Raw genomic sequence first — 72,089 nt, forward strand, 5'->3', positions numbered from 1 at the left:
ATTAACAACAACATCATTCATGCTGTAGCTAAATTGGATATAATGTAATATACTGATCCCTGCCCACAGATCAATGTACCTACATTTAATAACAATATCATTAGTACTATATCTACATTAGATATAATGTAATATACTGATCCCTGCCCACAGATCAATGTACCTACATTTAGTAACAATATCATTATTACTATATCTACATTAGATATAATGTAATATACTGATCCCTGCCCACCGGTCAATGTACATTTAATAACAACATCGTTCATACTATATCCACATTAGGTATAATGTAATATAGTGATTACGTCCCACAGATCAATGTACCTACATTTAGTAACAATATCCTTAGTACTATATCCACATTACACATAATGTAATATACTGATTCCTTCCCACAGATCAATGTACATTTAACAACAACATCATTCGTACTATATCTACATGAGGTATAATGTAATATAGTGGTTACATCCCCCAGATCAATGTACATATAACAACAACATCATTCATACTATATCTACATTGGATATAATGTAATATACTGATCCCTTCCCAAAGGTCAATGTACATATAATAGCATAATCGTTATTACTATATCTACATTAGGTATAATGTAATGTATTAACTACATCCTACAGATCATTGTACATTTAATAACATCATTCATGCTATAGCTAAATTGGATATAATGTAATATACTGATCCTTTCCCACAGATCAAGGTAGCTACATTTAATAACATTATCATTAATACTATATCTACATGAGATATAATGTTATATACTAATCCCTGCCCACAGATCAATGTATATTTAGTAGCGATATCATTATTACTATATCTACATTGGATATAATGTAATATACTGAACCCTCCCCACAGATCAATGTACCTACATTTAACAACAATATCATTAGTACTACGTCCACATTGCATATAATGTAATATACTGATTCCTTCCCACAGATCAATGTACATTTAATAATAACAGCATTCATACTATATCAACACTAGGTATAATGTAATATAGTGATTACATCCCACAGATCAAGGTACATTCAATATCGATATCATTATTACTATATCTACATTAGTTAAAATGTAATATACTGATCCCTTCCCACAGGTCAATGTACATACAATAGCAAAATCGTTATTACTATATCCACATTAGGTATAATGTAATGTATTTACTCTATCCAACAGATCATTGTACATTTAATAACATCATTCATGCTATAGCTAAATTGGATATAATGTAATATACTCACCCCTTCCCACAGATCAAGGTACCTACATTTAATAACAATATCATTATTACTACATCTACATTAGATATAAAGTAATATACTGATCCCTGCCCACAGTTCAATGTACCCATATTTAATAATAATATCATTAGTACTATATCCACATCATATATAATGTAATATACTGATTCCTTCCCACAGATCAATGTACATTTAATAGCAATATCATTAGTACTATATCTACATTAGATATAATGTAATATACTGATCCCTGCCCACAGATCAATGTATCTACATTTAATAACAATATCATTAGTACTACGTCCACATTACATATAATGTAGTATACTGATTCCTTCTCACAGATCAGTGTAGATTTAATAACAACATCCTTCATACTATATCAACACGGGGTATAATGTAATATACTGATCCCTTCCCACAGATCAATGTACCTACATTTAATAACAATATCCTTAGTACTATATCCACATTACACATAATGTAATATACTGATTCCTTCCCACAGAACAATGTACATTTAATAACACCATCATTCACACTATATCTACACGAGGTATAATGTAATATAGTGATTACATCCCACAGATCAATGTACATATAACAACAACATCATTCATACTATATCTACGTTGGATATAATGTAATATACTGATCCCTTCCCACAGATCAAGGTAGCTACATTTAATAACATTATCATTAATACTATATCTACATGAGATATAATGTTATATACTAATCCCTGCCCACAGATCAATGTATATTTAATAGCGATATCATTATTACTATATCTTCATTAGATATAATGTAATATACTAATCCCTGCCCACAGATCAATGTATATTTAGTAGCGATATCATTATTACTATATCTACATTGGATATAATGTAATATACTGAACCCTCCCCACAGATCAATGTACCTATATTGAACAACAATATCATTAGTACTACATCATTAGTACTATTACATTGCATATAATGTAATATACTGATTGCTTACCACAGATCAATGTACATTTAATAACCATATCATTAGTACCATATCTACATTAGATATGTAATGTACATTTAATAACAATATCATTATTACTATATCTACATTAGATATAATGTAATATACTAATCCCTGCCCACAGATCAATGTATATTTAGTAGCGATATCATTATTACTATATCTACATTGGATATAATGTAATATACTGAACCCTCCCCACAGATCAATGTACCTACATTTAACAACAATATCATTAGTACTACGTCCACATTGCATATAATGTAATATACCGATTCCTTGCCACAGATCAGTGTACATTTAATAACAACATCATTCATTACATATCTATATTGGGTACAATGTAATATAGTGATTACATCCCACAGATCGATGTACATGTAATATCGATATCATTATTACTATATCTACATTAGATATAATGTAATATACTGATCCCTGCCCATAGTTCAATGTACCTATATTTAATAACAATATCATTAGTACTATATCCACATCACATATAATGTAATATACTGATCCCTTCCCGCAGATCAATGTACACTTAGTAACACCATCATTCATACTATATCTACACTAGGTATAATGTAACATAGTGATTACATCCCACAGATCAATGTACATTTAATAACAACATCATTCATACTATAACTACATTGGATATAATGTAATATACTGATCCCTCCCCACAGATCAATATACATTTTATAACAACATCATTCATACTATATCTACATTGGATATAATGTAATATACTGATCCCTTCCCATACGTCAATGTACATATAATAGCAAAATCGTTATTACTATATCTACATTAGGTATAATGTAATTTACTGATCCCTACTCACAGATCAATGTACCTATATGTAATAACAATATCCTTAGTACTATATCCACATTACACATAATGTAATATACTGATTCCTTCCCACAGATCTATGAACATTTAATAACAACAGCATTCATACTATATCAACACTAGGTATAATGTAATATAGTGATTACATCCCACAGATCAAGGTACATTCAATATCGATATCATTATTACTATATCTACATTAGATAAAATGTAATATACTGATCCCTTCCCACAGATCAAGGTGCCTACATTTAGTAACAATATCATTAATAATATATCTACATGAGATATAATGTTACATACTAATCCCTGCCCACAGTTCAATGTACCTATACTTAATAACAATATCATTAGTACTATATCCACATCATATATAATGTAATATACCGATTCCTTCCCACAGATCAACGTAGATTTAATAACACCATCATTCATGCTATAGCTAAATTGGATATAATGTAATATACTGATCCCTTCCCACAGATCAAGGTATCTACACTTAATAACAATATCATTATTACTATATCTACACTAGATATAATGCTATGTACGGATTCCTTCCCACAGATCAATGTACATTTAATAACAACATCATTCATACTATATCTGCATTGGATATAATGTAATATACTGATCCCTTCCCACAGGTCAATGCACATACAATAGCAAAATCGTTATTGCTATATCTACATTAGGTATAATGTAATGTATTTACTTCATCCTACAAATCATTGTACATTTAATAACATCATTCATGCTATAGCTAAATTGGATATAATGTAATATACTCACCCCTTCCCACAGATCAAGGTACCTACATTTAATAACAATATCATTAGTACTAAATATACATTCGATATAATGTAATATACTGATTCATTCCCACAGATCAATATATTTAATAACCATATCAGTAGTACTATATCTACATTCGATATAATGAAATATACTGATTCATTCCCACAGATCAATGTATCTTTAATAACAATATCATTAGCACTATATCTACATTCGATATAATGTAATATACTGATTCATTCCCGCAGATCAATGTGCCTTTAATAACAATATCATTAGCACTATATCTACATTCGATATAATGTAATATACTGATTCATTCCCACAGACCAATGCACCATTAATAACAATATCATTAGCACTATATCTACATTCGATATAACGTAATATACTGATTCATTCCCACAGATATGTACATATAATAACCATATCATAAGTACCATACCTACATTCGATATAATGTAATATACTGATGGATTGCCACAGATCAATGCACCTTTCATAACAGTATCATTAGCACTATATCTACATTCGATATAATTTCATATACAGATTCATTCCCACTGATCAATGTACATTTAATAACAATATCATTAGTAGTATATCTACGTTACATACGTAATGTACAATTAATAACAATATCGTTATTACCATATCTACATTAGATATAATGTAATATACTGATTCATTCCCACAGATCAATATACCTTTAATAACCATATCATTAGTACTATATCTATATTCGATATATTGTAATATAGTGATTCGTTCCCACAGATCAATGTGCCTTTAATAACAATATCGTTAGCACTACATCTACATTCGATATAATGTAATATAGTGATCCATTCCCACAGACCAATGCACCTTTAATAACAATATCATTAGCACTATATCTACATTCGATATAACGTAATATGCAGATTCATTCCCACAGATATGTATATATAATAACCATATCATTAGTACCATACCTACATTCGATATAATGTAATATACCGATGGATTCCCACAGATCAATGTACATTTAATAACCATTACATTAGTACCATATCTGCATTAGATATGTAATGTACATTTAATAACAATATCATTATTACTATATCTACATTAGGTATAATGTCATATACTGATCCCTGCCCACAGATCAATGTACCTACATTTAATAACAATATCATTAGTACTACGTCCACATTACATATAATGTAGTATACTGATTCCTTCTCACAGATCAGTGTAGATTTAATGACAACATCCTTCATACTATATCAACACTAGGTATAATGTAATATACTGATCCCTTCCCACAGACCAAGGTGCCTACATTTAGTAACAATATCATTATTACTATATCTACATTAGATATAATGTAATATCCTGATCCCTGCCCACCGGTCAATGTACATTTAATAACAACATCGTTCATACTATATCCACATTAGGTATAATGTAATATAGTGATTACGTCCCACAGATCAATGTACCTACATTTAATAACAATATCCTTAGTACTATATCCACATTACACATAATGTAATATACTGATTCCTTCCCACAGATCAATGTACATTTAACAACAACATCATTCATACTATACCTACAATGGATATAATGTAATATACTGATCCCTTCCCACAGATCAATGTACCTACATTTAATAACAATATCCTTAGTACTATATCCACATTACACATAATGTAATATACTGATTCCTTCCCACAGAACAATGTACATTTAATAACACCATCATTCATACTATATCTACACGAGGTATAATGTAATATAGCGATTACGTCCCACAGATCAATGTACCTACATTTAATAACAATATCCTTAGTACTATATCCACATTACACATAATGTAATATACTGATTCATTCCCACAGATCAATATACCTTTAATAACCATATCATTAGTACTATATCTACATTCGATATATTGTAATATAGTGATTCATTCCCACAGATCAATGTGCCTTTAATAACAATATCATTAGCACTACATCTACATTCGATATAATGTAATATAGTGATCCATTCCCACAGACCAATGCACCTTTAATAACAATATCATTAGCACTATATCTACATTCGATATAACGTAATATGCAGATTCATTCCCACAGATATGTATATATAATAACCATATCATTAGTACCATACCTACATTCGATATAATGTAATATACCGATGGATTCCCACAGATCAATGTACATTTAATAACCATATCATTAGTACCATATCTACATTAGATATGTAATGTACATTTAATAACAATATCATTATTACTATATCTACATTAGGTATAATGTCATATACTGATCCCTGCCCACAGTTCAATGAACCTATACTTAATAACAATATCATTAGTACTATATCCACATCATATATAATGTAATATACCGATTCCTTCCCACAGATCAACGTAGATTTAATAACAACATCATTCATACTATATCAACACTACGTATAATGTAATATAGTGATTACATCCCACAGATCAAGGTACATTTAATAACAACATCATTCATACTATATCTACATTGGATATAATGTATTATACTGATCCCTTCCCACAGATCAAGGTGCCTACATTTAGTAACAATATCATTATTACTATATCTTCATTAGATATAATGTAATATACTAATCCCTGCCCACAGATCAATGTATATTTAGTAGCGATATCATTATTACTATATCTACATTGGATATAATGTAATATACTGAACCCTCCCCACAGATCAATGTACCTACATTTAACAACAATATCATTAGTACTACGTCCACATTGCATATAATGTAATATACTGATTCCTTGCCACAGATCAGTGTACATTTAATAACAACATCATTCATTACATATCTATTTTGGGTACAATGTAATATAGTGATTACATCCCACAGATCAATGTACATGTAATATCGATATCATTATTACTATATCTACATTAGATATAATGTAATATACTGATCCCTGCCCATAGTTCAATGTACCTATATTTAATAACAATATCATTAGTACTATATCCACATCACATATAATGTAATATACTGATCCCTTCCCACAGATCAATGTACATTTAGTAACACCATCATTCATACTATATCTACCCTAGGTATAATGTAACATAGTGATTACATCCCACAGATCAATGTACATTTAATAACAACATCATTCATACTATAACTACATTGGATATAATGTAATATACTGATCCCTCCCCACAGATCAATGTACATTTTATAACAACATCATTCATACTATATCTACATTGGATATAATGTAATATACTGATCCCTTCCCATACGTCAATGTACATATAATAGCAAAATCGTTATTACTATATCTACATTAGGTATAATGTAATATACTGATCCCTGCTCACAGATCAATGTACCTATATTTAATAACAATATCCTTAGTACTATATCCACATTACACATAATGTAATATACTGATTCCTTCCCACAGATCAATGTACATTTAATAACAACAGCATTCATACTATATCAACACTAGGTATAATGTAATATAGTGATTACATCCCACAGATCAAGGTACATTCAATATCGATATCATTATTACTATATCTACATTAGATAAAATGTAATATACTGATCCCTTCCCACAGATCAAGGTGCCTACATTTAGTAACAATATCATTATTACTATATCTACATTAGATATAATGTAATATACTGATCCCTGCCCACCGGTCAATGTACATTTAATAACAACATCGATCATACTATATCCACATTAGGTATAATGTAATATAGTGATTACGTCTCACAGATCAATGTACCTACATTTAATAACAATATCCTTAGTACTATATCCACATTACACATAATGTAATATACTGATTCCTTCCCACAGATCAATGTACATTTAACAACAACATCATTCATACTATATCTACAATGGATATAATGTAATATACTGATCCCTGCCCATAGTTCAATGTACCTATATTTAATAACAATATCATTAGTACTATATCCACATCACATATAATGTAATATACTGATCCCTTCCCACAGATCAATGTACATTTAGTAACACCATCATTCATACTATATCTACACTGGATATAATACAATATACGGATTCCTCCCCACAGATCAATGTACATTTTATAACATCATTCATACTATATCTACATTGGATATAATGTAATATACTGATCCCTTCCCATACGTCAATGTACATATAATAGCAAAATCGTTATTACTATATCTACATTAGGTATAATGTAATATACTGATCCCTGCTCACAGATCAATGTACCTATATTTAATAACAATATCCTTAGTACTATATCCACATTACACATAATGTAATATACTGATTCCTTCCCACAGATCAATGTACATTTAATAACAACAGCATTCATACTATATCAACACTAGGTATAATGTAATATAGTGATTACATCCCACAGATCAAGGTACATTCAATATCGATATCATTATTACTATATCTACATTAGTTAAAATGTAATATACTGATCCCTTCCCACAGGTCAATGTACATACAATAGCAAAATCGTTATTACTATATCCACATTAGGTATAATGTAATGTATTTACTACATCCAACAGATCATTGTACATTTAATAACATCATTCATGCTATAGCTAAATTGGATATAATGTAATATACTCACCCCTTCCCACAGATCAAGGTACCTACATTTAATAACAATATCATTATTACTACATCTACATTAGATATAATGTAATATACTGATCCCTGCCCACCGGTCAATGTACATTTAATAACAACATCGTTCATACTATATCCACATTAGGTATAATGTAATATAGTGATTACCTCCCACAGATCAATGTACCTACATTTAGTAACAATATCCTTAGTACTATATCCACATTACACATAATGTAATATACTGATTCCTTCCCACAGATCAATGTACATTGAACAACAACATCATTCGTACTATATCTACACGAGGTATAATGTAATATAGTGATTACATCCCCCAGATCAATGTACATATAACAACAACATCATTCATACTATATCTACATTGGATATAATGTAATATACTGATCCCTTCCCAAAGGTCAATGTACATATAATAGCATAATCGTTATTACTATATCTACATTAGGTATAATGTAATGTATTAACTACATCCTACAGATCATTGTACATTTAATAACATCATTCATGCTATAGCTAAATTGGATATAATGTAATATACTGATCCTTTCCCACAGATCAAGGTAGCTACATTTAATAACATTATCATTAATACTATATCTACATGAGATATAATGTTATATACTAATCCCTGCCCACAGATCAATGTATATTTAATAGCGATATCATTATTACTATATCTACATTAGATATAATGTTATATACTGATCCCTGCCCACAGTTCAATGTACCTATATTTAATAACAATATCATTAGTACTATATCCACATCATATATAATGTAATATACCGATTCCTTCCCACAGATCAACGTAGATTTAATAACAACATCATTCATACTATATCAACACTACGTATAATGTAATATAGTGATTACATCCCACAGATCAAGGTACATTTAATAACAACATCATTCATACTATATCTACATTGGATATAATGTATTATACTGATCCCTTCCCACAGATCAAGGTGCCTACATTTAGTAACAATATCATTATTACTATATCTTCATTAGATATAATGTAATATACTAATCCCTGCCCACAGATCAATGTATATTTAGTAGCGATATCATTATTACTATATCTACATCGGATATAATGTAATATACTGAACCCTCCCCACAGATCAATGTACCTACATTTAACAACAATATCATTAGTACTACGTCCACATTGCATATAATGTAATATACTGATTCCTTGCCACAGATCAGTGTACATTTAATAACAACATCATTCATTACATATCAATTTGGGTACAATGTAATATAGTGATTACATCCCACAGATCAATGTACATGTAATATCGATATCATTATTACTATATCTACATTAGATATAATGTAATATACTGATCCCTGCCCATAGTTCAATGTACCTATATTTAATAACAATATCATTAGTACTATATCCACATCACATATAATGTAATATACTGATCCCTTCCCACAGATCAATGTACATTTAGTAACACCATCATTCATACTATATCTACCCTAGGTATAATGTAACATAGTGATTACATCCCACAGATCAATGTACATTTAATAACAACATCATTCATACTATAACTACATTGGATATAATGTAATATACTGATCCCTCCCCACAGATCAATGTACATTTTATAACAACATCATTCATACTATATCTACATTGGATATAATGTAATATACTGATCCCTTCCCATACGTCAATGTACATATAATAGCAAAATCGTTATTACTATATCTACATTAGGTATAATGTAATATACTGATCCCTGCTCACAGATCAATGTACCTATATTTAATAACAATATCCTTAGTACTATATCCACATTACACATAATGTAATATACTGATTCCTTCCCACAGATCAATGTACATTTAATAACAACAGCATTCATACTATATCAACACTAGGTATAATGTAATATAGTGATTACATCCCACAGATCAAGGTACATTCAATATCGATATCATTATTACTATATCTACATTAGATAAAATGTAATATACTGATCCCTTCCCACAGATCAAGGTGCCTACATTTAGTAACAATATCATTATTACTATATCTACATTAGATATAATGTAACATACTGATCCCTGCCCACCGGTCAATGTACATTTAATAACAACATCGATCATACTATATCCACATTAGGTATAATGTAATATAGTGATTACGTCTCACAGATCAATGTACCTACATTTAATAACAATATCCTTAGTACTATATCCACATTACACATAATGTAATATACTGATTCCTTCCCACAGATCAATGTACATTTAACAACAACATCATTCATACTATATCTACAATGGATATAATGTAATATACTGATCCCTGCCCATAGTTCAATGTACCTATATTTAATAACAATATCATTAGTACTATATCCACATCAGATATAATGTAATATACTGATCCCTTCCCACAGATCAATGTACATTTAGTAACACCATCATTCATACTATATCTACACTGGATATAATACAATATACGGATTCCTCCCCACAGATCAATGTACATTTTATAACATCATTCATACTATATCTACATTGGATATAATGTAATATACTGATCCCTTCCCATACGTGAATGTACATATAATAGCAAAATCGTTATTACTATATCTACATTAGGTATAATGTAATATACTGATCCCTGCTCACAGATCAATGTACCTATATTTAATAACAATATCCTTAGTACTATATCCACATTACACATAATGTAATATACTGATTCCTTCCCACAGATCAATGTACATTTAATAACAACAGCATTCATACTATATCAACACTAGGTATAATGTAATATAGTGATTACATCCCACAGATCAAGGTACATTCAATATCGATATCATTATTACTATATCTACATTAGTTAAAATGTAATATACTGATCCCTTCCCACAGGTCAATGTACATGCAATAGCAAAATCGTTATTACTATATCCACATTAGGTATAATGTAATGTATTTACTACATCCAACAGATCATTGTACATTTAATAACATCATTCATGCTATAGCTAAATTGGATATAATGTAATATACTCACCCCTTCCCACAGATCAAGGTACCTACATTTAATAACAATATCATTATTACTACATCTACATTAGATATAAAGTAATATACTGATCCCTGCCCACAGTTCAATGTACCCATATTTAATAATAATATCATTAGTACTATATCCACATCATATATAATGTAATATACTGATTCCTTCCCACAGATCAACGTAGATTTAATAACAACATCATTCATACAATATCAACACTAGGTATAATGTAATATAGTGATTACATCCCACAGATCAAGGTACATTTAATAACAACATCATTCATACTATATCTACATTGGATATTATGTAATATACTGATCTCTGCCCACCGATCAATGTACCTACATTTAATAACAATATCATTAGTACTATATCTACATTAGATATAATGTAATATACTGATCCCTGCCCACAGTTCAATGTAACTATATTCAATAACAATATCATTAGTACTATATCCACATCATATATAATGTAATATACTGATTCCTTCCCACAGATCAATGTACATATAATAGCAATATCGTTATTACTATATCAACATCAGATATGTAATATACATTTAAAAACAAATCATTATTACTATATCTACGCCGGTTATAACGAAATGTACTGATTCCTTCCCAAGGATCAATGTACATATAATCGCAATATCATTATTAGTTACTATATCTACATCGGTTGTAACGCAATATACTGATTCCTTCCCACAGATCAATGTACATTTAATAGCAATATCATTAGTACTATATCTACATTAGATATAATGTAATATACTGATCCCTGCCCACAGATCAATGTATCTACATTTAATAACAATATCATTAGTACTACGTCCACATTACATATAATGTAGTATACTGATTCCTTCTCACAGATCAGTGTAGATTTAATAACAACATCCTTCATACTATATCAACACGGGGTATAATGTAATATACTGATCCCTTCCCACAGATCAATGTACCTACATTTAATAACAATATCCTTAGTACTATATCCACATTACACATAATGTAATATACTGATTCCTTCCCACAGAACAATGTACATTTAATAACACCATCATTCACACTATATCTACACGAGGTATAATGTAATATAGTGATTACATCCCACAGATCAATGTACATATAACAACAACATCATTCATACTATATCTACGTTGGATATAATGTAATATACTGATCCCTTCCCACAGATCAAGGTAGCTACATTTAATAACATTATCATTAATACTATATCTACATGAGATATAATGTTATATACTAATCCCTGCCCACAGATCAATGTATATTTAATAGCGATATCATTATTACTATATCTTCATTAGATATAATGTAATATACTAATCCCTGCCCACAGATCAATGTATATTTAGTAGCGATATCATTATTACTATATCTACATTGGATATAATGTAATATACTGAACCCTCCCCACAGATCAATGTACCTATATTGAACAACAATATCATTAGTACTACATCATTAGTACTATTACATTGCATATAATGTAATATACTGATTGCTTGCCACAGATCAATGTACATTTAATAACCATATCATTAGTACCATATCTACATTAGATATGTAATGTACATTTAATAACAATATCATTATTACTATATCTACATTAGATATAATGTAATATACTAATCCCTGCCCACAGATCAATGTATATTTAGTAGCGATATCATTATTACTATATCTACATTGGATATAATGTAATATACTGAACCCTCCCCACAGATCAATGTACCTACATTTAACAACAATATCATTAGTACTACGTCCACATTGCATATAATGTAATATACTGATTCCTTGCCACAGATCAGTGTACATTTAATAACAACATCATTCATTACATATCTATATTGGGTACAATGTAATATAGTGATTACATCCCACAGATCGATGTACATGTAATATCGATATCATTATTACTATATCTACATTAGATATAATGTAATATACTGATCCCTGCCCATAGTTCAATGTACCTATATTTAATAACAATATCATTAGTACTATATCCACATCACATATAATGTAATATACTGATCCCTTCCCGCAGATCAATGTACACATAGTAACACCATCATTCATACTATATCTACACTAGGTATAATGTAACATAGTGATTACATCCCACAGATCAATGTACATTTAATAACAACATCATTCATACTATAACTACATTGGATATAATGTAATATACTGATCCCTCCCCACAGATCAATGTACATTTTATAACAACATCATTCATACTATATCTACATTGGATATAATGTAATATACTGATCCCTTCCCATACGTCAATGTACATATAATAGCAAAATCGTTATTACTATATCTACATTAGGTATAATGTAATTTACTGATCCCTACTCACAGATCAATGTACCTATATGTAATAACAATATCCTTAGTACTATATCCACATTACACATAATGTAATATACTGATTCCTTCCCACAGATCTATGAACATTTAATAACAACAGCATTCATACTATATCAACACTAGGTATAATGTAATATAGTGATTACATCCCACAGATCAAGGTACATTCAATATCGATATCATTATTACTATATCTACATTAGATAAAATGTAATATACTGATCCCTTCCCACAGATCAAGGTGCCTACATTTAGTAACAATATCATTAATACTATATCTACATGAGATATAATGTTACATACTAATCCCTGCCCACAGTTCAATGTACCTATACTTAATAACAATATCATTAGTACTATATCCACATCATATATAATGTAATATACCGATTCCTTCCCACAGATCAACGTAGATTTAATAACACCATCATTCATGCTATAGCTAAATTGGATATAATGTAATATACTGATCCCTTCCCACAGATCAAGGTATCTACACTTAATAACAATATCATTATTACTATATCTACACTAGATATAATGCTATGTACGGATTCCTTCCCACAGATCAATGTACATTTAATAACAACATCATTCATACTATATCTGCATTGGATATAATGTAATATACTGATCCCTTCCCACAGGTCAATGCACATACAATAGCAAAATCGTTATTGCTATATCTACATTAGGTATAATGTAATGTATTTACTTCATCCTACAAATCATTGTACATTTAATAACATCATTCATGCTATAGCTAAATTGGATATAATGTAATATACTCACCCCTTCCCACAGATCAAGGTACCTACATTTAATAACAATATCATTAGTACTAAATATACATTCGATATAATGTAATATACTGATTCATTCCCACAGATCAATATATTTAATAACCATATCAGTAGTACTATAACTACATTCGATATAATGAAATATACTGATTCATTCCCACAGATCAATGTATCTTTAATAACAATATCATTAGCACTATATCTACATTCGATATAATGTAATATACTGATTCATTCCCGCAGATCAATGTGCCTTTAATAACAATATCATTAGCACTATATCTACATTCGATATAATGTAATATACTGATTCATTCCCACAGACCAATGCACCATTAATAACAATATCATTAGCACTATATCTACATTCGATATAACGTAATATACTGATTCATTCCCACAGATATGTACATATAATAACCATATCATAAGTACCATACCTACATTCGATATAATGTAATATACTGATGGATTGCCACAGATCAATGCACCTTTCATAACAATATCATTAGCACTATATCTACATTCGATATAATTTCATATACAGATTCATTCCCACTGATCAATGTACATTTAATAACAATATCATTAGTAGTATATCTACGTTACATACGTAATGTACAATTAATAACAATATCGTTATTACCATATCTACATTAGATATAATGTAATATACTGATTCATTCCCACAGATCAATATACCTTTAATAACCATATCATTAGTACTATATCTATATTCGATATATTGTAATATAGTGATTCGTTCCCACAGATCAATGTGCCTTTAATAACAATATCGTTAGCACTACATCTACATTCGATATAATGTAATATAGTGATCCATTCCCACAGACCAATGCACCTTTAATAACAATATCATTAGCACTATATCTACATTCGATATAACGTAATATGCAGATTCATTCCCACAGATATGTATATATAATAACCATATCATTAGTACCATACCTACATTCGATATAATGTAATATACCGATGGATTCCCACAGATCAATGTACATTTAATAACCATATCATTAGTACCATATCTGCATTAGATATGTAATGTACATTTAATAACAATATCATTATTACTATATCTACATTAGGTATAATGTCATATACTGATCCCTGCCCACAGATCAATGTACCTACATTTAATAACAATATCATTAGTACTACGTCCACATTACATATAATGTAGTATACTGATTCCTTCTCACAGATCAGTGTAGATTTAATGACAACATCCTTCATACTATATCAACACTAGGTATAATGTAATATACTGATCCCTTCCCACAGACCAAGGTGCCTACATTTAGTAACAATATCATTATTACTATATCTACATTAGTTATAATGTAATATCCTGATCCCTGCCCACCGGTCAATGTACATTTAATAACAACATCGTTCATACTATATCCACATTAGGTATAATGTAATATAGTGATTACGTCCCACAGATCAATGTACCTACATTTAATAACAATATCCTTAGTACTATATCCACATTACACATAATGTAATATACTGATTCCTTCCCACAGATCAATGTACATTTAACAACAACATCATTCATACTATACCTACAATGGATATAATGTAATATACTGATCCCTTCCCACAGATCAATGTACCTACATTTAATGACAATATCCTTAGTACTATATCCACATTACACATAATGTAATATACTGATTCCTTCCCACAGAACAATGTACATTTAATAACACCATCATTCATACTATATCTACACGAGGTATAATGTAATATAGCGATTACGTCCCACAGATCAATGTACCTACATTTAATAACAATATCCTTAGTACTATATCCACATTACACATAATGTAATATACTGATTCATTCCCACAGATCAATATACCTTTAATAACCATATCATTAGTACTATATCTACATTCGATATATTGTAATATAGTGATTCATTCCCACAGATCAATGTGCCTTTAATAACAATATCATTAGCACTACATCTACATTCGATATAATGTAATATAGTGATCCATTCCCACAGACCAATGCACCTTTAATAACAATATCATTAGCACTATATCTACATTCGATATAACGTAATATGCAGATTCATTCCCACAGATATGTATATATAATAACCATATCATTAGTACCATACCTACATTCGATATAATGTAATATACCGATGGATTCCCACAGATCAATGTACATTTAATAACCATATCATTAGTACCATATCTACATTAGATATGTAATGTACATTTAATAACAATATCATTATTACTATATCTACATTAGGTATAATGTCATATACTGATCCCTGCCCACCGGTCAATGTACATTTAATAACAACATCGATCATACTATATCCACATTAGGTATAATGTAATATAGTGATTACGTCTCACAGATCAATGTACCTACATTTAATAACAATATCCTTAGTACTATATCCACATTACACATAATGTAATATACTGATTCCTTCCCACAGATCAATGTACATTTAACAACAACATCATTCATACTATATCTACAATGGATATAATGTAATATACTGATCCCTGCCCATAGTTCAATGTACCTATATTTAATAACAATATCATTAGTACTATATCCACATCACATATAATGTAATATACTGATCCCTTCCCACAGATCAATGTACATTTAGTAACACCATCATTCATACTATATCTACACTGGATATAATACAATATACGGATTCCTCCCCACAGATCAATGTACATTTTATAACATCATTCATACTATATCTACATTGGATATAATGTAATATACTGATCCCTTCCCATACGTCAATGTACATATAATAGCAAAATCGTTATTACTATATCTACATTAGGTATAATGTAATATACTGATCCCTTCCCACAGATCAAGGTGCCTACATTTAGTAACAATATCATTATTACTATGTCTACATTAGATATAATGTAATATACTGATCCCTGCCCACCGGTCAATGTACATTTAATAACAACATCGTTCATACTATATCCACATTAGGTATAATGTAATATAGTGATTACGTCTCACAGATCAATGTACCTACATTTAATAACAATATCCTTAGTACTATATCCACGTTACACATAATGTAATATACTGATTCCTTCCCACAGATCAATGTACATTTAACAACAACATCATTCATACTATATCTACAATGGATATAATGTAATATACTGATCCCTGCCCATAGTTCAATGTACCTATATTTAATAACAATATCATTAGTACTATATCCACATCACATATAATGTAATATACTGATCCCTTCCCACAGATCAATGTACATTTAGTAACACCACCATTCATACTATATCCACACTGGATATAATACAATATACGGATTCCTCCCCACAGATCAATGTACATTTTATAACATCATTCATACTATATCTACATTGGATATAATGTAATATACTGATCCCTTCCCATACGTCAATGTACATATAATAGCAAAATCGTTATTACTATATCTACATTAGGTATAATGTAATATACTGATCCCTTCCCACAGATCAAGGTGCCTACATTTAGTAACAATATCATTATTACTATATCTACATTAGATATAATGTAATATACTGATCCCTGCCCACCGGTCAATGTACATTTAATAACAACATCGTTCATACTATATCCACATTAGGTATAATGTAATATAGTGATCCCTGCCCATAGTTCAATGTACCTACATTTAATAACAATATCCTTAGTACTATATCCACATTACACATAATGTAATATACTGATTCCTTCCCACAGATCAATGTACATTTAACAACAACATCATTCATACTATATCTACAATGGATATAATGTAATATACTGATCCCTGCCCATAGTTCAATGTACCTATATTTAATAACAATATCATTAGTACTATATCCACATCACATATAATGTAATATACTGATTCCTTCTCACAGATTAATGTACATTTAATAACAACATTATTCATACTATATCTACACTAGGTAGAATGTAACATAGTGATTACATCCCACAGATCAATGTACACTTAAAAACAACATCATTCACACTATAACTACATTGGATATAATGTAATATACTGATCCCTTCCCACAGATCAAGGTATCTACATTTAATAACAATATCATTATTACTATATCTACACTAGATATAATGCAATATACGGATTCCTTCCCACAGATCAATGTACATTTAATAACAACATCATTCATACTATATCTGCATTGGATATAACGTAATATACTGATCCCTTCCCACAGGTCAATGTACATACAATAGCAAAATCGTTATTACTATATCCACATTAGGTATAATGTAATGTATTTACTACATCCAACAGATCATTGTACATTTAATAACATCATTCATGCTATAGCTAAATTGGATATAATGTAATATACTCACCCCTTCCCACAGATCAAGGTACCTACATTTAATAACAATATCATTATTACTACATCTACATTAGATATAAAGTAATATACTGATCCCTGCCCACAGTTCAATGTACCCATATTTAATAATAATATCATTAGTACTATATCCACATCATATATAATGTAATATACTGATTCCTTCCCACAGATCAATGTACATTAACAACAACATCATTCATGCTATAGCTAAATTGGATATAATGTAATATACTGATCCCTGCCCACAGATCAATGTACCTACATTTAATAACAATATCATTAGTACTATATCTACATTAGATATAATGTAATATACTGATCCCTGCCCACAGATCAATGTACCTACATTTAGTAACAATATCATTATTACTATATCTACATTAGATATAATGTAATATACTGATCCCTGCCCACCGGTCAATGTACATTTAATAACAACATCGTTCATACTATATCCACATTAGGTATAATGTAATATAGTGATTACGTCCCACAGATCAATGTACCTACATTTAATAACAATATCCTTAGTACTATATCCACATTACACATAATGTAATATACTGATTCCTTCCCACAGAACAATGTACATTTAATAACACCATCATTCATACTATATCTACACGAGGTATAATGTAATATAGTGATTACATCCCACAGATCAATGTACATATAACCACAACATCATTCATACTATATCTACATTGGATATAATGTAATATACTCACCCCTTCCCACAGATCAAGGTACCTACATTTAATAACAATATCATTATTACTACATCTACATTAGATATAAAGTAATATACTGATCCCTGCCCACAGTTCAATGTACCTATATTTAATAATAATATCATTAGTACTATATCCACATCATATATAATGTAATATACTGATTCCTTCCCACAGATCAATGTACATTAACAACAACATCATTCATGCTATAGCTAAATTGGATATAATGTAATATACTGATCCCTGCCCACCGGTCAATGTACATTTAATAACAACATCGTTCATACTATATCCACATTAGGTATAATGTAATATAGTGATTACGTCCCACAGATCAATGTACCTACATTTAATAACAATATCATTAGTACTACGTCCACATTACATATAATGTAGTATACTGATTCCTTCTCACAGATCAGTGTAGATTTAATAACAACATCCTTCATACTATATCAACACTAGGTATAATGTAGTATACTGATCCCTTCCCACAGACCAAGGTGCCTACATTTAATAACAATATCATTAGTACTATATCCACATCATATATAATGTAATATACTGATTCCTTCCCACAGATCAACGTAGATTTAATAACAACATCATTCATACAATATCAACACTAGGTATAATGTAATATAGTGATTCCTCCCCACATATCAATGTACATTTTATAACAACATCATTCATACTATATCTACATTGGATATAATGTAATATACTGATCCCTTCCCATACGTCAATGTACATATAATAGTAAAATCGTTATTACTATATCTACATTAGGTATAATGTAATATACTGATCCCTGCTCACAGATCAATGTACCTATATTTAATAACAATATCCTTAGTACTATATCCACATTACACATAATGTAATATACTGATTCCTTCCCACAGATCAACGTACATTTAATATCGATATCATTATTACTATACCTACATTAGATAAAATGTAATATACTGATCCCTTCCCACAGATGAAGGTGCCTACATTTTGTAACAATATCATTATTACTATATCTACATTAGATATAATGTAATATACTAATCCCTGCCCACAGATCAATGTATATTTAGTAGCGATATCATTATTACTATATCTACATTGGATATAATGTAATATACTGAACCCTCCCCACAGATCAATGTACCTACATTTAACAACAATATCATTAGTACTACGTCCACATTGCATATAATGTAATATACTGATTCCTTGCCACAGATCAGTGTACATTTAAAAACAACATCATTCATTACATATCTATATTGGGTACAATGTAATATAGTGATTACATCCCACAGATCGATGTACATGTGATATCGATATCATTATTACTATATCTACATTAGATATAATGTAATATACTGATCCCTGCCCATAGTTCAATGTACCTATATTTAATAACAATATCATTAGTACTATATCCACATCACATATAATGTAATATACTGATCCCTTCCCGCAGATCAATGTACATTTAGTAACACCATCATTCATACTATATCTACACTAAGTATAATGTAACATAGTGATTACATCCCACAGATCAATGTACATTTAATAACAACATCATTCATACTATAACTACATTGGATATAATGTAATATACTGATCCCTTCCCACAGATCAATGTACATATAACAGCAACATCGTTATTACTATATCTGCATTAGATATAATGTAATCTAGTGACTACATCCCACAGATCATTGTACGTTTAATAACACCAGCATTCATGCTATAGCTAAATTGGATATAATGTAATATACTGATCCCTTCCCACAGATCAAGGTATCTACATTTAATAACAATATCATTATTACTATATCTACAATAGATATAATGTAATATACTGATCCCTTCGCACAGATCAAGGTACCTACATTTAATAACAATATCACTAGTATTACGTCCACATTACATATAATGTAGTATACTGATTCCTTCTCACAGATCAGTGTAGATTTAATAACAACATCCTTCATACTATATCAACACTAGGTATAATGTAATATACTGATCCCTTCCCACAGACCAAGGTGCCTACATTTAGTAACAATATCATTATTACTATATCTGCATTAGATATAATGTAATATACTGATTCCTTCCCACAGATCAATGTACCTACATTTAATAACAATATCCTTAGTACTATATCCACATTTCACATAATGTAATATACTGATTCCTTCCCACAGAACAATGTACATTTAATAACACCATCATTCATACTATATCTACACGAGGTATAATGTAATATAGTGATTACATCCCACAGATCAATGTACATATAACAACAACATCATTCATACTATATCTACATTGGATATAATGTAATATACTGATCCCTTCCCACAGATCAATGTACATTTAGTAACACCATCATTCATACTATATCTACACTGGATATAATACAATATACGGATTCCTACCCAAAGATCAATGTACATTTTATAACAACATCATTCATACTATATCTACATCGGATATAATGTAATATACTGATCCCTTCCCATACGTCAATGTACATATAATAGCAAAATCGTTATTACTATATCTACATTAGGTATATTGTAATATACTGATCCCTGCTCACAGATCAATGTACCTATATTTAATAACAATATCCTTAGTACTATATCCACATTACCCATAATGTAATATACTGATTCCTTCCCACAGATCAATGTACATTAACAACAACATCATTCATGCTATAGCTAAATTGGATATAATGTAATATACTGATCCCTGCCCACAGATCAATGTACCTACATTTAATAACAATATCATTAGTACTATATCTACATTAGATATAATGTAATATACTGATCCCTGCCCACAGATCAATGTACCTACATTTAGTAACAATATCATTATTACTATATCTACATTAGATATAATGTAATATACTGATCCCTGCCCACCGGTCAATGTACATTTAATAACAACATCGTTCATACTATATCCACATTAGGTATAATGTAATATAGTGATTACGTCCCACAGATCAATGTACCTACATTTAGTAACAATATCCTTAGTACTATATCCACATTACACATAATGTAATATACTGATTCCTTCCCACAGATCAATGTACATTTAACAACAACATCATTCGTACTATATCTACACGAGGTATAATGTAATATAGTGATTACATCCCCCAGATCAATGTACATATAACAACAACATCATTCATACTATATCTACATTGGATATAATGTAATATACTGATCCCTTCCCAAAGGTCAATGTACATATAATAGCATAATCGTTATTACTATATCTACATTAGGTATAATGTAATGTATTAACTACATCCTACAGATCATTGTACATTTAATAACATCATTCATGCTATAGCTAAATTGGATATAATGTAATATACTGATCCTTTCCCACAGATCAAGGTAGCTACATTTAATAACATTATCATTAGTACTATATCTACATGAGATATAATGTTATATACTAATCCCTGCCCACAGATCAATGTATATTTAATAGCGATATCATTATTACTATATCTACATTAGATATAATGTTATATACTGATCCCTGCCCACAGTTCAATGTACCTATACTTAATAACAATATCATTAGTACTATATCCACATCATATATAATGTAATATACCGATTCCTTCCCACAGATCAACGTAGATTTAATAACAACATCATTCATACTATATCAACACTAGGTATAATGTAATATAGTGATTACATCCCACAGATCAAGGTACATTTAATAACAACATCATTCATACTATATCTACATTGGATATAATGTATTATACTGATCCCTTCCCACAGATCAAGGTGCCTACATTTAGTAACAATATCATTATTACTATATCTTCATTAGATATAATGTAATATACTAATCCCTGCCCACAGATCAATGTATATTTAGTAGCGATATCATTATTACTATATCTACATTGGATATAATGTAATATACTGAACCCTCCCCACAGATCAATGTACCTACATTTAACAACAATATCATTAGTACTACGTCCACATTGCATATAATGTAATATACTGACTCCTTGCCACAGATCAGTGTACATTTAATAACAACATCATTCATTACATATCTATTTTGGGTACAATGTAATATAGTGATTACATCCCACAGATCAATGTACATGTAATGTCGATATCATTATTACTATATCTACATTAGATATAATGTAATATACTGATCCCTGCCCATAGTTCAATGTACCTATATTTAATAACAATATCATTAGTACTATATCCACATCACATATAATGTAATATACTGATCCCTTCCCACAGATCAATGTACATTTAGTAACACCATCATTCATACTATATCTACACTAGGTATGATGTAACATAGTGATTACATCCCACAGATCAATGTACATTTAATAACAACATCATTCATACTATAACTACATTGGATATAATGTAATATACTGATCCCTCCCCACAGATCAATGTACATTTTATAACAACATCATTCATACTATATCTACATTGGATATAATGTAATATACTGATCCCTTCCCACAGATCAATGTACCTACATTTAATAACAATATCCTTAGTACTATATCCACATTACACATAATGTAATATACTGATTCCTTCCCACAGAACAATGTACATTTAATAACACCATCATTCATACTATATCTACACGAGGTATAATGTAATATAGTGATTACATCCCACAGATCAATGTACATATAACAACAACATCATTCATACTATATCTACATTGGATATAATGTAATATACTTATCCCTTCCCACAGGTCAATGTACATATAATAGCATAATCGTTATTACTATATCTACATTAGGTATAATGTAATGTATTAACTACATCCTACACATCATTGTACATTTAATATCATCATTCATGCTATAGCTAAATTGGATATAATGTAATATACTGATTCCTTCCCACAGATCAATGTACATTTAATAACAACACTATTCATACTATATCTACACTAGGTATAATGTAACGTGGTGATTACATCCCACAGATCAAGGTACATTCAATATCGATATCATTATTACTATATCTACATTAGATAAAATGTAATGTACTGATCCCTTCCCACAGATCAAGGTGCCTACATTTAGTAACAATATCATTATTACTATATCTACATTAGATATAATGTATTATACTGATCCCTGCCCACCGGTCAATGTACATTTAATAACAACATCGATCATACTATATCCACATTAGGTATAATGTAATATAGGGATTACGTCTCACAGATCAATGTACCTACATTTAATAACAATATCCTTAGTACTATATCCACATTACACATAATGTAATATACTGATTCCTTCCCACAGATCAATGTACATTTAACAACAACATCATTCATACTATATCTACAATGGATATAATGTAATATACTGATCCCTGCCCATAGTTCAATGTACCTATATTTAATAACTATATCATTAGTACTATATCCACATCACATATAATGTAATATACTGATCCCTTCCCACAGATCAATGTACATTTAGTAACACCATCATTCATACTATATCTACACTGGATATAATACAATATACGGATTCCTCCCCACAGATCAATGTACATTTTATAACATCATTCATACTATATCACATTGGATATAATGTAATATACTGATCCCTTCCCATACGTCAATGTACATATAATAGCAAAATCGTTATTACTATATCTACATTAGGTATAATGTAATATACTGATCCCTGCTCACAGATCAATGTACCTATATTTAATAACAATATCCTTAGTACTATATCCACATTACACATAATGTAATATACTGATTCCTTCCCACAGATCAATGTACATTTAACAACAACATCATTCGTACTATATCTACATTGGATATAATGTAATATACTGATCCCTTCCCACAGATCAATGTACCTACATTTAATAACAATATCCTTAGTACTATATCCACATTACACATAATGTAATATACTGATTCCTTCCCACAGAACAATGTACATTTAATAACCCCATCATTCATACTATATCTACACGAGGTATAATGTAATATAGTGATTACATCCCCCAGATCAATGTACATATAACAACAACATCATTCATACTATATCTACATCGGATATAATGTAATATACTGATCCCTTCCCAAAGGTCAATGTACATATAATAGCATAATCGTTATTACTATATCTACATTAGGTATAATGTAATGTATTAACTACATCCTACAGATCATTGTACATTTAATAACATCATTCATGCTATAGCTAAATTGGATATAATGTAATATACTGATCCTTTCCCACAGATCAAGGTAGCTACATTTAATAACATTATCATTAATACTATATCTACATGAGATATAATGTTATATACTAATCCCTGCCCACAGAGCAATGTATATTTAATAGCGATATCATTATTACTATATCTACATTAGATATAATGTTATATACTGATCCCTGCCCACAGTTCAATGTACCTATACTTAATAACAATATCATTAGTACTATATCCACATCACATATAATGTAATATACTGATCCCTTCCCACAGATCAATGTACATTTAGTAACACCATCATTCATACTATATCTACACTGGATATAATACAATATACGGATTCCTCCCCACAGATCAATGTACATTTTATAACAACATCATTCATACTATATCTACATTGGATATAATGTAATATACTTATCCCTTCCCACAGGTCAATGTACATATAATAGCATAATCGTTATTACTATATCTACATTAGGTATAATGTAATGTATTAACTACATCCTACAGATCATTGTACATTTAATATCATCATTCATGCTATAGCTAAATTGGATATAATGTAATATACTGATTCCTTCCCACAGATCAATGTACATTTAATAACAACACTATTCATACTATATCTACACTAGGTATAATGTAACGTGGTGATTACATCCCACAGATCAATGTACATTTGATAATATCATTCATACTATAACTACATTGGATATAATGTAATATACTGATCCCTTCCCACAGATCAAGGTATCTACATTTAATAACAATATCATTATTACTATATCTGCACTAGATATAATGTAATATACTGATTCCTTCCCACAGATCAATGTACATTAACAACAACATCATTCATGCTATAGCTAAATTGGATATAATGTAATATACTGATCCCTGCCCACCGGTCAATGTACATTTAATAACAACATCGTTCATACTATATCCACATTAGGTATAATGTAATATAGTGATTACGTCCCACAGATCAATGTACCTACATTTAATAACAATATCCTTAGTACTATACCCACATTACACATAATGTAATATACTGATTCCTTCCCACAGATCAATGTACATTTAACAACAACATCATTCATACTATAACTACATTGGATATAATGTAATATACTGATCCCTTCCCACAGATCAAGGTATCTACACTTAATAACAACATCATTATTACTATATCTACACTAGATATAATGCAATATACAGATTCCTTCCCACAGATCAATGTACATTTAATAACAACATCATTCATACTATATCTGCATTGGATATAATGTAATATACTGATCCCTGCCCACCGGTCAATGTACATTTAATAGCAACATCGTTCATACTATATCCACATTAGGTATAATGTAACATAGTGATTACGTCCCACAGATCAATGTACCTACATTTAATAACAATATCCGTAGTACTATATCCACATTACACATAATGTAATATACTGATTCCTTCCCACAGATCAATGTACATTGAACAACAACATCATTCATACTATATCTACAATGGATATAATGTAATATACTGATCCCTTCCCACAGATCAATGTACCTACATTTAATAACAATATCCTTAGTACTGTATCCACATTACACATAATGTAATAACTGATTCCTTCCCACAGATCAATGTACATTTAATAACAACATTATTCATACTATATCTACACTAGGGATAATGTAACATAGTGATTACATCCCGCAGATCAATGTACACTTAATAACAACATCATTCATACTATAACTACATTGGATATAATGTAATATACTGATCCCTTCCCACAGATTAAGGTATCTACATTTAATAACAATATCATTATTACTATATCTACACTAGATATGATGCAATATACGGATTCCTTCCCACAGATCAATGTACATTTAATAACAACATCATTCATACTATATCTGCATTGGATATAATGTAATATACTGATCCCTTCCCACAGGTCAATGTACATACAATAGCAAAATCGTTATTACTATATCTACATTAGGTATAATGTAATGTATTTACTACATCCTACAGATCATTGTACATTTAATAACATCATTCATGCTATAGCTAAATTGGATATAATGTAATATACTCACCACTTCCCACAGATCAAGGTACCTACATTTAATAACAATATCATTATTACTACATCTACATTAGATATAAAGTAATATACTTATCCCTGCCCACAGTTCAATGTACCTATATTTAATAATAATATCATTAGTACTATATCCACATCATATATAATGTAATATACTGATTCCTTCCCACAGATCAATGTACATTAACAACAACATCATTCATGCTATAGCTAAATTGGATATAATGTAATATACTGATCCCTGCCCACAGATCAATGTACCTACATTTAATAACAATATCATTAGTACTACATCTACATTAGATATAATGTAATATACTGATCCCTGCCCACAGTTCAATGTAACTATATTTAATAACAATATCATTAGTAGTATATCCACATCATATATAATGTAATATACTGATTCCTTCCCACAGATCAATGTACATTTAACAACCGCATCATTCATACTATGTCTACATTGGATATAATGTAATATACTGTTCCCTTCCCACAGATCAATGTACATATAATAACAATATCATTATTACTATAACTACACTAGATATAATGTAATATACTGATTCCTTCCCTCAGATCAATGTACATTTAATATCGATATCATTATTACTATTTCTACATTAGATATAATGTAATATACTGATCCCTTCCCACAGATCAATGTACCTACATTTAATAACAATACCATTAGTACTACGTCCACATTACATATAATGTAGTATACTGATTCCTTCTCTCAGATCAGTGTTGATTTAATAACAACATCCTTCATACTATATCAACACTAGGTATAATGTAATATACTGATCCCTTCGCAAAGACCAAGGTGCCTACATTTAGTAACAATATCATTATTACTATATCTACACTAGATATAATGCAATATACGGATTCCTTCCCACAGATCAATGTACATTTAATAACAACATCATTCATACTATATCTGCATTGGATATAATGTAATATACTGATCCCTTCCCACAGGTCAATGTACATACAATAGCAAAATCGTTATTACTATATCTACATTAGGTATAATGTAATGTATTTACTACATCCTACAGATCATTGTACATTTAATAACATCATTCATGCTATAGCTAAATTGGATATAATGTAATATACTCACCCCTTCCCACAGATCAAGGTAGCTACATTTAATAACATTATCATTAATACTATATCTACATGAGATATAATGTTATATACTAATCCCTGCCCACAGATCAATGTATATTTAATAGCGATATCATTATTACTATATCTACATTAGATATAATGTTATATACTGATCCCTGCCCACAGTTCATGTACCTATACTTAATAACAATATCATTAGTACTATATCCACATCATATATAATGTAATATACCGATTCCTTCCCACAGATCAACGTAGATTTAATAACATCATTCATACTATATCAACACTAGGTATAATGTAATATAGTGATTACATCCCACAGATCAAGGTACATTTAATAACAACATCATTCATACTATATCTACATTGGATATAATGTATTATACTGGTCCCTTCCCACAGATCAAGGTGCCTACATTTAATAACAACATCATTCATACTATATCTTCATTGGATATAATGTAATATACTGATCCCTTCCCACAGGTCAATGTACATACAATAGCAAAATCGTTATTACTATATCTACATTAGGTATAATGTAATGTATTTACTACATCCTACAGATCATTGTACATTTAATAAGATCATTCATGCTATAGCTAAATTGGATATAATGTAATATACTCACCCCTTCCCACAGATCAAGGTACCTACATTTAATAACAATATCATTATTACTACATCTACATTAGATATAATGCAATATACGGATTCCTTCCCACAGATCAATGTACATTTAATAACAACATCATTCATACTATAACTACATTGGATATAATGTAATATACTGATCCCTCCCCACAGATCAATGTACATTTTATAACAACATCATTCATACTATATCTACACTAGGTATAATGTAACATAGTGATTACATCCCACAGATCAATGTACATTTAATAACAACATCATTCATAATATAACTACATTGGATATAATGTAATATACTGATCCCTTCCCACAGATCAATGTACATATAACAGCAACATCGTTAGTACTATATCTGCATTAGGTATAATGTAATCTAGTGACTACATCCCACAGATCATTGTACGTTTAATAACACCATCATTCATGCTATAGCTAAATTGGGTATAATGTAATATACTCACCCCTTCCCACAGATCAAGGTACCTACATTTAATAACAATATCATTATTACTACATCTACATTGGATATAAAGTAATATACTGAACCCTCCCCACAGATCAATGTACCTACATTTAACAACAATATCATTAGTACTACGTCCACATTGCATATAATGTAATATACTGATTCCTTGCCACAGATCAGTGTACATTTAATAACAACATCATTCATTACATATCTATATTGGGTACAATGTAATATAGTGATTACATCCCACAGATTGATGTACATGTAATATCGATATCATTATTACTATATCTACATTAGATATAATGTAATATACTGATCCCGGCCCATAGTTCAATGTACCTATATTTAATAACAATATCATTAGTACTATATCCACATCACATATAATGTAATATACTTATCCCTTCCCACAGATCAATGTACATTTAGTAACACCATCATTCATACTATATCTACACTAGGTATAATGTAACATAGTGATTACATCCCACAGATCAATGTACATTTAATAACAACATCATTCATAATATAACTACATTGGATATAATGTAATATACTGATCCCTTCCCACAGATCAATGTACATATAACAGCAACATCGTTAGTACTATGTCTGCATTAGGTATAATGTAATCTAGTGACTACATCCCACAGATCATTGTACGTTTAATAACACCATCATTCATGCTATAGCTAAATTGGATATAATGTAATATACTCACCCCTTCCCACAGATCAAGGTACCTACATTTAATAACAATATCATTATTACTACATCTACATTGGATATAAAGTAATATACTGATCCCTGCCCACAGTTCAATGTACCTATATTTAATAATAATATCATTAGTACTATATCCACATCATATATAATGTAATATACTGATTCCTTCCCACAGATCAAGGTACATTTAATAACAACATCATTCATACTATATCTACATTGGATATAATGTATTATACTGGTCCCTTCCCACAGATCAAGGTGCCTACATTTAATAACAACATCGTTCATACTATATCTTCATTGGATATAATGTAATATACTGATCCCTTCCCACAGGTCAATGTACATACAATAGCAAAATCGTTATTACTATATCTACATTAGGTATAATGTAATGTATTTACTACATCCTACAGATCATTGTACATTTAATAAGATCATTCATGCTATAGCTAAATTGGATATAATGTAATATACTCACCCCTTCCCACAGATCAAGGTACCTACATTTAATAACAATATCATTATTACTACATCTACATTAGATATAATGCAATATACGGATTCCTTCCCACAGATCAATGTACATTTAATAACAACATCATTCATACTATAACTACATTGGATATAATGTAATATACTGATCCCTCCCCACAGATCAATGTACATTTTATAACAACATCATTCATACTATATCTACATTGGATATAATGTAATATACTGATCCCTTCCCATACGTCAATGTACATATAATAGCAAAATCGTTATTACTATATCTACATTAGGTATAATGTAATATACTGATCCCTGCCCACCGGTCAATGTACATTTAATAACAACATCGTTCATACTATATCCACATTAGGTATAATGTAATATAGTGATTACGTCCCACAGATCAATGTACCTACATTTAATAACATTATCATTAATACTATATCTACATGAGACATAATGATATATACTAATCCCTGCCCACAGATCAATGTATATTTAATAGCGATATCATTATTACTATATCTACATTAGATATAATGTTATATACTGATCCCTGCCCACAGTTCAATGTTCCTATACTTAATAACAATATCATTAGTACTATATCCACATCATATATAATGTAATATACTGATTCCTTCCCACAGATCAACGTAGATTTAATAACAACATCATTCATACAATATCAACACCAGGTATAATGTAATATAGTGATTACATCCCACAGATCAAGGTACATTTTATAACAACATCGTTCATACTATATCTACGGTGGATATAATGTAATATACTGATCCCTTCCCACAGACCAAGGTGCCTACATTTAGTAACAATATCATTCATACTATATCAACACTAGGTATAATGTAATATGGTGATTACATCCCACAGATCAAGGTACATTTTATAACAACATCGTTCATACTATATCTACATTGGATATAATGTAATATAATGATCCCTTCCCACAGACCAAGGTGCCTACATTTAGTAACGATATCATTATTACTATAACTACATTAGATATAATGTTATATACTGATCCCTGCCCACAGTTCATTGTACCTATACGTAATAACAATATCATTAGTTGTATATCCACATCATATATAATGTAATATACTGATTCCTTCCCACGGATCAACGTAGATTTAATAACAACATCATTCATGCTATATCAACACTAGGTATAATGTAATATAGTGATTACATCCCACAGATCAAGGTGCCTACATTTTGTAACAATATCATTATTACTATATCTTCATTAGATATAATGTAATATACTAATCCCTGCCCACAGATCAATGTATATTTAGTAGCGATATCATTATTACTATATCTACATTGGATATAATGTAATATACTGAACCCTCCCCACAGATCAATGTACCTACATTTAACAACAATATCATTAGTACTACGTCCACATTGCATATAATGTAATATACTGATTCCTTGCCACAGATCAGTGTACATTTAATAACAACATCATTCATTACATATCTATATTGGGTACAATGTAATATAGTGATTACATCCCACAGATTGATGTACATGTAATATCGATATCATTATTACTATATCTACATTAGATATAATGTAATATACTGATCCCGGCCCATAGTTCAATGTACCTATATTTAATAACAATATCATTAGTACTATATCCACATCACATATAATGTAATATACTGATCCCTTCCCACAGATCAATGTACATTTAGTAACACCATCATTCATACTATATCTACACTAGGTATAATGTAACATAGTGATTACATCCCACAGATCAATGTACATTTAATAACAACATCATTCATAATATAACTACATTGGATATAATGTAATATACTGATCCCTTCCCACAGATCAATGTACATATAACAGCAACATCGTTAGTACTATATCTGCATTAGGTATAATGTAATCTAGTGACTACATCCCACAGATCATTGTACGTTTAATAACACCATCATTCATGCTATAGCTAAATTGGGTATAATGTAATATACTCACCCCTTCCCACAGATCAAGGTACCTACATTTAATAACAATATCATTATTACTACATCTACATTGGATATAAAGTAATATACTGAACCCTCCCCACAGATCAATGTACCTACATTTAACAACAATATCATTAGTACTACGTCCACATTGCATATAATGTAATATACTGATTCCTTGCCACAGATCAGTGTACATTTAATAACAACATCATTCATTACATATCTATATTGGGTACAATGTAATATAGTGATTACATCCCACAGATTGATGTACATGTAATATCGATATCATTATTACTATATCTACATTAGATATAATGTAATATACTGATCCCGGCCCATAGTTCAATGTACCTATATTTAATAACAATATCATTCGTACTATATCCACATCACATATAATGTAATATACTTATCCCTTCCCACAGATCAATGTACATTTAGTAACACCATCATTCATACTATATCTACACTAGGTATAATGTAACATAGTGATTACATCCCACAAATCAATGTACATTTAATAACAACATCATTCATAATATAACTACATTGGATATAATGTAATATACTGATCCCTTCCCACAGATCAATGTACATATAACAGCAACATCGTTAGTACTATATCTGCATTAGGTATAATGTAATCTAGTGACTACATCCCACAGATCATTGTACGTTTAATAACACCATCATTCATGCTATAGCTAAATTGGATATAATGTAATATACTCACCCCTTCCCACAGATCAAGGTACCTACATTTAATAACAATATCATTATTACTACATCTACATTGGATATAAAGTAATATACTGATCCCTGCCCACAGTTCAATGTACCTATATTTAATAATAATATCATTAGTACTATATCCACATCATATATAATGTAATATACTGATTCCTTCCCACAGATCAAGGTACATTTAATAACAACATCATTCATACTATATCTACATTGGATATAATGTATTATACTGGTCCCTTCCCACAGATCAAGGTGCCTACATTTAATAACAACATAATTCATACTATATCTTCATTGGATATAATGTAATATACTGACCCCTTCCCACAGGTCAATGTACATACAATAGCAAAATCGTTATTACTATATCTACATTAGGTATAATGTAATGTATTTACTACATCCTACAGATCATTGTACATTTAATAAGATCATTCATGCTATAGCTAAATTGGATATAATGTAATATACTCACCCCTTCCCACAGATCAAGGTACCTACATTTAATAACAATATCATTATTACTACATCTACATTAGATATAATGCAATATACGGATTCCTTCCCACAGATCAATGTACATTTAATAACAACATCATTCATACTATAACTACATTGGATATAATGTAATATACTGATCCCTCCCCACAGATCAATGTACATTTTATAACAACATCATTCATACTATATCTACATTGGATATAATGTAATATACTGATCCCTTCCCATACGTCAATGTACATATAATAGCAAAATCGTTATTACTATATCTACATTAGGTATAATGTAATATACTGATCCCTGCCCACCGGTCAATGTACATTTAATAACAACATCGTTCATACTATATCCACATTAGGTATAATGTAATATAGTGATTACGTCCCACAGATCAATGTACCTACATTTAATAACATTATCATTAATACTATATCTACATGAGACATAATGATATATACTAATCCCTGCCCACAGATCAATGTATATTTAATAGCGATATCATTATTACTATATCTACATTAGATATAATGTTATATACTGATCCCTGCCCACAGTTCAATGTTCCTATACTTAATAACAATATCATTAGTACTATATCCACATCATATATAATGTAATATACTGATTCCTTCCCACAGATCAACGTAGATTTAATAACAACATCATTCATACAATATCAACACCAGGTATAATGTAATATAGTGATTACATCCCACAGATCAAGGTACATTTTATAACAACATCGTTCATACTATATCTACATTGGATATAATGTAATATAATGATCCCTTCCCACAGACCAAGGTGCCTACATTTAGTAACGATATCATTATTACTATAACTACATTAGATATAATGTTATATACTGATCCCTGCCCACAGTTCATTGTACCTATACTTAATAACAATATCATTAGTTGTATATCCACATCATATATAATGTAATATACTGATTCCTTCCCACGGATCAACGTAGATTTAATAACAACATCATTCATACTATATCTACACTAGGTATAATGTAACATAGTGATTACATCCCACAGATCAATGTACATTTAATAACAACATCATTCATAATATAACTACATTGGATATAATGTAATATACTGATCCCTTCCCACAGATCAATGTACATATAACAGCAACATCGTTAGTACTATATCTGCATTAGGTATAATGTAATCTAGTGACTACATCCCACAGATCATTGTACGTTTAATAACACCATCATTCATGCTATAGCTAAATTGGGTATAATGTAATATACTCACCCCTTCCCACAGATCAAGGTACCTACATTTAATAACAATATCATTATTACTACATCTACATTGGATATAAAGTAATATACTGAACCCTCCCCACAGATCAATGTACCTACATTTAACAACAATATCATTAGTACTACGTCCACATTGCATATAATGTAATATACTGATTCCTTGCCACAGATCAGTGTACATTTAATAACAACATCATTCATTACATATCTATATTGGGTACAATGTAATATAGTGATTACATCCCACAGATTGATGTACATGTAATATCGATATCATTATTACTATATCTACATTAGATATAATGTAATATACTGATCCCGGCCCATAGTTCAATGTACCTATATTTAATAACAATATCATTAGTACTATATCCACATCACATATAATGTAATATACTTATCCCTTCCCACAGATCAATGTACATTTAGTAACACCATCATTCATACTATATCTACACTAGGTATAATGTAACATAGTGATTACATCCCACAGATCAATGTACATTTAATAACAACATCATTCATAATATAACTACATTGGATATAATGTAATATACTGATCCCTTCCCACAGATCAATGTACATATAACAGCAACATCGTTAGTACTATGTCTGCATTAGGTATAATGTAATCTAGTGACTACATCCCACAGATCATTGTACGTTTAATAACACCATCATTCATGCTATAGCTAAATTGGATATAATGTAATATACTCACCCCTTCCCACAGATCAAGGTACCTACATTTAATAACAATATCATTATTACTACATCTACATTGGATATAAAGTAATATACTGATCCCTGCCCACAGTTCAATGTACCTATATTTAATAATAATATCATTAGTACTATATCCACATCATATATAATGTAATATACTGATTCCTTCCCACAGATCAAGGTACATTTAATAACAACATCATTCATACTATATCTACATTGGATATAATGTATTATACTGGTCCCTTCCCACAGATCAAGGTGCCTACATTTAATAACAACATCATTCATACTATATCTTCATTGGATATAATGTAATATACTGATCCCTTCCCACAGGTCAATGTACATACAATAGCAAAATCGTTATTACTATATCTACATTAGGTATAATGTAATGTATTTACTACATCCTACAGATCATTGTACATTTAATAAGATCATTCATGCTATAGCTAAATTGGATATAATGTAATATACTCACCCCTTCCCACAGATCAAGGTACCTACATTTAATAACAATATCATTATTACTACATCTACATTAGATATAATGCAACATACGGATTCCTTCCCACAGATCAATGTACATTTAATAACAACATCATTCATACTATAACTACATTGGATATAATGTAATATACTGATCCCTCCCCACAGATCAATGTACATTTTATAACAACATCATTCATACTATATCTACATTGGATATAATGTAATATACTGATCCCTTCCCATACGTCAATGTACATATAATAGCAAAATCGTTATTACTATATCTACATTAGGTATAATGTAATATACTGATCCCTGCCCACCGGTCAATGTACATTTAATAACAACATCGTTCATACTATATCCACATTAGGTATAATGTAATATAGTGATTACGTCCCACAGATCAATGTACCTACATTTAATAACATTATCATTAATACTATATCTACATGAGACATAATGATATATACTAATCCCTGCCCACAGATCAATGTATATTTAATAGCGATATCATTATTACTATATCTACATTAGATATAATGTTATATACTGATCCCTGCCCACAGTTCAATGTTCCTATACTTAATAACAATATCATTAGTACTATATCCACATCATATATAATGTAATATACTGATTCCTTCCCACAGATCAACGTAGATTTAATAACAACATCATTCATACAATATCAACACCAGGTATAATGTAATATAGTGATTACATCCCACAGATCAAGGTACATTTTATAACAACATCGTTCATACTATATCTACGGTGGATATAATGTAATATACTGATCCCTTCCCACAGACCAAGGTGCCTACATTTAGTAACAATATCATTCATACTATATCAACACTAGGTATAATGTAATATAGTGATTACATCCCACAGATCAAGGTACATTTTATAACAACATCGTTCATACTATATCTACATTGGATATAATGTAATATAATGATCCCTTCCCACAGACCAAGGTGCCTACATTTAGTAACGATATCATTATTACTATAACTACATTAGATATAATGTTATATACTGATCCCTGCCCACAGTTCATTGTACCTATACGTAATAACAATATCATTAGTTGTATATCCACATCATATATAATGTAATATACTGATTCCTTCCCACGGATCAACGTAGATTTAATAACAACATCATTCATGCTATATCAACACTAGGTATAATGTAATATAGTGATTACATCCCACAGATCAAGGTGCCTACATTTTGTAACAATATCATTATTACTATATCTTCATTAGATATAATGTAATATACTAATCCCTGCCCACAGATCAATGTATATTTAGTAGCGATATCATTATTACTATATCTACATTGGATATAATGTAATATACTCAACCCTCCCCACAGATCAATGTACCTACATTTAACAACAATATCATTAGTACTACGTCCACATTGCATATAATGTAATATACTGATTCCTTGCCACAGATCAGTGTACATTTAATAACAACATCATTCATTACATATCTATATTGGGTACAATGTAATATAGTGATTACATCCCACAGATTGATGTACATGTAATATCGATATCATTATTACTATATCTACATTAGATATAATGTAATATACTGATCCCGGCCCATAGTTCAATGTACCTATATTTAATAACAATATCATTAGTACTATATCCACATCACATATAATGTAATATACTGATCCCTTCCCACAGATCAATGTACATTTAGTAACACCATCATTCATACTATATCTACACTAGGTATAATGTAACATAGTGATTACATCCCACAGATCAATGTACATTTAATAACAACATCATTCATAATATAACTACATTGGATATAATGTAATATACTGATCCCTTCCCACAGATCAATGTACATATAACAGCAACATCGTTAGTACTATATCTGCATTAGGTATAATGTAATCTAGTGACTACATCCCACAGATCATTGTACGTTTAATAACACCATCATTCATGCTATAGCTAAATTGGGTATAATGTAATATACTCACCCCTTCCCACAGATCAAGGTACCTACATTTAATAACAATATCATTATTACTACATCTACATTGGATATAAAGTAATATACTGAACCCTCCCCACAGATCAATGTACCTACATTTAACAACAATATCATTAGTACTACGTCCACATTGCATATAATGTAATATACTGATTCCTTGCCACAGATCAGTGTACATTTAATAACAACATCATTCATTACATATCTATATTGGGTACAATGTAATATAGTGATTACATCCCACAGATTGATGTACATGTAATATCGATATCATTATTACTATATCTACATTAGATATAATGTAATATACTGATCCCGGCCCATAGTTCAATGTACCTATATTTAATAACAATATCATTCGTACTATATCCACATCACATATAATGTAATATACTTATCCCTTCCCACAGATCAATGTACATTTAGTAACACCATCATTCATACTATATCTACACTAGGTATAATGTAACATAGTGATTACATCCCACAAATCAATGTACATTTAATAACAACATCATTCATAATATAACTACATTGGATATAATGTAATATACTGATCCCTTCCCACAGATCAATGTACATATAACAGCAACATCGTTAGTACTATATCTGCATTAGGTATAATGTAATCTAGTGACTACATCCCACAGATCATTGTACGTTTAATAACACCATCATTCATGCTATAGCTAAATTGGATATAATGTAATATACTCACCCCTTCCCACAGATCAAGGTACCTACATTTAATAACAATATCATTATTACTACATCTACATTGGATATAAAGTAATATACTGATCCCTGCCCACAGTTCAATGTACCTATATTTAATAATAATATCATTAGTACTATATCCACATCATATATAATGTAATATACTGATACCTTCCCACAGATCAAGGTACATTTAATAACAACATCATTCATACTATATCTACATTGGATATAATGTATTATACTGGTCCCTTCCCACAGATCAAGGTGCCTACATTTAATAACAACATCATTCATACTATATCTTCATTGGATATAATGTAATATACTGATCCCTTCCCACAGGTCAATGTACATACAATAGCAAAATCGTTATTACTATATCTACATTAGGTATAATGTAATGTATTTACTACATCCTACAGATCATTGTACATTTAATAAGATCATTCATGCTATAGCTAAATTGGATATAATGTAATATACTCACCCCTTCCCACAGATCAAGGTACCTACATTTAATAACAATATCATTATTACTACATCTACATTAGATATAATGCAATATACGGATTCCTTCCCACAGATCAATGTACATTTAATAACAACATCATTCATACTATAACTACATTGGATATAATGTAATATACTGATCCCTCCCCACAGATCAATGTACATTTTATAACAACATCATTCATACTATATCTACATTGGATATAATGTAATATACTGATCCCTTCCCATACGTCAATGTACATATAATAGCAAAATCGTTATTACTATATCTACATTAGGTATAATGTAATATACTGATCCCTGCCCACCGGTCAATGTACATTTAATAACAACATCGTTCATACTATATCCACATTAGGTATAATGTAATATAGTGATTACGTCCCACAGATCAATGTACCTACATTTAATAACATTATCATTAATACTATATCTACATGAGACATAATGATATATACTAATCCCTGCCCACAGATCAATGTATATTTAATAGCGATATCATTATTACTATATCTACATTAGATATAATGTTATATACTGATCCCTGCCCACAGTTCAATGTTCCTATACTTAATAACAATATCATTAGTACTATATCCACATCATATATAATGTAATATACTGATTCCTTCCCACAGATCAACGTAGATTTAATAACAACATCATTCATACAATATCAACACCAGGTATAATGTAATATAGTGATTACATCCCACAGATCAAGGTACATTTTATAACAACATCGTTCATACTATATCTACGGTGGATATAATGTAATATACTGATCCCTTCCCACAGGCCAAGGTGCCTACATTTAGTAACAATATCATTCATACTATATCAACACTAGGTATAATGTAATATAGTGATTACATCCCACAGATCAAGGTACATTTTATAACAACATCGTTCATACTATATCTACATTGGATATAATGTAATATAATGATCCCTTCCCACAGACCAAGGTGCCTACATTTAGTAACGATATCATTATTACTATAACTACATTAGATATAATGTTATATACTGATCCCTGCCCACAGTTCATTGTACCTATACTTAATAACAATATCATTAGTTGTATATCCACATCATATATAATGTAATATACTGATTCCTTCCCACGGATCAACGTAGATTTAATAACAACATCATTCATGCTATATCAACACTAGGTATAATGTAATATAGTGATTACATCCCACAGATCAAGGTGCCTACATTTTGTAACAATATCATTATTACTATATCTTCATTAGATATAATGTAATATACTAATCCCTGCCCACAGATCAATGTATATTTAGTAGCGATATCATTATTACTATATCTACATTGGATATAATGTAATATACTGAACCCTCCCCACAGATCAATGTACCTACATTTAACAACAATATCATTAGTACTACGTCCACATTGCATATAATGTAATATACTGATCCCTTCCCACAGATCAATGTACATTTAGTAACACCATCATTCATACTATATCTACACTAGGTATAATGTAACATAGTGATTACATCCCACAGATCAATGTACATTTAATAACAACATCATTCATAATATAACTACATTGGATATAATGTAATATACTGATCCCTTCCCACAGATCAATGTACATATAACAGCAACATCGTTAGTACTATATCTGCATTAGGTATAATGTAATCTAGTGACTACATCCCACAGATCATTGTACGTTTAATAACACCATCATTCATGCTATAGCTAAATTGGATATAATGTAATATACTCACCCCTTCCCACAGATCAAGGTACCTACATTTAATAACAATATCATTATTACTACATCTACATTGGATATAAAGTAATATACTGAACCCTCCCCACAGATCAATGTACCTACATTTAACAACAATATCATTAGTACTACGTCCACATTGCATATAATGTAATATACTGATTCCTTGCCACAGATCAGTGTACATTTAATAACAACATCATTCATTACATATCTATATTGGGTACAATGTAATATAGTGATTACATCCCACAGATTGATGTACATGTAATATCGATATCATTATTACTATATCTACATTAGATATAATGTAATATACTGATCCCGGCCCATAGTTCAATGTACCTATATTTAATAACAATATCATTAGTACTATATCCACATCACATATAATGTAATATACTTATCCCTTCCCACAGATCAATGTACATTTAGTAACACCATCATTCATACTATATCTACACTAGGTATAATGTAACATAGTGATTACATCCCACAGATCAATGTACATTTAATAACAACATCATTCATAATATAACTACATTGGATATAATGTAATATACTGATCCCTTCCCACAGATCAATGTACATATAACAGCAACATCGTTAGTACTATATCTGCATTAGGTATAATGTAATCTAGTGACTACATCCCACAGATCATTGTACGTTTAATAACACCATCATTCATGCTATAGCTAAATTGGATATAATGTAATATACTCACCCCTTCCCACAGATCAAGGTACCTACATTTAATAACAATATCATTATTACTACATCTACATTGGATATAAAGTAATATACTGATCCCTGCCCACAGTTCAATGTACCTATATTTAATAATAATATCATTAGTACTATATCCACATCATATATAATGTAATATACTGATTCCTTCCCACAGATCAATGTGCATTAACAACAACATCATTCATGCTATAGCTAAATTGGAAAGAATGTAATATACTGATCCCTGCCCACAGATCAATGTACCTACATTTAATAACAATATCATTAGTACTCTATCTACATTAGATATAATGTAATATACTGATCCCTGCCCACAGTTCAATGTAACTATATTTAATAACAATATCATTAGTACTATATCCACATCATATATAATGTAATATACTGATTCCTTCCCACAGATCAATGTACATATAATAGCAATATCGTTATTACTATATCAACATCAGATATGTAATATACATTTAAAAACAAATCATTATTACTATATCTACGTCGGTTATAACGAAATGTACTGATTCCTTCCCAAGGATCAATGTACATATAATCGCAATATCATTATTAGTTACTATATCTACATCGGTTGTAACGCAATATACTGATTCCTTCCCACAGATCAATGTACATTTAATAGCAATATCATTAGTACTATATCTACATTAGATATAACGTAATATACTGATCCCTTCGCACAGATCGAGATACCTACATTTAATAACAATATCATTATTACTATATCTACAGTAGATATAATGAAATATACTGATCCCTGCCCACAGATCAATGTACCTACATTTAATAACAATATCATTAGTACTACGTCCACATTACATATAATGTAGTATACTGATTCCTTCTCACAGATCAGTGTAGATTTAATAACAACATCCTTCATACTATATCAACACTAGGTATAATGTAATATACTGATCCCTTCCCACAGACCAAGGTGCCTACAGTTAGTAACAATATCATTATTACTATATCTACATTAGATATAATGTAATATACTGATCCCTGCCCACCGGTCAATGTACATTTAATAACAACATCGTTCATACTATATCCACATCACATATAATGTAATATACTGATCCCTTCCCACAGATCAATGTACATTTAGTAACACCATCATTCATACTATATCTACACTAGGTATAATGTAACATAGTGATTACATCCCACAGATCAATGTACATTTAATAACAACATCATTCATAATATAACTACATTGGATATAATGTAATATACTGATCCCTTCCCACAGATCAATGTACATATAACAGCAACATCGTTAGTACTATATCTGCATTAGGTATAATGTAATCTAGTGACTACATCCCACAGATCATTGTACGTTTAATAACACCATCATTCATGCTATAGCTAAATTGGATATAATGTAATATACTCACCCCTTCCCACAGATCAAGGTACCTACATTTAATAACAATATCATTATTACTACATCTACATTAGATATAAAGTAATATACTGATCCCTGCCCACAGTTCAATGTACCTATATTTAATAATAATATCATTAGTACTATATCCACATCATATATAATCTAATATACTGATTCCTTCCCACAGATCAATGTACATTAACAACAACATCATTCATGCTATAGCTAAATTGGATATAATGTAATATACTGATCCCTGCCCACCGGTCAATGTACATTTAATAACAACATCGTTCATACTATATCCACATTAGGTATAATGTAATATAGTGATTACGTCCCACAGATCAATGTACCTACATTTAATAACAATATCCTTAGTACTATACCCACATTACACATAATGTAATATACTGATTCCTTCCCACAGATCAATGTACATTTAACAACCGCATCATTCATACTATGTCTACATTGGATATAATGTAATATACTGTTCCCTTCCCACAGATCAATGTACATATAATAACAATATCATTATTACTATAACTACACTAGATATAATGTAATATACTGATTCCTTCCCTCAGATCAATGTACATTTAATATCGATATCATTATTACTATTTCTACATTAGATATAATGTAATATACTGATCCCTTCCCACAGATCAATGTACCTACATTTAATAACAATACCATTAGTACTACGTCCACATTACATATAATGTAGTATACTGATTCCTTCTCTCAGATCAGTGTAGATTTAATAACAACATCCTTCATACTATATCAACACTAGGTATAATGTAATATACTGATCCCTTCCCACAGACCAAGGTGCCTACATTTAGTAACAATATCATTATTACTATATCTACATTAGATATAATGTAATATACTGATCCCTGCCCACCGGTCAATGTACATTTAATAACAACATCGTTCATACTATATCCACATTAGGTATAATGTAATATAGTGATTACGTCCCACAGATCAATGTACCTACATTTAATAACAATATCCTTAGTACTATACCCACATTACACATAATGTAATATACTGATTCCTTCCCACAGATCAATGTGCATTAACAACAACATCATTCATGCTATAGCTAAATTGGATATAATGTAATATACTGATCCCTGCCCACAGATCAATGTACCTACATTTAATAACAATATCATTACTACTCTATCTACATTAGATATAATGTAATATACTGATCCCTGCCCACAGTGCAATGTAACTATATTTAATAACAATATCATTAGTACTATATCCACATCATATATAATGTAATATACTGATTCCTTCCCACAGATCAATGTACATTTAACAACCGCATCATTCATACTATGTCTACATTGGATATAATGTAATATACTGTTCCCTTCCCACAGATCAATGTACATATAATAACAATATCATTATTACTATAACTACACTAGATATAATGTAATATACTGATTCCTTCCCTCAGATCAATGTACATTTAATATCGATATCATTATTACTATTTCTACATTAGATATAATGTAATATACTGATTCCTTCCCACAGATCAATGTACATTTAACAACAACATCATTCATACTATATCTACAATGGATATAATGTAATATACTGATCCCTGCCCATACGTCAATGTACATATAATAGCAAAATCGTTAGTACTATATCTGCATTAGGTATAATGTAATGTATTTACTACATCCTACAGATCATTGTACATTTAATAAGATCATTCATGCTATAGCTAAATTGGATATAATGTAATATACTCACCCCTTCCCACAGATCAAGGTACCTACATTTAATAACAATATCATTATTACTACATCTACATTAGATATAATGCAATATACGGATTCCTTCCCACAGATCAATGTACATTTAATAACAACATCATTCATACTATAACTACATTGGATATAATGTAATATACTGATCCCTCCCCACAGATCAATGTACATTTTATAACAACATCATTCATACTATATCTACATTGGATATAATGTAATATACTGATCCCTTCCCATACGTCAATGTACATATAATAGCAAAATCGTTATTACTATATCTACATTAGGTATAATGTAATATACTGATCCCTGCCCACCGGTCAATGTACATTTAATAACAACATCGTTCATACTATATCCACATTAGGTATAATGTAATATAGTGATTACGTCCCACAGATCAATGTACCTACATTTAATAACATTATCATTAATACTATATCTACATGAGACATAATGATATATACTAATCCCTGCCCACAGATCAATGTATATTTAATAGCGATATCATTATTACTATATCTACATTAGATATAATGTTATATACTGATCCCTGCCCACAGTTCAATGTTCCTATACTTAATAACAATATCATTAGTACTATATCCACATCATATATAATGTAATATACTGATTCCTTCCCACAGATCAACGTAGATTTAATAACAACATCATTCATACAATATCAACACCAGGTATAATGTAATATAGTGATTACATCCCACAGATCAAGGTACATTTTATAACAACATCGTTCATACTATATCTACGGTGGATATAATGTAATATACTGATCCCTTCCCACAGGCCAAGGTGCCTACATTTAGTAACAATATCATTCATACTATATCAACACTAGGTATAATGTAATATAGTGATTACATCCCACAGATCAAGGTACATTTTATAACAACATCGTTCATACTATATCTACATTGGATATAATGTAATATAATGATCCCTTCCCACAGACCAAGGTGCCTACATTTAGTAACGATATCATTATTACTATAACTACATTAGATATAATGTTATATACTGATCCCTGCCCACAGTTCATTGTACCTATACTTAATAACAATATCATTAGTTGTATATCCACATCATATATAATGTAATATACTGATTCCTTCCCACGGATCAACGTAGATTTAATAACAACATCATTCATGCTATATCAACACTAGGTATAATGTAATATAGTGATTACATCCCACAGATCAAGGTGCCTACATTTTGTAACAATATCATTATTACTATATCTTCATTAGATATAATGTAATATACTAATCCCTGCCCACAGATCAATGTATATTTAGTAGCGATATCATTATTACTATATCTACATTGGATATAATGTAATATACTGAACCCTCCCCACAGATCAATGTACCTACATTTAACAACAATATCATTAGTACTACGTCCACATTGCATATAATGTAATATACTGATCCCTTCCCACAGATCAATGTACATTTAGTAACACCATCATTCATACTATATCTACACTAGGTATAATGTAACATAGTGATTACATCCCACAGATCAATGTACATTTAATAACAACATCATTCATAATATAACTACATTGGATATAATGTAATATACTGATCCCTTCCCACAGATCAATGTACATATAACAGCAACATCGTTAGTACTATATCTGCATTAGGTATAATGTAATCTAGTGACTACATCCCACAGATCATTGTACGTTTAATAACACCATCATTCATGCTATAGCTAAATTGGATATAATGTAATATACTCACCCCTTCCCACAGATCAAGGTACCTACATTTAATAACAATATCATTATTACTACATCTACATTGGATATAAAGTAATATACTGAACCCTCCCCACAGATCAATGTACCTACATTTAACAACAATATCATTAGTACTACGTCCACATTGCATATAATGTAATATACTGATTCCTTGCCACAGATCAGTGTACATTTAATAACAACATCATTCATTACATATCTATATTGGGTACAATGTAATATAGTGATTACATCCCACAGATTGATGTACATGTAATATCGATATCATTATTACTATATCTACATTAGATATAATGTAATATACTGATCCCGGCCCATAGTTCAATGTACCTATATTTAATAACAATATCATTAGTACTATATCCACATCACATATAATGTAATATACTTATCCCTTCCCACAGATCAATGTACATTTAGTAACACCATCATTCATACTATATCTACACTAGGTATAATGTAACATAGTGATTACATCCCACAGATCAATGTACATTTAATAACAACATCATTCATAATATAACTACATTGGATATAATGTAATATACTGATCCCTTCCCACAGATCAATGTACATATAACAGCAACATCGTTAGTACTATATCTGCATTAGGTATAATGTAATCTAGTGACTACATCCCACAGATCATTGTACGTTTAATAACACCATCATTCATGCTATAGCTAAATTGGATATAATGTAATATACTCACCCCTTCCCACAGATCAAGGTACCTACATTTAATAACAATATCATTATTACTACATCTACATTGGATATAAAGTAATATACTGATCCCTGCCCACAGTTCAATGTACCTATATTTAATAATAATATCATTAGTACTATATCCACATCATATATAATGTAATATACTGATTCCTTCCCACAGATCAATGTGCATTAACAACAACATCATTCATGCTATAGCTAAATTGGAAAGAATGTAATATACTGATCCCTGCCCACAGATCAATGTACCTACATTTAATAACAATATCATTAGTACTCTATCTACATTAGATATAATGTAATATACTGATCCCTGCCCACAGTTCAATGTAACTATATTTAATAACAATATCATTAGTACTATATCCACATCATATATAATGTAATATACTGATTCCTTCCCACAGATCAATGTACATATAATAGCAATATCGTTATTACTATATCAACATCAGATATGTAATATACATTTAAAAACAAATCATTATTACTATATCTACGTCGGTTATAACGAAATGTACTGATTCCTTCCCAAGGATCAATGTACATATAATCGCAATATCATTATTAGTTACTATATCTACATCGGTTGTAACGCAATATACTGATTCCTTCCCACAGATCAATGTACATTTAATAGCAATATCATTAGTACTATATCTACATTAGATATAACGTAATATACTGATCCCTTCGCACAGATCGAGATACCTACATTTAATAACAATATCATTATTACTATATCTACAGTAGATATAATGAAATATACTGATCCCTGCCCACAGATCAATGTACCTACATTTAATAACAATATCATTAGTACTACGTCCACATTACATATAATGTAGTATACTGATTCCTTCTCACAGATCAGTGTAGATTTAATAACAACATCCTTCATACTATATCAACACTAGGTATAATGTAATATACTGATCCCTTCCCACAGACCAAGGTGCCTACAGTTAGTAACAATATCATTATTACTATATCTACATTAGATATAATGTAATATACTGATCCCTGCCCACCGGTCAATGTACATTTAATAACAACATCGTTCATACTATATCCACATCACATATAATGTAATATACTGATCCCTTCCCACAGATCAATGTACATTTAGTAACACCATCATTCATACTATATCTACACTAGGTATAATGTAACATAGTGATTACATCCCACAGATCAATGTACATTTAATAACAACATCATTCATAATATAACTACATTGGATATAATGTAATATACTGATCCCTTCCCACAGATCAATGTACATATAACAGCAACATCGTTAGTACTATATCTGCATTAGGTATAATGTAATCTAGTGACTACATCCCACAGATCATTGTACGTTTAATAACACCATCATTCATGCTATAGCTAAATTGGATATAATGTAATATACTCACCCCTTCCCACAGATCAAGGTACCTACATTTAATAACAATATCATTATTACTACATCTACATTAGATATAAAGTAATATACTGATCCCTGCCCACAGTTCAATGTACCTATATTTAATAATAATATCATTAGTACTATATCCACATCATATATAATCTAATATACTGATTCCTTCCCACAGATCAATGTACATTAACAACAACATCATTCATGCTATAGCTAAATTGGATATAATGTAATATACTGATCCCTGCCCACCGGTCAATGTACATTTAATAACAACATCGTTCATACTATATCCACATTAGGTATAATGTAATATAGTGATTACGTCCCACAGATCAATGTACCTACATTTAATAACAATATCCTTAGTACTATACCCACATTACACATAATGTAATATACTGATTCCTTCCCACAGATCAATGTACATTTAACAACCGCATCATTCATACTATGTCTACATTGGATATAATGTAATATACTGTTCCCTTCCCACAGATCAATGTACATATAATAACAATATCATTATTACTATAACTACACTAGATATAATGTAATATACTGATTCCTTCCCTCAGATCAATGTACATTTAATATCGATATCATTATTACTATTTCTACATTAGATATAATGTAATATACTGATCCCTTCCCACAGATCAATGTACCTACATTTAATAACAATACCATTAGTACTACGTCCACATTACATATAATGTAGTATACTGATTCCTTCTCTCAGATCAGTGTAGATTTAATAACAACATCCTTCATACTATATCAACACTAGGTATAATGTAATATACTGATCCCTTCCCACAGACCAAGGTGCCTACATTTAGTAACAATATCATTATTACTATATCTACATTAGATATAATGTAATATACTGATCCCTGCCCACCGGTCAATGTACATTTAATAACAACATCGTTCATACTATATCCACATTAGGTATAATGTAATATAGTGATTACGTCCCACAGATCAATGTACCTACATTTAATAACAATATCCTTAGTACTATACCCACATTACACATAATGTAATATACTGATTCCTTCCCACAGATCAATGTGCATTAACAACAACATCATTCATGCTATAGCTAAATTGGATATAATGTAATATACTGATCCCTGCCCACAGATCAATGTACCTACATTTAATAACAATATCATTACTACTCTATCTACATTAGATATAATGTAATATACTGATCCCTGCCCACAGTGCAATGTAACTATATTTAATAACAATATCATTAGTACTATATCCACATCATATATAATGTAATATACTGATTCCTTCCCACAGATCAATGTACATTTAACAACCGCATCATTCATACTATGTCTACATTGGATATAATGTAATATACTGTTCCCTTCCCACAGATCAATGTACATATAATAACAATATCATTATTACTATAACTACACTAGATATAATGTAATATACTGATTCCTTCCCTCAGATCAATGTACATTTAATATCGATATCATTATTACTATTTCTACATTAGATATAATGTAATATACTGATTCCTTCCCACAGATCAATGTACATTTAACAACAACATCATTCATACTATATCTACAATGGATATAATGTAATATACTGATCCCTGCCCATAGTTCAATGTACCTATATTTAATAACAATATCATTAGTACTATATCCACATCACATATAATGTAATATACTGATTCCTTCTCACACATCAATGTACATTTAATAACAACGTTATTCATACTATATCTACACTAGGTAGAATGTAACATAGTGATTACATCCCACAGATCAATGTACACTTAAAAACAACATCATTCATACTATAACTACATTGGATATAATGTAATATACTGATCCCTTCCCACAGATCAAGGTATCTACATTTAATAACAATATCATTATTACTATATCTACACTAGATATAATGCAATATACGGATTCCTTCCCACAGATCAATGTACATTTAATAACAACATCATTCATACTATATCTGCATTGGATATAACGTAATATACTGATCCCTTCCCACAGGTCAATGTACATACAATAGCAAAATCGTTATTACTATATCCACATTAGGTATAATGTAATGTATTTACTACATCCAACAGATCATTGTACATTTAATAACATCATTCATGCTATAGCTAAATTGGATATAATGTAATATACTCACCCCTTCCCACAGATCAAGGTACCTACATTTAATAACAATATCATTATTACTACATCTACATTAGATATAAAGTAATATACTGATCCCTGCCCACGGTTCAATGTACCCATATTTAATAATAATATCATTAGTACTATATCCACATCATATATAATGTAATATACTGATTCCTTCCCACAGATCAATGTGCATTAACAACAACATCATTCATGCTATAGCTAAATTGGATATAATGTAACATACTGATCCCTGCCCACAGATCAATGTACCTACATTTAATAACAATATCATTACTACTCTATCTACATTAGATATAATGTAATATACTGATCCCTGCCCACAGTTCAATGTAACTATATTTAATAACAATATCATTAGTACTATATCCACATCATATATAATGTAATATACTGATTCCTTCCCACAGATCAATGTACATTTAATAACAACATCATTCATACTATATCTGCATTGGATATAATGTAATATACTGATCCCTGCCCACCGGTCAATGTACATTTAATAGCAACATCGTTCATACTATATCCACATTAGGTATAATGTAACATAGTGATTACGTCCCACAGATCAATGTACCTACATTTAATAACAATATCCGTAGTACTATATCCACATTACACATAATGTAATATACTGATTCCTTCCCACAGATCAATGTACATTGAACAACAACATCATTCATACTATATCTACAATGGATATAATGTAATATACTGATCCCTTCCCACAGATCAATGTACCTACATTTAATAACAATATCCTTAGTACTGTATCCACATTACACATAATGTAATATACTGATTCCTTCCCACAGATCAATGTACATTTAATAACAACATTATTCATACTATATCTACACTAGGGATAATGTAACATAGTGATTACATCCCGCAGATCAATGTACACTTAATAACAACATCATTCATACTATAACTACATTGGATATAATGTAATATACTGATCCCTTCCCACAGATTAAGGTATCTACATTTAATAACAATATCATTATTACTATATCTACACTAGATATGATGCAATATACGGATTCCTTCCCACAGATCAATGTACATTTAATAACAACATCATTCATACTATATCTGCATTGGATATAATGTAATATACTGATCCCTTCCCACAGGTCAATGTACATACAATAGCAAAATCGTTATTACTATATCTACATCAGGTATAATGTAATGTATTTACTACATCCTACAGATCATTGTACATTTAATAACATCATTCATGCTATAGCTAAATTGGATATAATGTAATATACTCACCCCTTCCCACAGATCAAGGTAGCTACATTTAATAACATTATCATTAATACTATATCTACATGAGATATAATGTTATATACTAATCCCTGCCCACAGATCAATGTATATTTAATAGCGATATCATTATTACTATATCTACATTAGATATAATGTTATATACTGATCCCTGCCCACAGTTCATGTACCTATACTTAATAACAATATCATTAGTACTATATCCACATCATATATAATGTAATATACCGATTCCTTCCCACAGATCAACGTAGATTTAATAACATCATTCATACTATATCAACACTAGGTATAACGTAATATAGTGATTACATCCCACAGATCAAGGTACATTTAATAACAACATCATTCATACTATATCTACATTGGATATAATGTATTATACTGGTCCCTTCCCACAGATCGAGGTGCCTACATTTAATAACAACATCATTCATACTATATCTTCATTGGATATAATGTAATATACTGATCCCTTCCCACAGGTCAATGTACATACAATAGCAAAATCGTTATTACTATATCTACATTAGGTATAATGTAATGTATTTACTACATCCTACAGATCATTGTACATTTAATAAGATCATTCATGCTATAGCTAAATTGGATATAATGTAATATACTCACCCCTTCCCACAGATCAAGGTACCTACATTTAATAACAATATCATTATTACTACATCTACATTAGATATAATGCAATATACGGATTCCTTCCCACAGATCAATGTACATTTAATAACAACATCATTCATACTATAACTACATTGGATATAATGTAATATACTGATCCCTCCCCACAGATCAATGTACATTTTATAACAACATCATTCATACTATATCTACATTGGATATAATGTAATATACTGATCCCTTCCCATACGTCAATGTACATATAATAGCAAAATCGTTATTACTATATCTACATTAGGTATAATGTAATATACTGATCCCTGCCCACCGGTCAATGTACATTTAATAACAACATCGTTCATACTATATCCACATTAGGTATAATGTAATATAGTGATTACGTCCCACAGATCAATGTACCTCCATTTAATAACATTATCATTAATACTATATCTACATGAGACATAATGATATATACTAATCCCTGCCCACAGATCAATGTATATTTAATAGCGATATCATTATTACTATATCTACATTAGATATAATGTTATATACTGATCCCTGCCCACAGTTCAATGTTCCTATACTTAATAACAATATCATTAGTACTATATCCACATCATATATAATGTAATATACTGATTCCTTCCCACAGATCAACGTAGATTTAATAACAACATCATTCATACAATATCAACACCAGGTATAATGTAATATAGTGATTACATCCCACAGATCAAGGTACATTTTATAACAACATCGTTCATACTATATCTACGGTGGATATAATGTAATATACTGATCCCTTCCCACAGACCAAGGTGCCTACATTTAGTAACAATATCATTCATACTATATCAACACTAGGTATAATGTAATATAGTGATTACATCCCACAGATCAAGGTACATTTTATAACAACATCGTTCATACTATATCTACATTGGATATAATGTAATATAATGATCCCTTCCCACAGACCAAGGTGCCTACATTTAGTAACGATATCATTATTACTATAACTACATTAGATATAATGTTATATACTGATCCCTGCCCACAGTTCATTGTACCTATACTTAATAACAATATCATTAGTTGTATATCCACATCATATATAATGTAATATACTGATTCCTTCCCACGGATCAACGTAGATTTAATAACAACATCATTCATGCTATATCAAGACTAGGTATAATGTAATATAGTGATTACATCCCACAGATCAAGGTGCCTACATTTTGTAACAATATCATTATTACTATATCTTCATTAGATATAATGTAATATACTAATCCCTGCCCACAGATCAATGTATATTTAGTAGCGATATCATTATTACTATATCTACATTGGATATAATGTAATATACTGAACCCTCCCCACAGATCAATGTACCTACATTTAACAACAATATCATTAGTACTACGTCCACATTGCATATAATGTAATATACTGATTCCTTGCCACAGATCAGTGTACATTTAATAACAACATCATTCATTACATATCTATATTGGGTACAATGTAATATAGTGATTACATCCCACAGATTGATGTACATGTAATATCGATATCATTATTACTATATCTACATTAGATATAATGTAATATACTGATCCCGGCCCATAGTTCAATGTACCTATATTTAATAACAATATCATTAGTACTATATCCACATCACATATAATGTAATATACTGATCCCTTCCCACAGATCAATGTACATTTAGTAACACCATCATTCATACTATATCTACACTAGGTATAATGTAACATAGTGATTACATCCCACAGATCAATGTACATTTAATAACAACATCATTCATAATATAACTACTTTGGATATAATGTAATATACTGATCCCTTCCCACAGATCAATGTACATATAACAGCAACATCGTTAGTACTATATCTGCATTAGGTATAATGTAATCTAGTGACTACATCCCACAGATCATTGTACGTTTAATAACACCATCATTCATGCTATAGCTAAATTGGGTATAATGTAATATACTCACCCCTTCCCACAGATCAAGGTACCTACATTTAATAACAATATCATTATTACTACATCTACATTGGATATAAAGTAATATACTGAACCCTCCCCACAAATCAATGTACCTACATTTAACAACAATATCATTAGTACTACGTCCACATTGCAAATAATGTAATATACTGATTCCTTGCCACAGATCAGTGTACATTTAATAACAACATCATTCATTACATATCTATATTGGGTACAATGTAATATAGTGATTACATCCCACAGATTGATGTACATGTAATATCGATATCATTATTACTATATCTACATTAGATATAATGTAATATACTGATCCCGGCCCATAGTTCAATGTACCTATATTTAATAACAATATCATTAGTACTATATCCACATCACATATAATGTAATATACTTATCCCTTCCCACAGATCAATGTACATTTAGTAACACCATCATTCATACTATATCTACACTAGGTATAATGTAACATAGTGATTACATCCCACAGATCAATGTACATTTAATAACAACATCATTCATAATATAACTACATTGGATATAATGTAATATACTGATCCCTTCCCACAGATCAATGTACATATAACAGCAACATCGTTAGTACTATATCTGCATTAGGTATAATGTAATCTAGTGACTACATCCCACAGATCATTGTACGTTTAATAACACCATCATTCATGCTATAGCTAAATTGGATATAATGTAATATACTCACCCCTTCCCACAGATCAAGGTACCTACATTTAATAACAATATCATTATTACTACATCTACATTGGATATAAAGTAATATACTGATCCCTGCCCACAGTTCAATGTACCTATATTTAATAATAATATCATTAGTACTATATCCACATCATATATAATGTAATACACTGATTCCTTCCCACAGATCAAGGTACATTTAATAACAACATCATTCATACTATATCTACACTAGGTATAATGTAACATAGTGATTACATCCCACAGATCAATGTACATTTAATAACAACATCATTCATAATATAACTACATTGGATATAATGTAATATACTGATCCCTTCCCACAGATCAATGTACATATAACAGCAACATCGTTAGTACTATATCTGCATTAGGTATAATGTAATCTAGTGACTACATCCCACAGATCATTGTACATTTAATAAGATCATTCATGCTATAGCTAAATTGGATATAATGTAATATACTCACCCCTTCCCACAGATCAAGGTACCTACATTTAATAACAATATCATTATTACTACATCTACATTAGATATAATGCAATATACGGATTCCTTCCCACAGATCAATGTACATTTAATAACAACATCATTCATACTATAACTACATTGGATATAATGTAATATACTGATCCCTCCCCACAGATCAATGTACATTTTATAACAACATCATTCATACTATATCTACATTGGATATAATGTAATATACTGATCCCTTCCCATACGTCAATGTACATATAATAGCAAAATCGTTATTACTATATCTACATTAGGTATAATGTAATACGCTGATCCCTGCCCACCGGTCAATGTACATTTAATAACAACATCGTTCATACTATATCCACATTAGGTATAATGTAATATAGTGATTACGTCCCACAGATCAATGTACCTACATTTAATAACAATATCCTTAGTACTATATCCACATTACACATAATGCAATATACTGATTCATTCCCACAGATCAATATACCTTTAATAACCATATCATTAGTACGATATCTGCATTCGATATATTGTAATATAGTGATTCATTCCCACAGATCAATGTGCCTTTAATAACAATATCATTAGCACTACATCTACATTCGATATAACGTAATATAGTGATCCATTCCCACAGACCAATGCACCTTTAATAACAATATCATTAGCACTATATCTACATTCGATATAACGTAATATGCAGATTCATTCCCACAGATATGTATATATAATAACCATATCATTAGTACCATACCTACATTCGATACAATGTAATATACCGATGGATTCCCACAGATCAATGTACATTTAATAACCATATCATTAGTACCATATCTACATTAGATATGTAATGTACATTTAATAACAATATCATTATTACTATATCTACATTAGGTATAATGTCATATACTGATCCCTGCCCACAGATCAATGTACCTACATTTAATAACAATATCATTAGTACTACGTCCACATTACATATAATGTAGTATACTGATTCCTTCTCACAGATCAGTGTAGATTTAATAACAACATCCTTCATACTATATCAACACTAGGTATAATGTAATATACTGATCCCTTCCCACAGACCAAGGTGCCTACATTTAATAACAATATCATTAGTACTATATCCACATCATATATAATGTAATATACTGATTCCTTCCCACAGATCAACGTAGATTTAATAACAACATCATTCATACAATATCAACACTAGGTATAATGTAATATAGTGATTCCTCCCCACAGATCAATGTACATTTTATAACAACATCATTCATACTATATCTACATTGGATATAATGTAATATACTGATCCCTTCCCATACGTCAATGTACATATAATAGTAAAATCGTTATTACTATATCTACATTAGGTATAATGTAATACACTGATCCCTGCCCACCGGTCAATGTACATTTAATAACAACATCGTTCATACTATATCCACATTAGGTATAATGTAATATAGTGATTACGTCCCACAGATCAATGTACCTACATTTAATAACAATATCCTTAGTACTATATCCACATTACACATAATGCAATATACGGATTCCTTCCCACAGATCAATGTACATTTAATAACAACATCATTCATACTATAACTACATTGGATATAATGTAATATACTGATCCCTCCCCACAGATCAATGTACATTTTATAACAACATCATTCATACTATATCTACATTGGATATAATGTAATATACTGATCCCTTCCCATACGTCAATGTACATATAATAGCAAAATCGTTATTACTATATCTACATTAGGTATAATGTAATACACTGATCCCTGCCCACCGGTCAATGTACATTTAATAACAACATCGTTCATACTATATCCACATTAGGTATAATGTAATATAGTGATTACGTCCCACAGATCAATGTACCTACATTTAATAACAATATCCTTAGTACTATATCCACATTACACATAATGCAATATACTGATTCATTCACACAGATCAATATACCTTTAATAACCATATCATTAGTACGATATCTACATTCGATATATTGTAATATAGTGATTCATTCCCACAGATCAATGTGCCTTTAATAACAATATCATTAGCACTACATCTACATTCGATATAACGTAATATAGTGATCCATTCCCACAGACCAATGCACCTTTAATAACAATATCATTAGCACTATATCTACATTCGATATAACGTAATATGCAGATTCATTCCCACAGATATGTATATATAATAACCATATCATTAGTACCATACCTACATTCGATACAATGTAATATACCGATGGATTCCCACAGATCAATGTACATTTAATAACCATATCATTAGTACCATATCTACATTAGATATGTAATGTACATTTAATAACAATATCATTATTACTATATCTACATTAGGTATAATGTCATATACTGATCCCTGCCCACAGATCAATGTACCTACATTTAATAACAATATCATTAGTACTACGTCCACATTACATATAATGTAGTATACTGATTCCTTCTCACAGATCAGTGTAGATTTAATAACAACATCCTTCATACTATATCAACACTAGGTATAATGTAATATACTGATCCCTTCCCACAGACCAAGGTGCCTACATTTAATAACAATATCATTAGTACTATATCCACATCATATATAATGTAATATACTGATTCCTTCCCACAGATCAACGTAGATTTAATAACAACATCATTCATACAATATCAACACTAGGTATAATGTAATATAGTGATTCCTCCCCACAGATCAATGTACATTTTATAACAACATCATTCATACTATATCTACATTGGATATAATGTAATATACTGATCCCTTCCCATACGTCAATGTACATATAATAGTAAAATCGTTATTACTATATCTACATTAGGTATAATGTAATATACTGATCCCTGCTCACAGATCAATGTACCTATATTTAATAACAATATCCTTAGTACTATATCCACATTATACATAATGTAATATACTGATTCCTTCCCACAGATCAACGTACATTTAATATCGATATCATTATTACTATATCTACATTAGATAAAATGTAATATACTGATCCCTTCCCACAGATGAAGGTGCCTACATTTTGTAACAATATCATTATTACTATATCTTCATTAGATATAATGTAATATACTAATCCCTGCCCACAGATCAATGTATATTTAGTAGCGATATCATTATTACTATATCTACATTGGATATAATGTAATATACTGAACCCTTCCCACAGATGAAGGTGCCTACATTTTGTAACAATATCATTATTACTATATCTTCATTAGTTATAATGTAATATACTAATCCCTGCCCACAGATCAATGTACATATAATAGCAATATCGTTATTACTATATCAACATCAGATATGTAATATACATTTAAAAACAAATCATTATTACTATATCTACATCGGTTGTAACGCAATATACTGATTCCTTCCCACAGATCAATGTACATTTAATAGCAATATCATTAGTACTATATCTACATTAGATATAATGTGATATACTGATCCCTGCCCACCGGTCAATGTACATTTAATAACAACATCGTTCATACTATATCCACATTAGGTATAATGTAATATAGTGATTACGTCCACAGATCAATGTAACTACATTTAATAACAATATCCTTAGTACTATATCCACATTACACATAATGTAATATACTGATTCCTTCCCACAGAACAATGTACATTTAATAACACCATCATTCATACTATATCTACACGAGGTATAATGTAATATAGTGATTACATCCCACAGATCAATGTACATATAACAACAACATCATTCATACTATATCTACGTTGGATATAATGTAATATACTGATCCCTTCCCACAGATCAAGGTAGCTACATTTAATAACATTATCATTAATACTATATCTACATGAGATATAATGTTATATACTAATCCCTGCCCACAGATCAATGTATATTTAATAGCGATATCATTATTACTATATCTACATTAGATATAATGTTATATACTGATCCCTGCCCACAGTTCAATGTACCTATACTTAATAACAATATCATTAGTACTATATCCACATCATATATAATGTAATATACCGATTCCTTCCCACAGATCAACGTAGATTTAATAACAACATCATTCATACTTTATCAACACTAGGTAAAATGTAATATAGTGATTACATCCCACAGATCAAGGTACATTTAATAACAACATCATTCATACTATATCTACATTGGATATAATGTATTATACTGATCCCCTCCCACAGATCAAGGTGCCTACATTTAGTAACAATATCATTATTACTACATCTTCATTAGATATAATGTAATATACTAATCCCTGCCCACAGATCAATGTATATTTAGTAGCGATATCATTATTACTATATCTACATTGGATATAATGTAATATACTGAACCCTCCCCACAGATCAATGTACCTATATTGAACAACAATATCATTAGTACTACATCATTAGTACTATTACATTGCATATAATGTAATATACTGATTCCTTGCCACAGATCAATGTACATTTAATAACCATATCATTAGTACCATATCTACATTAGATATGTAATGTACATTTAATAACAATATCATTATTACTATATCTACATTAGATATAATGTAATATACTAATCCCTGCCCACAGATCAATGTATATTTAGTAGCGATATCATTATTACTATATCTACATTGGATATAATGTAATATACTGAACCCTCCCCACAGATCAATGTACCTACATTTAACAACAATATCATTAGTACTACGTCCACATTGCATATAATGTAATATACTGATTCCTTGCCACAGATCAGTGTACATTTAATAACAACATCATTCATTACATATCTATATTGGGTACAATGTAATATAGTGATTACATCCCACAGATCGATGTACATGTAATATCGATATCATTATTACTATATCTACATTAGATATAATGTAATATACTGATCCCTGCCCATAGTTCAATGTACCTATATTTAATAACAATATCCTTAGTACTATATCCACATTACACATAATGTAATATACTGATTCCTTCCCACAGATCAATGAACATTTAATAACAATAGCATTCATACTATATCAACACTAGGTATAATGTAATATAGTGATTACATCCCACTGATCAAGGTACATTCAATATCGATATCATTATTACTATATCTACATTAGATAAAATGTAATATACTGATCCCTTCCCACAGATCAAGGTGCCTACATTTAGTAACAATATCATTATTACTATATCTACATTAGATATAATGTAATATACTGATCCCTGCCCACCGGTCAATGTACATTTAATAACAACATCGATCATACTATATCCACATTAGGTATAATGTAATATAGTGATTACGTCTCACAGATCAATGTACCTACATTTAATAACAATATCCTTAGTACTATATCCACATTACACATAATGTAATATACTGATTCCTTCCCACAGATCAATGTACATTTAACAACAACATCATTCATACTATATCTACAATGGATATAATGTAATATACTGATCCCTGCCCATAGTTCAATGTACCTATATTTAATAACAATATCATTAGTACTATATCCACATCACATATAATGTAATATACTGATCCCTTCCCACAGATCAATGTACATTTAGTAACACCATCATTCATACTATATCTACACTAGGTATAATGTAACATAGTGATTACAGCCCACAGATCAATGTACATTTAATAACAACATCATTCATACTATAACTACATTGGATATAATGTAATATACTGATCCCTCCCCACAGATCAATGTACATTTTATAACAACATCATTCATACTATATCTTCATTGGATATAATGTAATATACTGATCCCATCCCATACGTCAATGTACATATAATAGCAAAATCGTTATTACTATATCTACATTAGGTATAATGTAATATACTGATCCCTGCTCACAGATCAATGTACCTATATTTAATAACAATATCCTTAGTACTATATCCACATTACACATAATGTAATATACTGATTCCTTCCCACAGATCAATGTACATTTAATAACAACAGCATTCATACTATAACTACATTGGATATAATGTAATATACTGATCCCTTCCCATACGTCAATGTACATATAATAGCAAAATCGTTATTACTATATCTACATTAGGTATAATGTAATATACTGATCCCTGCTCACAGATCAATGTACCTATATTTAATAACAATATCCTTAGTACTATATCCACATTACACATAATGTAATATACTGATTCCTTCCCACAGATCAATGTACATTTAATAACAACAGCATTCATACTATATCAACACTAGGTATAATGTAATATAGTGATTACATCCCACAGATCAAGGTACATTCAATATCGATATCATTATTACTATATCTACATTAGATAAAATGTAATATACTGATCCCTTCCCACAGATCAAGGTGCCTACATTTAGTAACAATATCATTATTACTATATCTACATTAGATATAATGTATTATACTGATCCCTGCCCACCGGTCAATGTACATTTAATAACAACATCGATCATACTATATCCACATTAGGTATAATGTAATATAGTAATTACGTCTCACAGATCAATGTACCTACATTTAATAACAATATCCTTAGTACTATATCCACATTACACATAATGTAATATACTGATTCCTTCCCACAGATCAATGTACATTTAACAACAACATCATTCATACTATATCTACAATGGATATAATGTAATATACTGATCCCTGCCCATAGTTCAATGTACCTATATTTAATAACTATATCATTAGTACTATATCCACATCACATATAATGTAATATACTGATCCCTTCCCACAGATCAATGTACATTTAGTAACACCATCATTCATACTATATCTACACTGGATATAATACAATATACGGATTCCTCCCCACAGATCAATGTACATTTTATAACATCATTCATACTATATCTACATTGGATATAATGTAATATACTGATCCCTTCCCATACGTCAATGTACATATAATAGCAAAATCGTTATTACTATATCTACATTAGGTATAATGTAATATACTGATCCCTGCTCAGAGATCAATGTACCTATATTTAATAACAATATCCTTAGTACTATATCCACATTACACATAATGTAATATACTGATTCCTTCCCACAGATCAATGTACATTTAATAACAACAGCATTCATACTATATCAACACTAGGTATAATGTAATATAGTGATTACATCCCACAGATCAAGGTACATTCAATATCGATATCATTATTACTATATCTACATTAGATAAAATGTAATATACTGATCCCTTCCCACAGATCAAGGTGCCTACATTTAGTAACAATATCATTATTACTATATCTACATTAGATATAATGTAATATACTGATCCCTGCCCACCGGTCAATGTACATTTAATAACAACATCGATCATACTATATCCACATTAGGTATAATGTAATATAGTGATTACGTCTCACAGATCAATGTACCTACATTTAATAACAATATCCTTAGTACTATATCCACATTACACATAATGTAATATACTGATTCCTTCCCACAGATCAATGTACATTTAACAACAACATCATTCATACTATATCTACAATGGATATAATGTAATATACTGATCCCTGCCCATAGTTCAATGTACCTATATTTAATAACTATATCATTAGTACTATATCCACATCACATATAATGTAATATACTGATCCCTTCCCACAGATCAATGTACATTTAGTAACACCATCATTCATACTATATCTACACTGGATATAATACTATATACGGATTCCTCCCCACAGATCAATGTACATTTTATAACATCATTCATACTATATCTACATTGGATATAATGTAATATACTGATCCCTTCCCATACGTCAATGTACATATAATAGCAAAATCGTTATTACTATATCTACATTAGGTATAATGTAATATACTGATGCCTGCTCACAGATCAATGTACCTATATTTAATAACAATATCCTTAGTACTATATCCACATTACACATAATGTAATATACTGATTCCTTCCCACAGATCAATGTACATTTAATAACAACAGCATTCATACTATATCAACACTAGGTATAATGTAATATAGTGATTCCTTCCCACAGAACAATGTAGATTTAATAACAACATCCTTCATACTATATCAACACTAGGTATAATGTAATATACTGATCCCTTCCCACAGATCAAGGTGCCTACATTTAGTAACAATATCATTATTACTATATCTACATTAGATATAATGTAATATACTGATCCCTGCCCACCGGTCAATGTACATTTAATAACAACATCGTTCATACTATATCCACATTAGGTATAATGTAATATAGTGATTACGTCCCACAGATCAATGTACCTACATTTAACAACAATATCCTTAGTACTATATCCACATTACACATAATGTAATATACTGATTCCTTCCCACAGATCAATGTACCTTTTAACAAAAACATCATTCGTACTATATCTACATTGGATATAATGTAATATACTGATCCCTTCCCACAGATCAATGTACCTACATTTAATAACAATATCCTTAGTACTATATCCACATTACACATAATGTAATATACTGATTCCTTCCCACAGAACAATGTACATTTAATAACACCATCATTCATACTATATCTACACGAGGTATAATGTAATATAGTGATTACATCCCACAGATCAATGTACATATAACAACAACATCATTCATACTATATCTACATTGGATATAATGTAATATACTCACCCCTTCCCACAGATCAAGGTACCTACATTTAATAACAATATCATTATTACTACATCTACATTAGATATAAAGTAATATACTGATCCCTGCCCACAGTTCAATGTACCTATATTTAATAATAATATCATTAGTACTATATCCACATCATATATAATGTAATATACTGATTCCTTCCCACAGATCAATGTACATTAACAACAACATCATTCATGCTATAGCTAAATTGGATATAATGTAATATACTGATCCCTGCCCACCGGTCAATGTACATTTAATAACAACATCGTTCATACTATATCCACATTAGGTATAATGTAATATAGTGATTACGTCCCACAGATCAATGTACCTACATTTAATAACAATATCCTTAGTACTATACCCACATTACACATAATGTAATATACTGATTCCTTCCCACAGATCAATGTACATTTAACAACAACATCATTCATACTATAACTACATTGGATATAATGTAATATACTGATCCCTTCCCACAGATCAAGGTATCTACATTTAATAACAACATCATTATTACTATATCTACACTAGATATAATGCAATATACGGATTCCTTCCCACAGATCAATGTACATTTAATAACAACATCATTCATACTATATCTACAATGGATATAATGTAATATACTGATTCCTTCCCTCAGATCAATGTACATTTAATATCGATATCATTATTACTATTTCTACATTAGATATAATGTAATATACTGATCCCTTCCCACAGATCAATGTACCTACATTTAATAACAATACCATTAGTACTACGTCCACATTACATATAATGTAGTATACTGATTCCTTCTCTCAGATCAGTGTAGATTTAATAACAACATCCTTCATACTATATCAACACTAGGTATAATGTAATATACTGATCCCTTCCCACAGACCAAGGTGCCTACATTTAGTAACAATATCATTATTACTATATCTACATTAGATATAATGTAATATACTGATCCCTGCCCACCGGTCAATGTACATTTAATAACAACATCGTTCATACTATATCCACATTAGGTATAATGTAATATAGTGATTACGTCCCACAGATCAATGTACCTACATTTAATAACAATATCCTTAGTACTATACCCACATTACACATAATGTAATATACTGATTCCTTCCCACAGATCAATGTACATTTAACAACAACATCATTCATACTATATCTACACTAGGTATAATGTAACATAGTGATTACATCCCACAGATCAATGTACATTTAATAACAACATCATTCATAATATAACTACATTGGATATAATGTAATATACTGATCCCTTCCCACAGATCAATGTACATATAACAGCAACATCGTTAGTACTATATCTGCATTAGGTATAATGTAATCTAGTGACTACATCCCACAGATCATTGTACGTTTAATAACACCATCATTCATGCTATAGCTAAATTGGATATAATGTAATATACTCACCCCTTCCCACAGATCAAGGTACCTACATTTAATAACAATATCATTATTACTACATCTACATTAGATAAAAAGTAATATACTGATCCCTGCCCACAGTTCAATGTACCTATATTTAATAATAATATCATTAGTACTATATCCACATCATATATAATGTAATATACTGATTCCTTCCCACAGATCAATGTGCATTAACAACAACATCATTCATGCTATAGCTAAATTGGATATAATGTAATATACTGATCCCTGCCCACAGTGCAATGTAACTATATTTAATAACAATATCATTAGTACTATATCCACATCATATATAATGTAATATACTGATTCCTTCCCACAGATCAATGTACATTTAACAACCGCATCATTCATACTATGTCTACATTGGATATAATGTAATATACTGTTCCCTTCCCACAGATCAATGTACATATAATAACAATATCATTATTACTATAACTACACTAGATATAATGTAATATACTGATTCCTTCCCTCAGATCAATGTACATTTAATATCGATATCATTATTACTATTTCTACATTAGATATAATGTAATATACTGATTCCTTCCCACAGATCAATGTGCATTTAACAACAACATCATTCATACTATATCTACAATGGATATAATGTAATATACTGATCCCTGCCCATAGTTCAATGTACCTATATTTAATAACAATATCATTAGTACTATATCCACATCACATATAATGTAATATACTGATTCCTTCTCACACATCAATGTACATTTAATAACAACGTTATTCATACTATATCTACACTAGGTAGAATGTAACATAGTGATTACATCCCACAGATCAATGTACACTTAAAAACAACATCATTCATACTATAACTACATTGGATATAATGTAATATACTGATCCCTTCCCACAGATCAAGGTATCTACATTTAATAACAATATCATTATTACTATATCTACACTAGATATAATGCAATATACGGATTCCTTCCCACAGATCAATGTACATTTAATAACAACATCATTCATACTATATCTGCATTGGATATAACGTAATATACTGATCCCTTCCCACAGGTCAATGTACATACAATAGCAAAATCGTTATTACTATATCCACATTAGGTATAATGTAATGTATTTACTACATCCAACAGATCATTGTACATTTAATAACATCATTCATGCTATAGCTAAATTGGATATAATGTAATATACTCACCCCTTCCCACAGATCAAGGTACCTACATTTAATAACAATATCATTATTACTACATCTACATTAGATATAAAGTAATATACTGATCCCTGCCCACGGTTCAATGTACCCATATTTAATAATAATATCATTAGTACTATATCCACATCATATATAATGTAATATACTGATTCCTTCCCACAGATCAATGTGCATTAACAACAACATCATTCATGCTATAGCTAAATTGGATATAATGTAATATACTGATCCCTGCCCACAGATCAATGTACCTACATTTAATAACAATATCATTACTACTCTATCTACATTAGATATAATGTAATATACTGATCCCTGCCCACAGTTCAATGTAACTATATTTAATAACAATATCATTAGTACTATATCCACATCATATATAATGTAATATACTGATTCCTTCCCACAGATCAATGTACATTTAATAACAACATCATTCATACTATATCTGCATTGGATATAATGTAATATACTGATCCCTGCCCACCGGTCAATGTACATTTAATAGCAACATCGTTCATACTATATCCACATTAGGTATAATGTAACATAGTGATTACGTCCCACAGATCAATGTACCTACATTTAATAACAATATCCGTAGTACTATATCCACATTACACATAATGTAATATACTGATTCCTTCCCACAGATCAATGTACATTGAACAACAACATCATTCATACTATATCTACAATGGATATAATGTAATATACTGATCCCTTCCCACAGATCAATGTACCTACATTTAATAACAATATCCTTAGTACTGTATCCACATTACACATAATGTAATATACTGATTCCTTCCCACAGATCAATGTACATTTAATAACAACATTATTCATACTATATCTACACTAGGGATAATGTAACATAGTGATTACATCCCGCAGATCAATGTACACTTAATAACAACATCATTCATACTATAACTACATTGGATATAATGTAATATACTGATCCCTTCCCACAGATTAAGGTATCTACATTTAATAACAATATCATTATTACTATATCTACACTAGATATGATGCAATATACGGATTCCTTCCCACAGATCAATGTACATTTAATAACAACATCATTCATACTATATCTGCATTGGATATAATGTAATATACTGATCCCTTCCCACAGGTCAATGTACATACAATAGCAAAATCGTTATTACTATATCTACATCAGGTATAATGTAATGTATTTACTACATCCTACAGATCATTGTACATTTAATAACATCATTCATGCTATAGCTAAATTGGATATAATGTAATATACTCACCCCTTCCCACAGATCAAGGTAGCTACATTTAATAACATTATCATTAATACTATATCTACATGAGATATAATGTTATATACTAATCCCTGCCCACAGATCAATGTATATTTAATAGCGATATCATTATTACTATATCTACATTAGATATAATGTTATATACTGATCCCTGCCCACAGTTCATGTACCTATACTTAATAACAATATCATTAGTACTATATCCACATCATATATAATCTAATATACCGATTCCTTCCCACAGATCAACGTAGATTTAATAACATCATTCATACTATATCAACACTAGGTATAACGTAATATAGTGATTACATCCCACAGATCAAGGTACATTTAATAACAACATCATTCATACTATATCTACATTGGATATAATGTATTATACTGGTCCCTTCCCACAGATCGAGGTGCCTACATTTAATAACAACATCATTCATACTATATCTTCATTGGATATAATGTAATATACTGATCCCTTCCCACAGGTCAATGTACATACAATAGCAAAATCGTTATTACTATATCTACATTAGGTATAATGTAATGTATTTACTACATCCTACAGATCATTGTACATTTAATAAGATCATTCATGCTATAGCTAAATTGGATATAATGTAATATACTCACCCCTTCCCACAGATCAAGGTACCTACATTTAATAACAATATCATTATTACTACATCTACATTAGATATAATGCAATATACGGATTCCTTCCCACAGATCAATGTACATTTAATAACAACATCATTCATACTATAACTACATTGGATATAATGTAATATACTGATCCCTCCCCACAGATCAATGTACATTTTATAACAACATCATTCATACTATATCTACATTGGATATAATGTAATATACTGATCCCTTCCCATACGTCAATGTACATATAATAGCAAAATCGTTATTACTATATCTACATTAGGTATAATGTAATATACTGATCCCTGCCCACCGGTCAATGTACATTTAATAACAACATCGTTCATACTATATCCACATTAGGTATAATGTAATATAGTGATTACGTCCCACAGATCAATGTACCTCCATTTAATAACATTATCATTAATACTATATCTACATGAGACATAATGATATATACT

Source organism: Osmia lignaria, chromosome 3, assembly GCF_051020975.1.
Source record: "Osmia lignaria lignaria isolate PbOS001 chromosome 3, iyOsmLign1, whole genome shotgun sequence".
Taxonomy (NCBI): domain Eukaryota; kingdom Metazoa; phylum Arthropoda; class Insecta; order Hymenoptera; family Megachilidae; genus Osmia; species Osmia lignaria.